This window comes from Hordeum vulgare, chromosome 5H, assembly GCF_904849725.1.
Source record: "Hordeum vulgare subsp. vulgare chromosome 5H, MorexV3_pseudomolecules_assembly, whole genome shotgun sequence".
NCBI lineage: Eukaryota > Viridiplantae > Streptophyta > Magnoliopsida > Poales > Poaceae > Hordeum > Hordeum vulgare.
This window is the reverse complement of record NC_058522.1, coordinates 526,342,134-526,414,222: the sequence shown is the minus strand read 5'-3', so window position 1 is coordinate 526,414,222 and position 72,089 is coordinate 526,342,134. Positions and strand designations below refer to the sequence as shown.

The 72,089-nt window shown below is 44.7% G+C and overlaps 2 protein-coding genes across 2 annotated transcripts; both read left to right on the top strand.

Annotated features, from left to right (window-relative positions):
• Window positions 1–44,135: 44,135 nt before the first annotated feature.
• LOC123397144 (ethylene-responsive transcription factor ERF025-like) lies at window positions 44,136–44,708 on the top strand. Its single transcript, XM_045091805.1, has one exon. It carries the CDS (start codon window positions 44,136–44,138, stop codon window positions 44,706–44,708), a length of 573 nt encoding a protein of 190 aa, XP_044947740.1.
• A 16,529-nt stretch (window positions 44,709–61,237) lies between these two features.
• On the top strand, window positions 61,238–62,200 carry LOC123398342 (dirigent protein 22-like). The gene has a single exon (XM_045092820.1). The coding sequence runs from the start codon at window positions 61,382–61,384 to the stop codon at window positions 61,913–61,915; it is 534 nt and encodes a 177-aa protein (XP_044948755.1). The 5' UTR covers window positions 61,238–61,381; the 3' UTR covers window positions 61,916–62,200.
• The last annotated feature ends 9,889 nt before the right edge of the window (window positions 62,201–72,089 follow it).

The window sequence follows — 72,089 nt, the reverse complement described above, 5'->3', positions numbered from 1 at the left end:
CAGTGACCATGTTACTTACTCGCAGCGATCCACAATCATTAAGCCATTGCATCTTGTAGGGACTTTGGTGTCTTCTTTGTTTCAGTCCCAACCTCTCCACCAAATCTGAACTTCCAATGTTATTGCAGCTGCCATTGTCAACAATAATGCTACAAACCTTGTTCTTGATGGTTCCACGGGTGTGAAAAATATCATGTCGCTGCCCTTTCTCTTCTCTAGCTACATTAATACTAAGCACACGACGGGAAACAAAGCAATCCCCCATGTCGGGCTGGATATCACAAGAACGTATCTCTCCTTCTCCAACTTCATGCTCAATTTGTGTTCCGTCATCTTCATGTTCACTCAGATTCCCATTCACCTTGTTCGTTGATCAATATGACTTTTTGGTTCGGACACTCGGAAGAGATGGACCACGCCCTTTGCACTTCCAACACTCAATATCTTAGCTCCGAGTTGATGGTACACTTGTGGAATTATTGGTACTTGCAGCAACAACAACAACACGTTTGTCACCATTGCGAGGAGCCGGTGATGATGCCGAAGATGTTGCTGGTCGCCGGGTGGTAGAAGGAGTTTGCTGAAACTGAGAACCGCCATGAGAGGAACTTGGTTGCGACCTATGCCATGGTGTGGTGGTGCGGTTCAGAGATGAACGTCCATGGCCACTCCGCTGCACCTTCCTCTCCGTGCGCTTTGCTTGATCCACAATATCTTGTAGAGTGTTATAAGGAAACATCTCCGCAAAATCAGAAATATCATTGTTGAGACCATGCAAAAATCTTTCCATCTTTGACTCTTCATCTTCATGAACACGAGCACAAAGTAGCAGAGATTCCATCTCTTTATAATACTCATCCACCGTGCGAGTACCTTGGGTGAGGCGTTGCAATATGTTTCGGAGATCTCTTTGATATTGTGAAGGAACAAACTGCCTCCTCATTGCTTGCTTCATTCTTCCCATGTACCAATGTGTTCACGACCCAACACTAGTTGGTTTTGTTGTAGTTGGTTCCACCAAGTGAGTGCATAACCTGAGAACTCAACACAAGCAAGGTTTACCCTTTTTGATTAGCAAGATTGTGGATGCAAAAAATCTGATCACATTGCTCTTCCCAATCAAAATATGCATTTGGATCTTGCTTTCCCGTGAACTTGGGAACCTACAACTTTATTCTTGCAATATTATCATGATCATCTCAGCCACGACGGTCATGACAACGACCATCATCACCATATGCAGCAGCACGACGATACGGAATACCGTCATAGTCATCAAACTCATCACCATGACCATGAGCAGCATGCTCATGTGGGTCAAAGTAGTGTCCACGAGGACCATGGCCTCGCCCTCTATCATGTCCTCCACGCGGCAATCCACGAGCAGCAGCACCACAACCTCGAGCAGCAGCACCAGCGTCTTCAACTTCCCAATGATTTCCGGCATAGTGGCTGTACTCATCTTCATGTCCTCTGCGGGCAACACCTGCACGGAGTTTTCACCGCTAGCTTTGCCGTGCGGGTCAATAAGGTCTTGTCAGTGTGGAACCCCATTGCCCCGTGCGGGAGGACGCTCATTGAGCATCCCCTCCATGGCTTGTTGGAGTTGAAGGATGTTGTTCTGCACCTGTTGAAACTGCGCACGTCAGATCGAAACCTCATCTCCTCCGTGATTTTATCCATGAACCCTCGGACCAGATCCTACCATGTTAGTAGGGCTAAAAAAGTGGGATATTTTCACGCCCAAGATGCGACCCCATCCTCAATTTGGCACGAAGGCCTCGTCAGGGATAGAAGCGCATCTCGTCGTGTCGCAAGAATGGATATCGTTACAAGTACATGTACTGAAAAGAAGAGATATGTATATAGAATTGGATTACACTCGCCACCAGCTACATCAGAGTCACATCAGTACATTACATAATCATCAAGAGTAAGAGCAGGGTCCAACTACGGACGAAAACAATAGAGAAAATAAGAACGACGTCCATCCTTGCTATCCCAGGCTGCCGGCCTGGAACCCATCCTAGATCGATGAAGAAGAAGAAGAAGCAACTCCAAATGAACAATCAACGTGCTCGCGTCAAGTAACCTTTACCCGTACCTGCAACTGGTGTTGTAGTAATCTGTGAGCCACAAGGGACTCAACAATCTCATTTCCAAAGGTATCAAGACTAGCAAAGCTTAATGGGTGAGGTATGGTTAAGTGGTGAGGTTGCAGCAGCGGCTAAGCATATATTTGGTGGCTAAACTTACGAGTACAAGAAATAAGAGGGGGGAGATCTACGCATAGCGGACGTGAACTACTGATGATCAAATGAATGATCCTGAACACCTACCTACGTCAGACATAACCCCACCGTGTCCTCGATCGGAGAAGGAACTCACGAAAGAGACAGTCACGGTTACGCACAAAGTTGGCATATTTTAATTAAGTTAACTTCAGGTTATCTAGAACCAGTGTTAAACAAAGTTTCCACGTTGCCACATAACCGCGGGCACGACTTTCCGAAAAGATTTAACCCTGCAGGGGTGCTCCAACTAGTCCATCACAAATTACCACAAGCCGCATAGAAATCCTCAATCACGAAGCTCGCGATCTCGTCGGATTCCCTAGTGGAAAATCTCAGCTCTGAGATTACCCAAAGCATCACCGGAATCCCAATGCACAAGATATTCTGTCAAAGGTAAAACTAATCCAGCAAGGCCGCCCGACGTGTTGCGAACCCGATAGGAGTTGCGTACCTCATTCTCAGGACACGGCGGATGGAAAAGCCTACACGTATCAAACCTCGAGTTGCCCCGTGGTGGCCCCGCAGTCTGTCCATTTTGGACCAACACTCATGAGGAGCACTGGCCCGGGGGTTGATTAAATTATCCTCGGGTTAATTACTCCCTATGCAGTTCTTAGTTATTAGGAAAATGTAGTACCAAAGTTGGGCCCTGCCAGACCAGCTTTAATATAAAACGAATTATCAAGGGGGTCCCCATAACAACCCCGATCGTGTTAGGAGCACTCGTTTATGGAACATAACACCGGTAGCCGAAACTAAGGGGGGCAAAGCTGGAACAAAACACCAGGCTAGAAAGGCCGAGCCTTCCACCTTTTACCAAGTATATATGTGCATTAAATTAAATAGCATTAATATGGTGATATAACAAGGAACCCATGTTATCACATGGAAGCAACTACACCTGCAACTAGCAACGCTAACAACATGGTTAAGCAAGCAGTAACATAGCCAATCAGTGGTTTGCTAGGTCGAACATGTTGAAGGTTATCATGGCATTGTAGAGAGACTGATATTTAACATGTGGTAGGCAACGAGGCATAAGCGGTAGAAGCGATAAAACTAGCATGGCAATGATACTAATGGTATCTGGGGAAATGGTCATCTTGCCTGAGATCCCGCTTGGAAGAAGAACAACTCCGAGAAGTCGACGAACCACGTAGTCGAACGGGTCCTCACATTCCTACATGCTTGCGGAACTCTATCGAGACGGAGCAAACCGGAAACAAACATCAACACAAATATTCACCACGACAAAAGCAAGACATGATGCAAACCCTAATATGATGCATGATCAGATCAAAATGCAAGGGATGGCATGGCAATTCACCTCAGGCAAACAGTACACATTAAATGAAGCTCGATATGCAACGAGTTGCATATCGACGAAACTCCACGATTGATTATTTAATTCACTCCCGTTTATTTAACACGCAATATTAAATGTTGTTAACATGGCAAGGGTGTAGCGAGTGATTCTACCTGACATCCTAGTCGGTTAACACGCGGAGCATAGATCGGAGCTACGGCATAAGAACATGCAACACAAGATTATATGCCATGAAGGCGCTATGCATGCAAGTTCAACATCACGGCAAGAAGGGAAAGAAGAATATGTCGCCACGGCGAGCGAGAGGGAACCATGGCGGCAAGTTGGAAACGATGCCACGGCAACGTTCCTATCTCGATACTCAACGAGATATCGGTGCCACGATCTGGAAGCGTGTGCGGGAACGCTAAATAAAGAATGGGGTGATCCCCGTATCTCGGGTTCCCATGTGTCGAGGCAGGACGAAAGAAGACAACGTGCAACGGGCATACATACGGTTCAAACATACATTCAACTCATACAACACATGCATACGGTTCTCGGCCACGTCTCATCGGTATACCTTCGACGCGTGCGAATCGGAGCGGTTCGGTTCGGTAAAGGGGAACAACGGTCGTCGTGGACGTCGTGGAAGTCGTGGTACCGGTCTCGTCGACGGTAGTCGTTCGCTCGGCGTCGGTACACGGTCTTCGGCGTCGGTAGTCGATCACGTCTCCGTCGATGTTCCGGGTTTGTCGAGGTCGTCGTTGTACTCGCCGATCTTGTCGACGACTCACGGTAGGCGGGGATGGTCTACGCGACGACGGCGACATAAGCAAGCACCAGCACTCTACCTCGGTAACAGCAGCAACTAGCACCTGGCACCAAGAGCTACAAGCTACCTAGCAAGCAAGTAGCAACTAGGCAGCGAGCAACCTAACTACAGCAACAACAACTAAACGCAAGCAAGCACGCAAGGGCTACGGCTCAAGCAGCATGGATAGCAACAACAAAAGGCAATAGCAAGCAACAGTGACTAGCGGAGGCTTAGCAGCACAAGCACCAGCAGCTATCGGCACAAGCAACAGCCATGCATCGGCAAAGCAGGAACATTAGCTAAAGCAAGAGGGCAACAACACGGCAACATACGACGCATCAGCAGCACTACAACAAGCGGCTAGCATGGCACAACAAGCAGGCAAGCACGACAGCTTGCATAGAAGTAGCAGCAAATAGCAATGGCGGCAGGAGCTAGCAACTACAGTGGCTAAGCAACGGCAGCCACATCTACAGCGGCGACAACACAAGCAACAACAACAAGATCGGCGAGCTTGGCATGGGGAACGGCGCTGCAGGCGAGCACGTCGGGCGTGTGGGATCTTGTGGCCGGCGACGGGCGAGCAACCGGCGCAGGGGGGCGCAACGGGCGACCACGGTGGGGCGGCGCCAACGGAGGACCTCGGCACGAGCTGCTGAGGCTGGCCGACAGAGGGCGCAGGTGGCGGGGCGACCACGACAGGCGACGCGGGGAGCAGCGAGGCCACGACGGCGCGGCGAGGCGAGGAACGGCTAGCGGCTGCGCGGCCTGGGACGAGGCCGACGGGCGACCTCGGGGCTGTGCGCGGGGCCGAGGGGAACCGGGCGGCTGGGGAGCAGGGTGGCTAGGGCGGCTCGGCCATGGCGGCGAGGTAACATCGGGAGGGAGATGGGACGAGGTTGGGGATCGGGACAGAGGGGAGGCGACGTCGCTCGGGGGGAGACGGGAGCTGCGGGCTGGGCTAGGTCAGGGTGTAACCGGCTGGGCCTTGGGCCTGGCCGGCAGCTCCTCTCCCATCTGTTTTTTTTACTTTTAAAATAGGAATTTTAAAATAAAGATAGGCTTTTAACAATAAAATAAAATAAAATAAATGCCTTTGACCCCTTTGGAAAAAAATATTCCCAACTATAAGAAATAGTTGGGCATTTTTAAAAGAAATAATATAAACCCTTTTGAATAATTGAAATTAAAACCTTTTTTGCAGAATAAAATAAACCTCTTTTATTTAAAGAATAAAATAAAAGCGCTTTAACAGAGAAAAGAAAATGATACGGATTTAAAATAAAACAAAAGGAGAAAAATAAAGAAAACCCAAGGGTTGCCCCCGCATTTAATAAAAGGACCTTTTAAAAGAGGATGGTTTTTTTAAGGGGATAAAACGGAAACTTTAACAAAACCACAAAATGAAAAGAGAGGGGAGAGGGGGAGTTACTATCGCACTACGACTCGGTGATCACTCGACGCACAACACTCAAAACATCACACGTGACAGACGATGCAAGATGCCATGCATGATGCGACGATGCAAACTAAATGATGACGCAACCAACAAAATAAAATAGCCACACGACGGAAACGGAAATAAAGGGGAATCTTCTGGGGCGTCGGCATCGGGTTGTCACAACTCTCCTACACTACAAGAGGATCTCGCCCCGAGATCCAAGAATGAAAAGGGGGGAGAGGATGAGAAAGCACAAGAGGTAAAACTTAGTTGCTTCTTTGACAAACGAGTGAAACCAACGATCTTTGAAGGTTGCAAAGAGACGAGGAAAGATATGAGAAACAAGCAAGAATTCACGGAAAATTTCGGCCGCACTTCGGTAGGAAAATGGGAGAAAAAATTCGATAAGAAGAGAGAATTACACAATATGCACCACAAACAACTAAGTAGAGGAAGGGAACACCATGATCTTGATAGAACAACATAATAGACCCCAAAAGAGCAACAACACAAAGCCTCCGGAACAATAGAATAGGAACTAGCTCAAGCGGAAGAAGAGAATGAAGAAAATAATGACAACTATCATCACAATAGAGTTGAAGAGCCTCCGGACAGAGAATTGATGTAGTAGTTGAAAAAAACAACAACGGAGAACAAGATAGTAGTGGGCTTATGAAAATCATCTCAACATATATGAGGTGACAACCAACCACTAAAAGAAACAAGGATAGTTGAGGGAAAAGATATCAAAACTTCTTACTTCAAGAGGATACATCGAGAACTTGGATTAATGACAAGCACCATGATAGCACAATCCATAGGAAAAGCTTTAGGTGAAATCCAAACCAAGATAGCTCAATGAAGAAATCATGGGTTGAAATACCTCATGATCAAAGAATTGATGGATTTAATTGTATCATTCTTGAAAGGAAAACTCTTCGAGGCTCCTACACTAACAAGAATGCTATAATACCACCTCAAAGGATAAAGAAAGAACAATGCACTAAAAATGGAAGAGAAAGAATACTTGAGGTATTCCAACAGGAATCTTGAAGAACACTTCAGAACGTAATCTTGACGAACCACCAAGAAGGACCTCCGTATACAAATGAATGATGCAAATATATGAAGGTAGAAAAGAATAAGATTATGACCTTGCAATGATTTAGATGAAGCTTCACAAAGAGATACTTGAGAAAACTTGGAACTCCGGAAAAGAAAAGATAAGAACACTTGAGAAAAAGGAATTGATATCATGAGGCACTCCGGAAGAAGAATTCAGATTACTATGAACAACAATAAGAATTATGTTATGCTTATCCTTCATCAAGTTTAATTGATGACAAGCAACAGATTTAGCGTAGCACTTATTCTTGAAAGAATCTTGAAGAGGCAGAGAGATAAGCACCATTTGAGGCAAAATTGAAGGAAGCACCGGTAAGAATTCACAAATAAATGGAAACACCACGAATTAATGAAGATGCAAGAGAATGAAGAGCTCATGAGCCGCCTGAGAGAAAACTATAACAAGGCACCGGAATACTCTAGGGACGAACGATGAGACAACAATTGAGAAGAATTGAGGATGAAAACTGAAAGCTAAGAACGAAGAATCTTCTAAAATGATGGCCTTCGGAGGAACGAGAAATAAAAACAACTAAGAGAAGCACGGGATAGCATGAAAGGGAATACTCATGATTGGAGCAAATAAGATAATGCCATGAAGCTGAAATGACAATCTTCACAAGAATGAAGCAAGACTGAGAGAAACACTCCTTCGAATTTGCAAGCTGAGAATGATGATGAGGAACAACAGCATGAATAATGAGACACTCCGGAATAATGAAGAATGAAAGGTTGAACCAAATAAGAGAATTAATTCAAATAGATCTTGAAGAAGTAATAAGACTGATGGAAATCATACTTACGTCATAGTTGAAAAGAATTAATGATCTTTGGGAAAAGATTAAAAGAGCCACGAAAAATCTGGGAAAACCTCTGGGTTATGGGCCCACTCAAAGAAACCACCGTTAGAAGAGATTGCTTAGAAGAGAGACATTGCATCGGTATGAAGAGAACTAAATGAGATTGAGCACCTCGAAATAATTGAAAGATTGGAAACAAGAACTTCTAAGATAGCTTCAACGCTCCGGATAGAAAAGAGAGGAATGAATAACAAGAAGACTGACAAGAATTTCCAACATAGGAAAGAATTACAGGGATGAATAGGATATAGTGAACACGGATAGCTTGAACTGAATTCACCGGAAAAGATGAGAAGAATGAATAAATATGAAACGAATCTCCTGAGAATCTTCACAATGAATCACCGGGTAAGAGAGAAAAGAACAGACAGCGGAAGCACCATGAAAAGAAAACTCTTGGATGAAAATCCAATCACTGAAGAAAAGGGTGGGAGGGCAGGGAAAAACAAAGACGACTTGGAACATATGAGATGAACTCCGGAAAGAATTGAGAGAATGATCTACAAAAAATGAAGAGGATTGAATTCACTTGAAGAGAAACACACCGGTTGAATGGGACTGATACGATGACTCCGGTTGAAAAGAATTGATAAGACAATTGATAGAGAAAAATAATTAATACTCTCATAAAAATATGAGAACACCTCTTAGAAAAGATCTGAAATCACCACTTGACATCGAAGCAACACAAATTTGTTGGAAGATCGTCCTATAAGTAACTACTTGAATTCCCACCTAAGAATTCCCGAAATATCTGGTCATGCAATCTGGTACACGGATACAAGGAGTAATAATCACACAACTCGTATACTAACCCGTCACCTGTATCACATCCGTCAACACACAACAGACCCTTGTGATCACAACGATACAAAGTATGGCAGTACTCCCGAACAATCTGCACCAGTACTGGGGACATCGGGGTTATCTTGACACTACTAGTATTGAAGCAATTACGAACATCCTTCTTTCTGAGATACTAAGAAATCTGAATGATAACGATGTGCTCGAGAATCCCCTGGAGCTCAACTCCCCTGAAACTCAAAGTAGATAGGAGGCACCAAGACAGAACTCCGTCACATCGGCATCATATAGATTCCAAAAATATCCGCGCGATCCTAAAAAATAAATTTGAGTGAGAAGAGAAGTAGAATTAAATTATTATGTCAAGATTCCTCACCAGAGCATAGAAGAGGAGAAAAAAGAATCCTACTCTCCGATATATAACTGGACTCAAAGCAGTTTTTCACTAGACTCGACTCGGCCAAGTTCGATCAATCAAGGGGGCTCCTAGGTCGGTCCTGCTCTGATACCGACTTGTCACGCCCAAGATGCGACCCTATCCTCAATTTGGCACGAAGGCCTCGTCAGGGATAGAAGCACATCTCGTCGTGTCGCAAGAATGGATATCGTTACAAGTACATGTACTAAAAAGAAGAGATATGTATATAGAATTGGCTTACACTCGCCACCAGCTACATCAGAGTCACATCAGTACATTACATAATCATCAAGAGTAAGAGCAGGGTCCGACTACGGACGAAAACAAACGAGAAAATAAGAACGACGTCCATCCTTGCTATCCCAGGCTGCCGGCCTGGAACCCATCCTAGATCGATGATGAAGAAGAAGAAGCAACTCCAAATGAACAATCAACGCGCTCGCGTCAAGTAACCTTTACCTGTAACTGCAACTGGTGTTGTAGTAATCTGTGAGCCACAAGGGACTCAGCAATCTCATTTCCAAAGGTATCAAGACTAGCAAAGCTTAATGGGTGAGGTATGGTTAAGTGGTGAGGTTGCAGTAGCGGCTAAGCATATATTTGGTGGCTAAACTTACGAGTACAAGAAATAAGAGGGGGGAGATCTACGCATAGCGGACGTGAACTACTGATGATCAAATGAATGATCCTGAACACCTACCTACGTCAGACATAACCCCACCATGTCCTCGATCGGAGAAGGAACTCACGAAAGAGACAGTCACGGTTATGCACAGAGTTGGCATATTTTAATTAAGTTAACTTCAAGTTATCTAGAACCAGTGTTAAATAAAGTTTCCACATTGCCACATAACCGCGGGCACGGCTTTCTGAAAAGATTTAACCCTGCAGGGGTGCTCCAACTAGTCCATCACAAATTACCACAAGCCGCATAGAAATCCTCAATCACGAAGCTCGCAATCTCGTTGGATTCCCTAGTGGAAAACCTCAGCTCTGAGATTACCCAAAGCATCATCAGAATCCTGATGCACAAGATATTCCGTCAAAGGTAAAACTAATCCAGCAAGGCCGCCCGACGTGTCGACGAACCCGATAGGAGTCGCGTACCTCGTTCTCAGGACACGGCGGATGGAAAAGCCTACAGGTACCAAACCTCGAGTTGCCCCGTGGTGGCCCCGCAGTCTGTCCATTTTGGACCAACACTCATGAGGAGCACTGGCCCGGGGGTTGATTAAATTATCCTCGGGTTAATTACTCCCTATGCAGTTCTTTAGTTATTAGGAAAATGTAGTACCAAAGTTGGGCCCTGCCAGACCAGCTTTAATATAAAACGAATTATCAAGGGGGTCCCCATAACAACCCCGATCGTGTTAGGAGTGCTCGTTTATGGAACATAACACCGGTAGCCGAAATTAAGGGGGCAAAGGTGGAACAAAACACCAGGCTAGAAAGGCCGAGCCTTCCACCTTTTACCAAGTATATATGTGCATTAAATAAAATAGCATTAATATGGTGATATAACAAGGAACCCATGTTATCACATGGAAGCAACTACACCTGCAACTAGCAACGCTAACAACATGGTTAAGCAAGCAGTAACATAGCCAATCAGTGGTTTGCTAGGTCGAACAGGTTGAAGGTTATCATGGCATTGTAGAGAGACTGATATTTAACATGTGGTAGGCAACGCGACATAAGCGGTAGAAGCGATAAAACTAGCATGGCAATGATAGTAATGGTATCTGGGGAAATGGTCATCTTGCCCGAGATCCCGCTTGGAAGAAGAACAACTCCGAGAAGTCGGCGAACCGCGTAGTCGAATGGGTCCTCACATTCCGACACGCTTGCGGAACTCTATCGAGACGGAGCAAACCGGAAACAAACATCAACACAAATATTCACCACGACAAAAGCAAGACATGATGCAAACCCTAATATGATGCATGATCAGATCAAAATGCAAGGGATGGCATGGCAATTCACCTCACGCAAACAGTACACATTAAATGAAGCTCGATATGCAACGAGTTGCATATCGACGAAACTCCACGATTTATTATTCAATTCACTCCCGTTTATTTAACACGCAATATTAAATGTTGTTAACATGGCAAGGGTGTAGCGAGTGATTCTACCCGACATCCTAGTCGGTTAACACGCGGAGCATAGATCGGAGCTACGGCACAAGAACATGCAACACAAGTTTATATGCCATGAATGCGTTATGCATGCAAGTTCACCATCACGGCAAGAAGGGAAAGAAGAATATGTCGCCACGGCGAGCGAGAGGGAACCATGGCGGCAAGTCGAAAACGATGCCACGACAACGTTCCTCTCTCGATACTCAACGAGATATCGGTGCCATGATTTGGAAGCGTGTGCGGGAACGCTAAATAAAGAATGGGGTGATCCCGTATCTCGGGTTCCCATGTGTCGAGGCACGACGAAAGAAGACAACGTGCAACGGGCATACATATGGTGCAAACATACATTCAACTCATACAACACATGCATACGGTTCTCGGCCACATCTCATCGGTATACCTTCGACGCGTGCGAATCGGAGCGGTTCGGTTCGGTGAAGGGGAACAACGGTCGTCGTGGACGTCGTGGAAGTCGTGGTACCGGTCTCGTCGACGGTAGTCATTCGCTCGGCGTCGGTACACGGTCTTCGGCGTCGGTAGTCGATCACGTCTCCGTCAATGTTCGGGGTTTGTCGAGGTTGTCGTTGTACTCGCCGATGTTGTCGACGACTCAAGGTAGGCGGGGATGGACTACGCGGCGATGACGACATAAGCAAGCACCAGCACTCTACCTCGGTAACAGCAGCAACTAGCAGCTGGCAGCAAGAGCTACAAGCTACCTAGCAAGCAAGCAGCAACTAGGCAGCGAGCAACCTAACTACAGCAACAACAACTAAAAGCAAGCAAGCACGCAAGGGCTACGGCTCAAGCAGGACGGACAGCAACAACAAAAGGCAATAGCAAGCAACAGTGACTAGCGGCGGCTTAGCAGTACAAGCACCAACAGCTATTGGCACAAGCAACAGCCGTGCATCCGCAAAGCAGCAGCATTAGCTAAAGCAGGAGGGCAACAGCATAGCAACATACGACGCATCAGCAGCACTACAGCAAGCGGCAAGCACGGCACAGCAAGCAGGCAAGCACGACACAGCAAGCAGGCAAGCACGGCAGCTTGCATAGCAGTAACAGAAAATAGTAACGGCGGCAGGAGCTAGCAACTACAGCGGCTAAGCAACGGCAGCCACATCTATAGCGGCGACAGCACAAGCAACAACAACAACATCGCCGAGCTCGACATGGAGAACGGCGCTGCAGGCGAGCACGTCGGGCGCGTGGGACCTTGTGGCCGGCGACGGGCGAACCGGCGCAGGGGGGCGCAACAGGCGACCACGGCGGGGCGGCACCGGCGGGGGACCTCGGCACGAGCTGCTGAGGCTAGCCGACGGAGGGCGCAGGTGGCAGGGCGACCACGACGGGCGGCGCGGGGAGCAGCGAGGCCAGGGCGGTGCGGCAAGGCGAGGAACGGCGAGCGGCTGCACGGCCTGGGACGAGGCCGACGGGCGACCTCGGGGCTGCGCGCGGGGCCGAGGGGAACCGGGCGGCTGGGGAGTAGGGTGGCTAGGGCGGCTCGGCCATGGCGGCGAGGGAGCAGCGGGAGGGAGATGGGAGGAGGTTCGGGATCAGGACAAAGGGGAGGCGACGGCGCTCGGGGGGAGACGGGAGCTGCGGGCTGGACTAGGTTAGGATGTAACCGGGTGGGCCTTGGGCCTGGCCGGCAGCTCCTCTCCCATATGTTTTTTTTAACTTTTAAAACACGAATTTTAAAATAAAGAAAGGCTTTTAACAAAAAAATAAAATAAAATAAAATAAATGCCTTTGACCCCTTTGAAAAAAAATATTCCCAACTATAAGAAATAGTTGGGCATTTTTAAAAGAAATAATTTAAACCCTTTTGAAGAATTCAAATTAAAACCTTTTTTTTGCAGAATAAAATAAACCTCTTTTATTTAAGAATAAAATAAAAGCGCTTTAACAGAGAAAAGAAAATGATACGAGTTTAAAATAAAACAAAAGGAGAAAAATAAAGAAAACCCAAGGGTTGCCCCCGCATTTAATAAAAGGACCTTTTAAAAGAGGACGTTTTTTTTAAAGGGGATAAAACAGAAACTTTAGCAAAACCACAAAATGAAAAGAGAGGGGAGAGGGGGAGTTACTATTGCACTGCGACTCGGTGATCACTCGAAGCACAACACTCAAAACACCACACGTGACAGACGATGCAAGATGCCATGCATGATGCGACGATGCAAACTAAATGATGATGCAACCAACAAAATAAAATAGCCACACAACGGAAACAGAAATAAAGGGGAATCTTCTGGGGCGTCGGCATCGGGCTATCACAGTTTTCTATGCCCTTTGTGACTTTTGTATATGCCTGTCAAATACCAATCCTTCAACCTGCATTTTTGTTAGTGACATTTGTGGGTTCCTCAAGTGAGGAATTTATGACCACATATACAGTTGAAGAATTTGTAGAAATAGAAGCATTTGAACTTTCAGGTGAGGAATTAGCAGATTCACATTTGATGCATTTCATGCATGGTGGAATGAATTCTTCGTGAGCAGAACTGATTTGTTTAGCTAGCAAAGAATCATTTTCACTTCGAAGATCATCATGAGACGCTCTTAGTTTCCCAAGATCTTGCTTTCTTTGAAGAAATTCATAAGAAAGCTTCTCATGATCAGCCAAGAGAGTGTCATGACGTTCTTGAAGACTATCAAATTTAGACTGAAGACTTTGAATATCATGAGTCAAAGTTTGAGTCCGATCCATTTCCTCGTTCAAAAAGTCATCGCTTTTCTCTAGGTGTTTGTGAAGCTTTTCAAGAGCATCGTGTTGCTTAGTGGCAATATTTGCAAGTTTGTAGTAATTGGGTTTCTGATAATCATCAGGTTCACTGTCACATGAGTCAGAAGAGGAAGTATGTTTAGGTACCTTGGCACCTTTTGCCATGAAGCAATAGGTGGAAGAAAAGTCATCGTCGCAGTCATCAGTGTTGTTGACATAGTAATTTTCTTCAAGTTTGAAGATGGACTTGCTGACGAATGTGGTAGCAAGGGCTAGACTTGCCACACCAGACTCTGACTACTCCTCAGTTCCTTCCTCTTCATCACATTCCTCAAATTCTTCCGCATAATCCATTTCCTCGCCAATAAGACCCCGGGCCTTTCTGAAACTATTCTTCTTGTGCGATGAGGACTTTGATGATGAGGATTTTGAAGATTTCTTCTTTTTCTTCGAGTCATCAGAACTGTCATCCCTGTACTTCTTCTTTGATTCCTTTACCCAACGAGGACAAACAATAATGTAGTGACCAGACTTCTTGCATTTATGGCAGGTTCTTTTCTTGTAGTACTCAGATGAAGATTCTGATTACCTCAAATAACTTCTTGAAGATTTTTCGAACTGACCTCGTCTCGAGAACTTCTGGAAATGCCTCACAAGTATTGCAAGTTCCTGACCAAGTTCTTCAGGATCACCAAGACTGCAATCATATTCTTCTTCAGATGAGGAAACTGTTGGAATTATGCCCTAGAGGCAATAATAAATATAGTTATTATTATAATTCTTGTATCAAGATAATAGTTTATTATCCATGCTATAATTGTATTGAATGAAGACTCATTTACATGTGTGGATACATAGACAAAACACTGTCCCTAGCAAGACTCTAGTTGGCTAGCCAGTTGATCAAAGATAGTCAGTGTCTTCTGATTATGAACAAGGTGTTGTTGCTTGATAACTGGATCACGCATTAGGAGAATCACGTGATGGACTAGACCCAAACTAATAGACGTAGCATGTTGATCGTGTCATTTTGTTGCTACTGTTTTCTGTGTGTCAAGTATTTGTTCCTATGACCATGAGATCATATAACTCACTAACACCGGAGGAATACTTTGTGTGTATCAAACGTCGCAACGTAACTGGGTGACTATAAAGATGCTCTACAGGTATCTCCGAAGGTGTTCGTTGAGTTAGTATGGATCAAGACTGGGATTTGTCACTCCGTGTGACGGAGAGGTATCTCGGGGCCCACTCGGTAATACAACATCACACACAAGCCTTGCAAGCAATGTGACTTAGTGTAAGTTGCGGGATCTTGTATTACGGAATGAGTAAAGAGACTTGCCGGTAAACGAGATTGAAATAGGTATGCGGATACTGACGATCGAATCTCGGGCAAGTAACATACTGAAGGACAAAGGGAATGACATACGGGATTATATGAATCCTTGGCACTGAGGTTCAAATGATAAGATCTTCGTAGAATATGTAGGATCCAATATGGGCATCGAGGTCCCGCTATTGGATATTGACCGAGGAGTCTCTCGGGTCATGTCTACATAGTTCTCGAACCCGCAGGGTCTGCACACTTAAGGTTCGACGTTGTTTTATGCGTATTTGAGTTATATGGTTGGTTACCGAATGTTGTTCGGAGTCCCGGATGAGATCACGGACATCGCGAGGGTTTCCGGAATGGTCCGGAAACGAAGATTGATATATAGGATGACCTCATTTGATTACCGGAAGGTTTCCGGAGTTACCGGGAATGTACCGGGAATGACGAATGGGTTCCGGGAGTTCACCGGGGGGGGGCACCCACCTCGGGGAAGCCCATGGGTGTTTGGGGAAGAAGGACTCCACCTTCCAAACGAAGTAGATTTCGGTTTGGGAGGGGGAGACCTTCCCCCTTGGCTCGGCCGACTCCCTTGGGAGTCCTTGGACCACAAGGCAAGTCTCCCCCCTCCTCCTATATATAGTGGGGTTTTAGGGCTGATTTGAGACAACTTTGCCACGGCAGCCCGACCACATATCTCCACGGTTTCACCTCTAGATCGCGTTTCTGCGGAGCTCGGGCGGAGCCCTGCTCAGACAAGATCATCACCAACCTCCGGAGCACCGTCACGCTGCCGGAGAAATCTTCTACCTCTCCGTCTCTCTTGCTGGATCTTGAAGGCCGAGATCATCGTCGAGCTGTACGTGTGCTGAACGCGGAGGTGCCGTCCGTTCGGCACTAGATCGTGGGACTGTTCGCGGGATAGTTCGCGGGGCGGATCGAGGGACGTGAAGACGTTCCACTACATCAACCGCGTTCACTAACGCTTCTGCTGTACGGTCTACAAGGGTACTTAGATCACACATCCTGTCTCGTAGATGGACATCACCATGCTAGGTCTTCGTGCGCGTAGGAAAATTTTTGTTTCCCATGCGACGTTCCCCAATAGTGGTATCAGAGCTAGGTTCATGCGTAGATGTCTTCTCTAGTAGAACACAAAAGTTTTTGTGGGCGGAGATGTGCGTTTTGCTGCCCTCCTTAGTCTTTTCTGGATTCCGCGGTATTGTTGGATCGAAGAGGCTCGGACCGACATTACTCGTACACTTACGAGAGACTGGTTTCATCGCTACGAGTAACTCCGTTGCTCAAAGATGACCGGCGAGTGTCGGTTTCTCCAACTTTAGTTGAATCGGATTTGACCGAGGAGGTCCTTGGATGAGGTTAAATAGCAATTCATATATCTCCGTTGTGGTGTTTGCGTAAGTAAGATGCGATCCTACTAGATACCCATGGTCACCACGTAAAACATGCAACGACAAAATTAGAGGACGTCTAACTTGTTTTTGCAGGGTATGCTTGTGATGTGATATGGCCAAACGATGTGATGTGATATATTGGATGTATGAGATGATCATGTTGTAATAGATAATATCGACTTGCACGTCGATGGTACGGCAACCGGCAGGAGCCATAGGGTTGTCTTTATAACTAACGTTTGTGCTTGCAGATGCGTTTACTATTTTGCTAGGATGTAGCTTTAGTAGTAATAGCATGAGTAGCACGACAACCCCGATGGAGACACGTTGATGGAGATCATGGTGGAGCGCCAGTGACAAGAAGATCGTGCCGGTGCTTTGGTGATGGAGATCAAGAAGCACGTGATGATGGCCATATCATGTCACTTATGAATTGCATATGATGTTAATCCTTTTATGCACCTTATTTTGCTTAGAACGACGGTAGCATTATGAGGTGATCTCTCACTAAAATTTCAAGACGAAATTGTGTTCTCCCCGACTGTACACAGTTGCTACAGTTCGTCGTTTCGAGACACCACGTGATGATCGGGTGTGATAGACTCAACGTTCACATACAACGGGTGCAAAACAGTTGCGCACGCGGAACACTCGGGTTAAGCTTGACGAGCCTAGCATGTGCAGACATGGCCTCGGAACACATGAGACCGAAAGGTCGATCATGAATCATATAGATGATATGATTAGCATAGGGATGCTTACCACTGAAACTATACTCAACTCACGTGATGATCGGACTTGAGCTAGTGTAAGTGGATCATGAACCACTCAAATGACTAGAGAGATGTACTTTTTGAGTGGGAGTTTAGCGAATAATTTGATTAAGTTAAACTCTAATTATCTTGAACATAGTCTAAGTCCACTTTGAATATATTTGTGTTGTAGATCATGGCTCACGCTACAGTCATCCTGAATTTTAATACGTTCCTAGAGAAAGCTAAGTTGAAAGATGATGGAAGCAACTTTGTAGACTGGGCTCGTAATCTTAAGCTAATCTTACAAGCTGGAAAGAAGGATTATGTCCTTAATGCTGCGCTAGGAGATGAACCACCCGCTACGGCTGATCAGGATGTTAAGAACGCTTGGTTAGCACGTAAGGAGGACTACTCAATAGTTCAATGTGCAGTCTTGTATGGCTTAGAACCGGGACTTCAACATCGCTTTGAGCGTCATGGAGCATTTGAGATGTTCCAGGAGTTGAAGTTTATCTTTCAGAAGAACGCCCGGATCGAGAGGTATAAGACCTCCGATAAATTCTATGCTTGCAAGATGGAGGAGAACTCGTCTGTCAGTGAACATGTGCTCAAAATGTCTGGGTACTCAAATCGTCTAGCTGAGCTGGGGATTGAACTCCCGCAAGAAGCTATCACTGACAGAATCCTTCAATCACTGCCGCCAAGCTATAAAGGCTTTGTGTTGAACTACAACATGCAAGGGATGAACAAGTCTCCCGACGAGTTGTTTGCGATGCTGAAAGTCGCACAGTCTGAACTCCGTAAAGAGCATCAAGTGTTGATGGTGAATAAGACCACTAGTTTCAAGAGAAACGGCAAAGGCAAGAAGGGTAATTCAAAGAAGAGCGGCAAGCCTGTTGCCAATCCGACGAAGAAACCCAAAGCTAGATCTAAGCCTGAAACAGAGTGTTACTATTGCAAGGGTATGGGTCACTGGAAGCGCAATTGCCCCAAGTATCTGGCTGATAAGAAGGCGGCCAAAGAAAAATCAGGTATATTTGATATACATGTTATTGATGTGTACTTAACCGGCTCTCGTAGTAGTGCGTGGGTATTCGATACCGGTTCTATTGCTCATATTTGCAACTCGAAACAGGAACTGCGGAATAGACGAAGGCTGGCGAAAGATGAAGTGACGATGCGCGTGGGAAATGGTTCCAAGGTTGATGCAATCGCCGTCGGCACAGTCTCACTTCAGTTACCGTCAGGATTAGTTATGAACTTAAATCATTGTTATTTAGTGCCTGCGTTGAGCATGAACATTATATCTGGATCTTGTTTATTGCGAGACGGTTACTCTTTTAAGTCAGAGAATAATGGTTGTTCTATTTCTATGAGTAACATCTTTTATGGTCATGCACCCAATGTGAGAAGATTGTTCATATTGAATCTTGATAGCGATACACACATACATAACATTGAGACCAAAAGAGTTAGAGTTAACAATGATAGCGCCATATTTTTGTGGCACTGCCGCTTAGGTCATATTGGTGTAAAGCGCATGAAGAAACTCCATGCCGATGGATTTTGGAGTCACTTGACTTTGATTCACTTGACACGTGCGAACCATGCCTCATGGGCAAGATGACTAAAACTCCGTTCTCCGGAACAATGGAGCGTGCAAGTGACTTGTTGGAAATCATACATACCGATGTGTGTGGCCCGATGAGCGTAGAGGCACGCGGCGGATATCGTTATTTTCTCACCTTCACTGACGATTTGAGTAGATATGGTTATGTCTACTTAATGAAGCACAAGTCTGAAACATTTGAAAAGTTCAAGCAATTTCAGAGTGAAGTTGAAAACCATCGTAACAAGAAGATCAAGTTCCTACGGTCTGATCGTGGGGGTGAATATCTGAGTTTCGAGTTTGGTGCTCACTTAAGACAATGTGGAATTGTTTCACAGTTAACACCGCCTGGAACACCACAGCATAATGGTGTGTACGAACGTCGTAATCGTACTTTATTAGAGATGGTGCGATCTATGATGTCTCTTACCGATTTGCCATTATCATTTTGGGGTTATGCATTAGAAACAGCTGCATTCACTTTAAATAGGGCACCATCAAAATCCGTTGAGACGACACCATACGAGCTGTGGTATGGCAAAAGGCCAAAGTTGTCGTTTCTTAAAGTTTGGGGATGTGATCCTTATGTCAAAAAGCTTCAGCGTGAAAAGCTGGAACCCAAAGCGGAAAAGTGCATCTTCATAGGTTACCCAAAGGAGACAGTTGGGTACACCTTCTATCTCAAATCCGAGGGCAAAGTGTTTATTGCTAAAAATGGAGCTTTTCTCGAGAAGGAGTTTCTCTCGAGAGATTTGAGTGGGAGGAAGATAGAACTTGACGAGGTTGTCGAACCTCTCATCCCTCTGGATGGTGGCGCGGGGCAAGGGGAAACCTCTGTCGTTGCGATGCCGGTTGAGGAGGAAGTTAATGATGATGATCATGAAACTCAAGTTCAAGTTTCTGTCGAACCACGCAGGTCGACGAGACCACGTGCTGCTCCAGAGTGGTATGGTAATCCCGTCTTATCAATCATGTTGTTAGACAACAATGAACCTGCAAATTATGAAGAAGCAATGGTGGGACCAGATTCCAACAAATGGCTAGAAGCCATGAAGTCCGAGATAGGATCCATGTATGAGAACAAAGTGTGGACTTTTGAGGTAGTACTTGAGGGCCGCAAGGCTATTCAGAACAAATGGATCTTTAAGAGGAAGACGGACGCTGACGGCAATGTGACCGTTTATAAAGCTCGACTTGTGGCAAAGGGTTTTTCACAAGTTCAAGGAGTTGACTACGATGAGACATTCTCACCCGTAGCGATGCTTAAGTCCGTCAGAATCATGTTAGCAATAGCTGCATTTTTCGATTATGAAATCTGGCAGATGGATGTCAAAACGGTGTTCCTTAACGGTTTCCTTAAGGAAGAGTTGTATATGATGCAACCCGAAGGTTTTGTCGATCCTAAGAATGCTAACAAGGTGTGCAAGCTCCAGCGATCCATTTATGGACTAGTGCAAGCATCTCGGAGTTGGAACAAATGCTTTGATGAGGTGATCAAAGCATTTGGGTTTATACAAGTGGTTGGAGAATCTTGTATTTACAAGAAAGTGAGTGGGAGCTCTGTGGCGTTTCTAATATTATATGTGGATGACATATTGCTGATTGGAAACAACGTAGAGTTTTTGGAGAGCATAAAGGATTACTTGAATAAAAGTTTCTCTATGAAGGACCTAGGAGAAGCTGCTTACATTCTAGGCATTAAGATCTGCAGGGATAGATCAAAACGCCTGATAGGACTTTCACAAAGCACATACCTTGATAAAGTTTTGAAGAGGTTCAAAATGGAACAGTCCAAGAAAGGGTTCTTGCCAGTTTTACAAGGTACGAGATTGAGTAAGACTCAGTGCCCAGCAACTGATGAAGATAGAGAGCATATGCGCTCCGTCCCCTATGCTTCAGCCATAGGTTCTATCATGTATGCAATGTTGTGCACTAGACCGGATGTTAGCCTGGCCATAAGTATGGCAGGTAGGTTCCAGAGTAATCCAGGAGTGGATCACTGGACGGCGGTCAAGAATATCCTGAAGTACCTGAAAAGGACTAAGGAAATGTTTCTCGTGTATGGAGGTGACGAAGAGCTCGCCGTAAAAGGTTATGTCGATGCAAGCTTTGACACAGATCCGGACGACTCTAAGTCGCAAACCGGATACGTATTTATTCTTAATGGCGGTGCGGTAAGCTGGTGCAGTTCCAAGCAGAGCGTCGTAGCAGATTCTACATGTGAAGCGGAGTACATGGCTGCCTCGGAGGCAGCTAAGGAGGGTGTCTGGATGAAGCAATTCATGACGGATCTTGGAGTAGTGTCAAGCGCACTGAATCCAATAACCTTGTTCTGTGACAACACGGGTGCCATTGCCCTAGCAAAGGAACCACGGTTTCACAAGAAGTCCAGACACATCAAACGACGCTTCAACCTCATCCGCGACTACGTCGAAGGGGAAGACGTAAATATATGCAAAGTGCACACGGATCTGAATGTAGCAGACCCGCTGACTAAACCTCTTCCACGGGCAAAGCATGATCAACACCAGAACTGTATGGGTGTTAGATTTATTACAATGTAATTCGCATGATGATGTGAGGTCTAGATTATTGACTCTAGTGCAAGTGGGAGACTGTTGGAATTATGCCCTAGAGGCAATAATAAATATAGTTATTATTATAATTCCTGTATCAAGATAATCGTTTATTATCCATGCTATAATTGTATTGAATGAAGAGTCATTTACATCTGTGGATACATAGACAAAACACTGTCCCTAGCAAGCCTCTAGTTGGCTAGCCAGTTGATCAAAGATAGTCAGTGTCTTCTGATTATGAACAAGGTGTTGTTGCTTGATAACTGGATCACGTCATTAGGAGAATCACGTGATGGACTAGACCCAAACTAATAGACGTAGCATGTTGATCGTGTCATTTTGTTGCTACTGTTTTCTGCGTGTCAAGTATTTGTTCCTATGACCATGAGATCATATAACTCACTAACACCGGAGGAATACTTTGTGTGTATCAAACGTCGCAACGTAACTGGGTGACTATAAAGATGCTCTACAGGTATCTCCGAAGGTGGTCGTTGAGTTAGTATGGATCAAGACTGGGATTTGTCACTCCGTGTGACGAAGAGGTATCTCGGGGCCCACTCGGTAATACAACATCACACACAAGCCTTGCAAGCAATGTGACTTAGTGTAAGTTGCGGGATCTTGTATTACGGAACGAGTAAAGAGACTTGCCGGTAAACGAGATTGAAATAGGTATGCGGATAGTGACGATCGAATCTCGGGCAAGTAACATACTGAAGGACAAAGGGAATGACATACGGGATTATATGAATCCTTGGCACTGAGGTTCAAACGATAAGATCTTCGTAGAATATCTAGGATCCAATATGGGCATCCAGGTCCCGCTATTGGATATTGACCGAGGAGTCTCTCGGGTCATGTCTACATAGTTCTCGAACCCGCAGGGTCTGCACACTTAAGGTTCGACGTTGTTTCACGCGTATTTGAGTTATATGGTTGGTTACCGAATGTTGTTCGGAGTCCCGGATGAGATCCGGACGTCGCGAGGGTTTCCGGAATGGTCCGGAAACGAAGATTGATATATAGGATGACCTCATTTGATTACCGGAAGGTTTTCGGAGTTACCGGGAATGTACCGGGAATGACGAATGGGTTCCGGGAGTTCACCGGGGGGGCCACCCACCTCAGGGAAGCCCATGGGTGTTTGGGGTGCCGCACCAGCCCTTAGTGGGCTGGTGAGACAGCCCAAGAGAGGCCTATGCGCATAGGAAATAAAATCAAAGAGGAAAGGAAAAAAAAGAAGGAGGTGGGAAAGGGAAGAAGGACTCCACCTTCCAAACCAAGTAGATTTCGGTTTGGGAGGGGGAGACCTTCCCCCTTGGCTCGGCCGACTCCCTTGGGAGTCCTTGGACCCCAAGGCAAGTCTCCCCCCTCCTCCTCCTATATATAGTGGGGTTTTAGGGCTGATTTGAGACAACTTTGCCACGGCAGCCCGACCACATATCTCCACGGTTTGACCTCTAGATCGCGTTTTTGCGGAGCTCGGGCGGAGCCCTGCTCAGACAAGATCATCACCAACCTCCGGAGCACCGCCATGCTGCTGGAGAACTCTTCTACCTCTCCGTCTCTCTTGCTGGATCAAGAAGGCCGAGATCATCGTCGAGCTGTACGTGTGCTGAACGCGGAGGTGCCGTCTGTTCGGCACTAGATCGTGGGACTGTTCGTGGGATAGTTCGCGGGGCGGATCGAGGGACGTGAAGACGTTCCACTACATCAACCGCGTTGACTAACGATTCTGCTGTACGGTCTACAAGGGTACGTAGATCACACATCCCCTCTCGTAGATGGACATCACCATGATAGGTCTCCGTGCGCGTTGGAAAATTTTTGTTTCCCATGCGACGTTCCCCAACAGAAACAACCTTTGCCTTCAGCGCACGAGATCTTCCATAGCTTGGTCCATAGAGATCTCTCTTCTCAGATTGTTGGAATTCATGAGTATTGAGTCTCTCAATAATATCAGCAGGATCTAGTGACTTGTAGTCTCCATGGTCTTGGATCATCAAAACTTGTGTATCGAATGAAGAATCAAGAGATCTTAGCAATTTCTTCACCATCTCATCGTCGGTGATGTCAGTGGCCCCAAGAGCTTGTAGCTCATTGGAGATAGCAGTGAGGCGATAGAAGGTTTACTCACAATTTTCATTTTCGAGTCTTTTGAAGCGGTTGAAGAGATTGTGAAGAACATCAACCCGAGAGTCACGTTGAGTAGAGACTCCTTCGTTGACTCTGGACAACCTGTCCCAAATGAGCTTTGCAGATCCCAAAGCACCCTCTCTGCCATAAGAACCTTTGCTCAGATGGCCACATATGATATTCTTCGTTTGAGAGTCCAGTTGCTTGAATCTGTTCACATCAGCAGCGTTGATAGTTGGGGTGACACAGGGAACACCGTTTTCCACAACATACCAGAGATCGTTGTCAATTGCTTCAAGATGCATGCGCATCTTGCTTCTAGTAGGGGTAGTCCTCCCTTCAAAGGTAGGACACCCCGCAGATACATTGATCATACACGTAGTCAACATAATAAAACTCCATGTGGTTAAACCAAAATCACACAGAACAAGGGAGTACCTTGCTCTGATACCAATTGAAAGTGTGTTATATCGACTAGAGGGGGGGTGAATAGGAGATTTTTATGAATTCGTAGACGAGTAATTTCCCTGTGAGGAAATTGCTAAGTCACGAACAACTTGCAGCGGAATAAATACTCAGGTGTAAGTGTAACATGACAAAAGCATGGTCATCATGATGAAATGAAACAAACACTTAGCGCGAGTAGCGTGTTCAGGATAAGTAGGTGAAGAACAAGTGAAGTGAAGAATTTGAGATGAGGAATTTTAGAAAGTCTTCAGTCAAATTCTTCAAACAGTAACAATCAATTTCATCAACACGTAAATGAGGAAATACAAGGGTGGAGGAAATAGAACCAGGTACTCGGTGATGACAATGATTTGATGACCTAGTTCAACTACTGTGACAGTCGTACGTCTAGTTTGGAACGGCTTGATATTTAAACCAAAGGACACACAGTCCGAGGACACTTAGTCCTTACTGTATTCTCCTTGAGCTAAGGACACACGGTCCTCGCCCAACACTTGTGGTAAGTCTTCAGGGCAGACTTCCAAACCCTCACAAACCCGGTCACCCAGCAATCCACAATTTACTGCTGGATGCTCTAGACAAGTGACGCCTAACCGTCTGGAAGATTCACAACCTTCAAAAGTAACAAGCGTCGGTTCCACGCAGGAACAATCTCTTCAGTGATGCTCAATCACTTTGGGTTTTTGGGTTTTGGTTTGGGTGTTTGAGTTTTTTCTTAGTGATGATTTTCACTCAAAGTCCTAAGAGGATGGGACGCTCTCAAATGACAAGTGTCAAGTTCTATCTTGGAGTAGCCAACTAGCTAGTGGTTATGGGGGGTGGCTATTTATAGCCAGGGAGCAATCCCAACATGATTTGAAATAAATGCCCTAATGATATTGTAACATCCCAAATTTTCAATTTGGAATGTTTTACAATTGTAGGTAAGCATCTATGCATTTTATTTGAATGAAGGTGACATTTGAATTTCTTTCGGTATTTTATTTGAATTTATTTTGGCACAAGATTTTCACTCACAAATGTTTCTCACAAATACCTTGCCAATCAAGTAAGAGAGGAGGTAACATGACACGCCAAAAAGTCAGAAGAAAAATAGTGATGAAATTTTTAAAAGACAAAATTTGGTTTTATTGGATTTGGAAATATATTTTTTTATGAAGTTTTTATTTTGTGCAAAATTAAATGTCCACGTCGCGGGAATTTTTTTCCTGATCATTTTGATATATAATACTTATATTTTTGGAGTATTATTTATTTCCTTTCGTAGGTTTTCTTTCCTATTTTTAAACAAAAGGAAAAATTGCTTTTATTAGGAAAAAATTTCGCGAGAGCCCGTTAGGAAGTTTCGGCCCGATCTCTTTCTTCTTCCTCCCCGATCTTCTCTTTCCTTCTACCGCAGCCAGCACCACCTACCATCGTCGGAGACTCGATCCGGAGCCCGATCTCCCTGCCCCTTCCATCTTTGCCACCACCAAGGCCCTATAAATACTCCTCCCCTCCCCGGAACGTCGCACCGCCACTCGCCGGAGTTCCGCCCCAACCGAAGCTCCCCGAGCTTCTGCTCTACCACTCCGTCGCCCCGAGCCCCATCCAACGCCACCGGAGGACGCCGCCTGGACTCCTCCGCCGCCTGGACCCCTCCACCGCCACTTTGGACCACCAGAGCACCCCCAACCGTCACCACCACCTTTGGCCACCGTCGAGAACATCGTCGGAGTTCATCCTACCGCGGTGAGTTTCCTCCTTTCTTCTCCACCGTTGGATCCTCACCCCGCGGTTTAGATTAGATCATAGGTACCCTATCGGTTTAGTTAAGAAAACCCCGGTTTCTGTCAGTAAATATTTAGCCAAAGATTTTTTGTTTTAGTTGCGGCCGTTCCTTGGTTAGCATCCTCAGCGCACACCTTCTAGCGAGTAGAAATTCGCCACGTAGCACCCCGTTCACTAGTTAGAAAATTTTATTTCTGTTTGTGTTTTATAAAAAAACAGAAAGTTTCTCTTTTGTTTTGGCTCTAATTTTTAGATAATAACTCCAAATTAGATGATTCTTTTTTGCATTGGATACCAAATTTTATGTAGTATCTATAGATATAAAATTTGACCATGTTTGAATATTTTACTTTTGAATTTAAACAGATTTGATTTAAACCTTGTTTTGTGATTATCTGGAGTTTAAAAATAGGTTTTGAGTTGATTTTTTGCTACTGATCACTAGTGATCTTATAAATCAATAGGTTTAATTTCAGAATTTTTAGGATATTTTATCTTGGGGTTTTTAACAAAACAGAATATGTTTTAGTGCTTGTAGGTTATTTTTTCTCTCGTTTGATCTAGTTACTTTTGATTGTTGCTTTATTTTATTTGTTGTTCTGATGCGTATTGTGTGATATTGTTGTCTCATTAGATGATCCGGAGTGCCAAGCTTGTTATCTAGAGGCACTCAAGTTCGAAAGTCGTCAACAAGGCAAGTCACGTTGATCATGTTTTACCTATGGTTTATATGCATTTAGTTCAACCTTTTCCACCCATTGCATGTAAAGTAGGTACTTGGAAATTTGGTTCTTGATGTAGTATCATGTGGTAGGCACCCATCACCCTTATTACTTGGTTCAGGACGATAATTTTATTTTGCTATGCTCTTAGTAGACGGGGTTTTGGTTGAGTGTTTATCACGAGTGTTGTGAGAACTTAATAATCAAGACATGAAGACTTCAAGATTTCCAAGACCTCGTGATGCAATATACCTCTGGGTGAAGGATGGTTTAGATGGGCACCCTGGAGTAACCAGTGGATGACCCGGGATGCATGGGGAAGTGCCATGACATCTTGCGGAAAGCTTCATCGAGGCACGAAGAGAGGGATGGATACTTCAAGACCCGAGGCTTACCTGCACAGCCAGAAGTCATTATGGGTTGTGGCTTGGTTGGACATCGTGGTGACTCTGGATGGGTGGTGCTACAAGATGTAGAAGGACGGTAGGATTGGATGGGCACCGACAGTGGCTCAGAGGAACCCGTTGGAAGACCATGTTTTGATCATCCCGTTCTCAAACACCCTGAAGTGCGAGGACTCCAACGGAGGCGATCAAATCTTGTGGGGAATGTGTGCAAAACTATGCAGAGTACTCAAACCTAATCGATTAGCCGTGTCCATGGCCATGGACAACTTGAGCCGAAGGAACTGAAACTATCTGGAATTCTCAACACAAATAATAATAATGATGTGGGAATTATTAATAACTTGGGTATGAGATATGGTTGGTGGAACCATCTGATTAACAACCAACAATGTAGTAAATTTTGTTTTTAGCCCGTCTCTTGTTGTAGGAGAAAATTTGCTTTCCGCTAAAAACTTGCAGCCCCACCTGCCATATATGCATATAGCATAGATGATACTTTTTCACTTCTCTCTTTTGTGACTTGCCGGCATATTCAATATGCTGACCTACACGGCTGCAACGTGTCATGTTGCAGAGTACTTTTCCGTCCAGGAGTGAGGACGCGATCTAGGCTTGTGATATGCCCTGGAGTGAGATGGACTCAACTACCTTTGAAGCTTCCGCTAGTCTTCGTTTAGTTTTATCTCATGAGTTGGCCTTCAGCCACTTTATTGCAATCTTTATTGTAATAAAGTACTCGATACGAGATCCGTTAATAAAGTTGTGTGATTGAACTCTCGATATATACATTGATGTACTATGTGTGTACTAGCATGGTCTTCGGATGGTACAAAAACACCAGAGACATGGCCTTTTCAGGTCGGGTCGCTACACATATGATCGTTATGTGGATAATGTTTGGGGACAGCTGGCACGCTGCACAACAACGTTCAGAACTTTCAAGCTGTGAAAGTCCTCATGCCTCTCATGTTCCTCAATTGTAGGAAATTCGCACTGGCGAAATTCTAACTTCTCAGTTAGAACAATTTTCTCACAACCAGAAGGACTTCGTCTCTGTCGCTGAAGAAACTAACTAAACTGTAAAAGATTTCCAAAGGTTTCACTCAAAGGATTGGGTATGTGTAGGCTTTGAGATGAGCATCACTTGGAAACTTTTCCTTAGTTTTACCTCGCCCCCCTTTAACAGTACGGTGTTCCTATGACTCAAAAGAAAGGAAATAAAACTACGAAAATAAAAGTCTTCACACTTCAAAGTCCTCGCTTCAATATCCTCACGGACACACCAATTTCCTCACTTTCAAAATCTTCACGGAAGTATCAAAGTTTTGAGTTGAAGACATTCATTTTTAGGGGTAAATATTTTTTGAATAACTCAAACTCCTTAGAGACACATAGAGCCTTTGTACACTCCCAAATACATTAGTCTCTTAACCTACAAGTCTTCAATACACGAAAATCACTAAGGGGCACTAGATGCACTTACAGGTTGTGTATTAAACTTAATCCCTATTTATGGCGTATTTATGGTAAGAAATTTTCGATCTAAACTCGTACAATAGGGAAAACCTTATCAATAGTTACTAGGTAATGACCTGGTGCTATTTAATATTTTACCTATTGCATTATAGCTCACTCTATAGGATGATTGGGGTTTTAAAGATGGAATGTAGAAGCATCGTCTTATTCATTTTCTTTATCTTTCATGTGTATCATGGAGTAAAGCGTGTCGTTTTGCATTAGCCAATAAAACCATCATTTAATTTTTGTTGGATACCTTGTTATGTATTAAACTACATGAGACAACAAACTATTTGTGGAAATAACTTTTTAGGCTAGACTAGTGGAATGTAGAATGTGGAAACATTATGTGCATTTATTGTGTTATTTAATTTACAAGTTAACATGGTCTTATGTCCTTCTTGCTTGATGTACATGGTTGAGTAAAGTGTGTGGTTATATATCAGCTGAGAAAATTCGTCCCTTGGTGATGAAGAACAAAATGAAACAATATATCAATTACATTAAAGTTGTGTTGTTAACCTTCTCTTATCACCATTGCATTTTTATCGTATCTAGACAAAAGCATGAGGTTGTAACAAGACGAAAAGTAGAGGCGTCAACTTATGCCGAGGATAGTGTACATTGTGGATTAGCTAATAAAAGCCTCAGAAATTTTGTTGGATATCTCATGTGCATTTACCTAGGGTTTTGTAGCGAGGGGTAACTGGCATGTGGAGCCCGTCGGCAGCCGCCTAAGGTGGGGTGGTTTCCTTGGCTGATTCGTGCTTAACTAGCCAGGGGCGACAACGGCGGGAGGGTGGTGGTGGTGACATGTGAGGAGTCATCACTAATTCATATAAACAAATGGGTTTGTTTCTTCCTCCCATGCACATTGTGTCGCAACACTCGGGTAGAAGCAGTTCTTGGCTTCAACTATTCAACAAGAAATTTGTACTAGCACTTGGTTATCACCGATTTGAGTTTTTTCTATAATGTATGTGGGCTTAGTTCACTGAATTGAACAAAATAAACCTATTCAGCTGCGACGATAATAGCACACTAGTTAATCTTCCTCCTGTCTTGCATTTGATAGTGTCTAGATGGGCAGTCGGGGTTTTACCAGGATGAAAAGAAGAGCCATCATATTTGATTTTTCCTTTTTGTCATTGGAATTCATGGTTGAGTGAAATGTGCCATTATGTATCAGCCAATAAAAATCTCGTCCAAAACAGGTTGGATATCTCGTGTCTATTGAGCTCAAACCCTAGTTATGGTGTATATATGGCAAAAGATTTTCCACCTAGACTCCAACGGCTTCCGATAATAATATAGTGATATTTAATATTTTGCATATTAGTACATTTTAGTTCACTCTAAAGGATTGTGCAAGGTAATAAAAACCTCATTCAATTTTGTTGGATATCACTACATATTAACCTTGAACCGTAATTTTGGCTGAAGTCATTATGGAAAGAAGGTTTAAAGCTAAAATACCATAATGTGGGAAACCTTATCTACGAGTATAACTATATTTAGTGTTTATCTCATTACCTGCTAATGTGATCAAAAGGATTATTAGGACCTGAAGATGGAAAAGGTGAGCGTGGTATTATGTCCTTCTTGTTTGATGTACATGGTTGAGTAAAGTGTGCACTTATATGTTAGCTAGTAAAAACCTTCACTTTGGAACGAACAACAACAAGAAACTATTTAGTAATTACGTTAATTGTGTGCTTGTTAACCTTCTCCTATCACCATTTTGTTTTATCGTACCTAGACAAACGTATGGGGTTTTAACAAAATGGAAGGTAGTGGCATCATCTTACGTATTTTTGTTGTTGAAATGCATGGTTAACTAAAGTGCACAATTGTGTGTTAGCTAATACTCCCTCTGTTCCGGTGCTTAAGGCGTAAAAAATTCTCTATTTTTGCCGTATGATAAGGCACATGGTAAGATTTGTACACCTTCCTACCGAATATGCCCCTCCACACCGAACCTGCTATGAGAAGCGAGACAAGTTGAGTGTTTTGGTATTTCTCCAAAACAAATCGAGTGTTTTAGTAGAAAAAATTACTTGCACATGTGGTAAATCAAATACAAGATGCAAAGCAATCATTTTTTGAAGCTAAATCGCTCTGGTTTTACTTGAGCTTTGGTGATACTATGGGCCATTTGATGGGAAAAGAGACTTATTATTAATAATGAATATTAGAGCAGGTTCAATACGACTGGTTTTATCAATCGGTATTTGTAGGAGCTTGAGCTGACGGAGATTCTCACGTACGAGGCAGACAGTCCAGGTTTAGAAGGAGTGGCTGCCACCGGAGATGGGGTGGCGAAGATAAACATGTTTTTGCAAGGAAAACGACGAGTTTTATTCCTCTATAACAGTGTTACAGTCGACTAATAAGAGCATCTTTAATAGACCCTGTATAAGTGATCAAATTCATAAAAAAATTATATTTTACAATTTTGATCGTAAAAATGTGCAAAACAGAAACCGTAAAAGTGGTCCAACCCGTAATTTTTTAAGGAGCCTGATAAAACCATACCCAAAACCCTTATTTTTAAGGTTGGAAGGCCGATTCTCTGAGGCCCCGTATACCGGTCAAACCTCGTCGGAACAAACACGCCGCCGCGGAGTTTGTCGGAATCCGCCCTAAATTTGTCGGAATTCATCATCGCACGTCAGAAAAGACCGATGAACGCCGCAATCGATCGCCGCCGGTTTGAATTGGATGAACTAGACCTCACCATGGCCTTCCACGACCTCATCCTGGCCGCCAGAATCCTCCCAGCACCGTAGGCAAAGGGGCACAGCTCGACCGGCTCGGCTGACAACAGAGCAAGTCACTGACGACGGAGGCGGCGGGGCATGGCCGGCGGGCGGCAAGGCGCGACCGGCGAGGCTAGGTGCGGCTGGCGTGGTGATGGGGCACGGCCGACGGGGACGGCGCGACCGACGGGCGACAGGGCATGGCCGACGGGCGACGGGGCGCGTCCGACGAGGTTGGATGCTGCCGGCTTGGCCGACACGGCCGGCTAGAAGAAGGGGAGGCGGCCGCCGGACCGGAGCAAAAGCTCTTTACTGCAATTTTATAGTTTTTTTACGGTTTCTCTTCAGACATAGCTAAAATAAACCTTTAAAATGATTTTTTTCGATCCGTATTTCATTTTTACAGTTTGCGTATTTACAATGTCTGATAGAGATGCTCTAAGTGCCTCGAAATACAATCTTGAGATTCACGCAACCGTACAATTGTGCATCCTCAGGTTCTACCAAAATGTGCCAAGCAGTCGGCAACCCTGTTTTGACGATGATCAATTTTTCGGAGGATAAACTCACGATCTTCCAGAAGACTCCTAATTCCAGCAACTTGATGCCCATATTGGAACGATTCATGCTTGAGCTTAACATGCAAGATGCAACATATCACTCGAGTCAGATTGTATAACAATTGGCTCAGAGGACCACTGCCAAGCTAGGTTAATGCCTTCCAAAACGGTGCCAATCTCAGAGCCCATTGCATCACTGCAAAAGTAACCTCTCCCGCATCGTCTCAGTCTCTCAGAGCAAATATAATAAGATGAAATAAACAGACTATAAGCATTAGAATATTATATTCTCAGCTGCAACACGAGATCCAAGACACTTTGTGAGATCGTAAGATGGGCCAACTACTATTAAAGTAGTACACATCTAAAACTTATTATTGTATATGCCGGTTATTAGGTTGGCTGTACATGACATGATAATTCCTTATAACCAATTGATTGTTGGACGTATTATTAACCATGGTCTCAGACAGTGGCGGATCTAGCTATCTGGCAAGGCATGGCATCTGCCACACCTAAAATCTGAAGCTAATATATCTACCTGCTGAGCATGGTAATGATACTAGTACGTAGCTGGCTAGCCGCTAATTCTGAGAATAAAGGCTGACTACATTGTGGGGCTGATGTAAACTCCACGGAACAAAAACACGAGAACATGCACGCAAAATCAATAGTATTTAAATTTTGGATGTTTCATTTCAGTGAATTTTTGGACAGCTGCAGTATACACGTATTTCTCCTTGATAAGCTCCGCCACACCAAAAAATTATTCCTGCCTTCGCCACTGGTCTCAGAGGACCATGCCTGCAAGTGGCACTTCCATCGGCCTCGACGAACGACTCATCTGTCTTAGTGCCACCCATCCATGATCCATGCGGTGGCCTCGGCCACGAAGGACTAAACCCCGGACTCTGCACTGAATTGATAGTCTGTAGCAGGCTGCTTCCCCTTCGACATATCTTGCACTTGGAGAGTGGTAATTTTGCTGCAGAGATGCTAGATTAGCTTCCCAGAAACTGCCTGGATACATGAACCGGTGGTGCAGGTTAGTTACTTAAGCGTATGTACAACTAGAACTTGCAAATCCAGCCCCTCAAAGACCTCCGCAGTGGCGGATTCAGGACTCACGCCTGGAGGCCTAGCCCCGGGGCGTGGAGGTAAGTTTTTTTTGGGGTACTGTAGTATTTTGTGCACTGTTACAGTAATGCACATGTACTGTAGGAGCCTAGGCCCGGGGCCTGCGCCAATCCTAGCTCCGTCCCTGCGCCCGCGGACACGCCTGGTCAACGACTAGACGTGTGCCTATTTTGTAACCATATTTTTTTGTTCGTACAGCCGCAACTTTCATATTTTTTTATATGTCTGATCACTTGCATGTAATTGAAGAAGAAAAAGGAAGAAAAAGAAAAGAATGAATAAAGAAAAAAAATGATCCGGGATGGGGTCGCATCTTATGTGGCGGACTGACAGGGCGTGTCCGGATACGTCCGCGAGCCTCATATTGTATCCATATTTAAGATGAATTTGAGGGGTGTCGGTCAGTTCGAACGTTTAAGATGGATATGAGGGACCCGTCTGGACCGACTTTTTATGACCGATCAGTGATCGGACGGCCTGCCCGAAAAGTTTAAGACGGGTTTAAGGGGTCCGACTAAAGATGCTCTAAGAGTTGTATCATTACATAGACTCCAATCACGCCAAGGAAGAAGAATGATCATTACTTGTATCAACTCACTTATGCCTACTAGCAGATGTAGCAACTGCTCTCCCGAGTACATACAATTGTAGTTCTATGTGGAATTGACCAATCTTTCCTCAACGTGTCCCAAAGTAGCCGCATGTGGGCATGCAATCAAAGCATGGACGTTTCATCTTCACGACCACAGATGGGACAAGTCGGGGAGACCGGTAGATGATGTTTCCATTTGCATAAACTAGTCGCCAACGATCTAGAGGCATATGATAAACTTTCTTTTTTGATAAAATGTGGTTTTCAGGATACAAATGAACAAACACACACTCGATCTTTATATAGTTAGAATGCACATACATAAAAAACATGCCAACAAATAACAAAGTCGTATAAGATCAAAAGTATGCATAGACGAGGAAGAAAAACTGAAAGCAATCGTATCGGCAACCATACTCACAATTCCACACCAACCATCTCATTACATCACGTGGATGATGAGAGTCTTCAACAACAACTCCTTAAGCGACCCTTAAGTGCCGCCCTCGTTGGATCCAAACATCCATGGCCATATTCTAGGTTTTCATCCTGAAAAACCTGTCCGAGCAATTCCTTCAATGAGCTAACGACGTAAAAATATCATCATTGCTAAGCATAACTAACTTGCAGCAGACCTAATTAAGCTATCACTACAAATATCAAGACTGGTTGCTCAAGTAGAACCACCATCGACGTCACTCATATGTTTTCGCCACCACTTCTTTGCGAACCCAGCTGCTACATGTGACGTGCGACCGCTGCCGCTGCACAACCATCCCTTCGCGTCAGGCCTTCAACCATAGTTCACACCTCATTGCCAAAGGTAACCACCAGATCTGGAGGAAGGAATCCTCACGAAGCCTTTTGGTGTTCACAACAATCCACACCGAGTCCACCATCGCACCCGGAGTAGTCATCACAAGAACCAATGCCGAAGACGAAGAACACCACCGTGAGCTACCACCTTGTCGAAGACATTCAACAACCCTTGCCAAGGCCGAGTGGCCAACATGGCCGTAACTGAAGCATGAAAGGCAGATCACCATCACCAGGCCCGCCCGCGTGGAGCGTAACCACCACTAGATCATTAAGAGTGCACAACAATGATATCAGTGCGAAACCTTCCGATAGAAGCACCGTGCCCGCCCCGAGCATGCCCGTCGTCGCGGCTCCCAAGGAACGGAAGAGAAGAGGCAGAGGGGAGCTAGAGAAGGCGCGGCAGCACTGCTACTTTTGTGTCACCCTCGAGGGCAACGCATGCTAGGTTTCAGGTCATAGGATAAACATGGACGTTAAGTATCAAAGATCAGCAACACATGAACATGTAGCGTAGTATGCAAGAGAGATGATGAGAGCGACGCGGGTGCTAGGCTAGATTTCGGGTTATAGGATAGACATTGACGTCTACTATCAAAGATCAGCAGCACATGAGCAGGTAGCGTAGTATGCAAGAGGGATGATGAGGGCGACACAGGGGCTAGGGCTAGGTTCCGGGTTATATGATAGACATTGACGTTAAGTATCAAGATCAGCCAGACATGCACATGTAGCGATAGGATGCAAGAGAGATGATGACTTGTTTGTTAACTCCCCTTATTGCAAATGTGATTGTCCCTAACTATTTGGAGCGTGGTCATAGCACACCAGCCTCCAAACACGATCGACGTGTTAGGCAGAATATGCTCGTACAAGATATCTTCAATTTAAAGGAGTGCAATACCCTAGTGCCAATAAATGAGTTCCATTACCTCGAGTTGTTTCACAATTTTTGCGCAACTTGTTTCTGTTAGAATTAAATGGGCTCAGCCCATCTACAAAATTCTAAAATCTTAAATTGAGTCCATGAATAAAATGGCAAGGGGTGGTGTGGTGGTGTTAAAGTTTAGTCTCATACCGCTTGTAGAGAAAGTGTTGGACCTTTTTATATAGTAAGTTCTCCCGACTACTCTAAGTGTGTGTTGAGAATAAAAGGAGAGAACCACACGCGCGCGCTCACTCGCCTGGCCGGGCAAGGCGGCGCGTACGTGCGACATGCGCGTGAATGGTCCGCCAAATTCCGGTCCGATGCCTTTCGGGGGCGCGGCTACTTTTTGCCGTTTTATTTTTATGCCTTGGAAGACAAGTTAATTTCTTGTCCGGAAAGTATACGACTTGGAAACCAAGTCGGTTTGAGACGTGGTCGCGACAAGGAACCGATCTTGGTCCTCCTATATATACACCTTATCGGGGTCGGCCAAAGACACACTGAAAAACATCTAGGGTTTTGCCTCGTCTCACAACTTGCGCCGCCATCGTAGTCTACCTCATCCCAAGCGCCGGCGTCCAACGGCGAACGGGAGAGCAGGTCTCCGGAACCAGTCGCCTTTGCGATCCTGTACGGGAGAAGGCAAATTAGGTTTTTGGGAAGCGCTTTGCGCGACTGCTCGCTGCTTTCACAACGAGTCGTCTACCAAGCAAGTCGCGCGGTGCTGCGTACCGCCGCTTCAAGCTCGTCTACTTCGTCACGTCATCGCCAACGTCATCGTCAACAACGTGTCTGCACCGAACACATCTGCTTCCTCTACAAATGTTTGGTACATGCGTCGTGTTCCCGTTAGCCTGATAAACATGTTAAATGCGTACATGTTTTGCTATACGGTCTTGTTGCTATTCATGTTGTCTCCTGCATCTAGTATGTTAGAGTTTCACATGTTAGTAGCTGGTATCGTCATGCTTTATATTCTGGAATTAATCATGGAAATTATGCCTAATTATTCAACAATCCAAAAACCTAATTGTAGGCAATTTCCTGAGTTAACTATGGCTGGATTTTCAGATGCACTGAGGCCGGATAAGTTTACCGGTGTGCACTTTAAAAGGTGGGAAGTGAGATCCACGCTCTGGCTTAATGCTCTGAAAGTTTTCCATGTTAGTGCTGGCATGCTAGAGGGAGCTTCTGATGAAGATCAGAGGAAGTTCCAGGAAGCTAACACTATGTTTGTGGGATGCATTTTGAGTGTTCTTGCTGACCGTCTGTATGATGTGTACATGCACATACAAGATGGAAAGACACTGTGGGATGCACTGAAGGTTAAATTCGATGCTACAGATGCAGGCATTGAATTGTACATCATGGAGAATTTTCACGACTACAAGATGGTGAATAACCATTCTGTGGTTGAACAAGCTCATGAGCTACAGTGTATTGTGAAGGAACTGGAACTCCTTAAGTGTGATCTACCCGATAAATTTGTGGCTGGGTGCATTATTGCAAACTTGCCTTCTTCATGGAGGAACTTCGCCACTTCTCTGAGACATAAGAGACACGAGATATCAGTTGAAAATCTGATTGCATCTCTTGATGTTGAAGAGAAAGCTCGGGCTAAAGACACTACTGAGAAAGGAGGTGATGTTCAACCTACTGCCAACATGGTACAAAGGTTCTCACAGAATAAGAACAAAGGAAAGAACAAGCCTGTTTTCAACAAGCCTATAAAGACTACTACCTTCAAGAAGAAGAAGTTTAACAAGGCTGAGCTAGAGTGCTACGCCTGCGGGAAGCTCGGACACTTTTCCAAGGAATGCCGAGATCGCGCAGACCGTAGAGGGAAAACCCGCTCCAAGACAGTCAACATGGTGACCGCTAGCAATACTGATGGGTATGGTAATTTACCTATTGTGCTTTCAGTATTTCAATCATCTTCATGGTGGATTGATTCAGGAGCTAACGTTCATGTGTGTGCTGACGTCTCTTTGTTTACTTCTTATCAGGTCGCAAGGGATTCTTCCATCCTAATGGGGAATGGGTTGCATGCTTCTGTTCGTGGCATTTGCATGGTGGATCTGAAGTTTACTTCGGGAAAGATCGTGCAACTAAGGAACGTGCAACATGTCCCTACTATGAACAAGAATCTAGTTAGCGGCTCCCTTCTATGTCGAGATGGGTTTAAGGTAGTTTTAGAGTCAAATAAAGTAATCGTGTCGAGATTTGGACAATTTATAGGTAAAGGCTATGAGTGCGGAGGCTTGTTTCGCTTTTCCCTTTCATATTTTTGCAGTAAGTCAGTAAACCAAATTTGTGCTCGTATTAATGATGATACAAGTGTTTGGCATTGTCGTTTGTGTCATATTAATTTTGGCTTAATGTCTCGACTATCCAGTACGAGTTTAATTCCTAATTTCACACTTTCCAAAGGTTCTAAGTGCCATAGTTGTGTGCAATCGAAGCAACCTCGAAAGCCTCACACGGCTACCGAAGAGAGAAACTTGGCACCTCTAGAACTCATACATTCTGATCTATGTGAGATGAATGGTGTGTTGACAAAAGGTGGAAAGAAATATTTCATGACTTTGATTGATGATGCGACTAGATTTTGCTATGTTTATTTGTTGCAAACTAAAGATGAAGCTCTCGATTAGTTTAAGATCTATAAAGCAGAAGTTGAAAATCAACTAGAGAGAAAGATCAAGTGTCTTAGGTCGGATCGTGGTGGAGAATATTTTTCCAAAGTTTTTGATGAATTTTGTGAGGAACATCGTATTATTCATGAGAGGACGCCTCCCTATTCACCCCAATCAAACGGGATTGCCGAGAGGAAAAACCGCATGTTGACTGACTTGGTGAACGCCATGATAGACACTGCTGGTTTATCTAAGGCATGGTGGGGGGAGGCTTTGTTGACTGTATGTCTTGTCCTGAATAGAGTTCCTAACAAAAATAAAGAGAAAACCCCTTATGAAGAGCGGGTTGGGAGAAAACCATCACTTTCTTATTTGCGCACTTGGGGATGTTTGGCAAAGGTCAATATTCCTATCCCCAAGAAACACAAACTTGGACCAAAGACAGTGGATTGTGTTTTTCTGGGTTATGCTTAGCGGAGCATTGCTTATAGATTTTTAGTAGTTAAATTTAAGGTTCCTGATATGCATGTACATACTGTAATGGAATCTCGTGATGCAACATTTTTTGAGAATATTTTTCCTATGAAACGTATGTATAGCATTGCTAGATTTTCTTCTGAGTTAAATTCTAAATCTAGTACACTTAATGATTATATTGAACAAACACCCGAGGAAGTCCATGAGAAGGATAATGATGAAGCTCCTGTAAGGAGCAAGAGACAAAGGGTTGCAAAATCCTTTGGTGATGATTTCATTGTATATCTTGTGGACGATACTCCCAAGTCTGTTGAAGAGGCATATGCGTCTCCAGATGTAGATGATTGGAAAGAAGTTGTTCATAATAATATGGACTCAATTCTTTCTAATGGAACTTGGGAGTTAACTGAACGACCTTATGATTGTAAACTCGTGGGTTATAAATGGGTGTTCAAAAAGGAGTTAAGGCTTGATGGTACCATTGGTAAGTACAAGGCGCGTTTTGTGGCCAAGGGCTACACTCAGAAAGAAGGCGAAGATTACTTTGACACCTATTCACCTGTTGCTAGAATAACCACCATTCGGGTGGTACTTTCCCTCGCTGCCTCTTATGGTCTGATCATTCATCAAATGGATGTAAAGACAACTTTCCTAAATGGAGAGTTGGAAGAGGAAATTTATATGGATCAGCCTGATGGGTTTGTGGTAAAAGGAGAAGAGAAAAAAGTGTGCAAGTTGCTAAAATCTTTGTATGGTCTGAAACAAGCACCTAAGCAATGGCATGAGAAGTTTGAAAGAACTTTAACTCATGCGGGATTTGTTATTAATGAGGCTGATAGGTGTGTCTACTATCGCCATGGTGGAGGCAATAGTGTCATATTATGTTTGTATGTGGATGACGTATTGATCTTTGGTACAAAAATTGTTGTGATCAATGAGGTCAAGACTTTCCTATCAAAGAGTTTTGACATGAAAGATCTGGGAGAAGCCGATGTGATCCTAAACATCAAACTTATTAAGGATGAGAATGGGATTACTCTAACGCAATCTCACTATGTTGAGAAGGTCTTGAGCCATTTCGGCTTTATGGATAACAAGCCTTCTCCAACACCTTATGATCCCAGCGTGACACTTAGAAAGAACAAGAAATAAACGGGAGAGCAATTAAGATACTCTCAAATTGTTGGTTCACTCATGTACCTAGCTAGCGCTACAAGACCAGACATCTCTTTTGCTGTGAGCAAACTGAGTAGGTTCATATCCAACCCGGGTAATGATCATTGGCATGCACTAGAAAGGGTCTTGCACTATTTGAGAGGTACTATGAGTTATGGAATTCACTATTCAGGGCACCCCGCTGTGCTAGAAGGATATAGTGTTTAAATTGGATCTCTAATGTTGATGTACTCTACGCTACAAGTGGGTATTTATTTACTCATGGAGGTGGTGCACTGTCATGGAGGTCTTGCAAGCAAACCATATTGATAAGGTCAACTATGGAAGCAGAACTAACCGCGTTAGACACAGCCACCGTAGAGGCAGAATGGCTGCGTGAACTCTTGATGGACTTGCTTGTGGTTGAACAACCTGTATCGGCTATTCTTACGAATTGTGACAACCAAACGGTTATCGCTAAAGTGAATAATTCTAAGGATAACGTGAAGTCATCAAGACACGTGAAGAGACGTTTAAAATCTGTCATGAAGTTGAGAAACTCCGGAGTAATAACTGTTACGTATATTCAAACAGACAAAAACCTGGCAGATCCTTTTACAAAGGGACTATCACGCATTGTGATAGACAGTGCATCTAGGGAGATGGGTATGAGACCCATAGACGTTACACCATAGTAGTAACCCAACCTTTGTGATCGGAGATCCCGTGAATTAGGACCTGGGAAGAACAAGCTATTGGTTAACACAGGAGAGTAATAAGTGACCGTCTCTAAGTGAAGATGCAAAACTCTCAGAGCTGTAAGGCTTAAGTACTGTTAGGCAGGTTGGCAACATGCCTTAATGTGATTCTATTGACTATTATAGCAAAGATGTTGTCTTACAGAACAATCTTGAAAGAACACACCTATATGAGATTCGATTGTAAAACGTCCCAATCTAGGAGATTTGGGTAATCTCTAGTAAGCTCACGAAGAGACCAGGGAGTACGACGTATATGGTCCAAACCGCAGGGTAGCCTACCGGCAACCATGTACTGGTTAAGACTTTGAGTGAAACCTGTTCACACAAAACTAGCAATTCAAGGCATAGTCCATTGTCAAGTTGTGGATGAATGTAGCTTAAAGTTCTAGGCAGAAGTTCAACTTAACAGTCTCTGCTGAAACACTGGTATATTAAACAATTGGAGAGACAAGGCAAATCTCTAAATGAGTATTTGAGATCTGGTGGGGGATTGTTAGAATTAAATGGGCTTGGCCCATCCACAAAATTCAGAAATCTCAAATTGAGCCCATGAATAAAATGGCAAGTGATGGTGTGGTGGTGCTAAAGTTTAATCTCATACCGCTAGTGGAGGAAGTGTTGGACCATTTTATATAGTAAGTTCTCCCCACTACTCTAAGTGTGTGTTGAGAAGAGAAAGGAGAGAACCACACGCGCGCGCTCGCTCGCCCCGCCGGGCCGGGCCGGGCAGGGCGGCGCGTACGTGTGACATGCGCGTGAATGGTCCTCCAAATTCCGGTCCGATGCCTTGCGGGGGTGCGGCTACCTTTTGCCGTTTTATTTTTATGTCCGGAAAGTTATTTTTATTTTTATGTCTTGGCAGACATGGTCGCGACACGGAACCGACCTTGGTCCTCCTATATATACAGCTTATCGGGGTCGGCCAAAGACACACCGAAAAACATCTAGGGTTTTGTCTCGTCTCACAACTTGCGCCACCATCGTAGTCTACCTCATCCCGAGCGTCGTCGTCCAACGGCGAACGGGAGAGCAGGTCTCCGGAACTAGCCGCCTTTGCGATCCTATACGGGAGAAGGCGAATTAGGTTTTTGGGAAGCGCTTTGCGCGACTGCTCGCTGCTTTCACAACGGGTCGTCTACCAAGCAAGTCGGGCGGTGCTGCGTACTGCCGCCTCAAGCGTCGTCTACTTCGTCCCGACATCGTCAACGTCATCGTCAATAACGTGTCTGCACCGAACACATCTGCTTCCTCTACAAATGTTCGGTACGTGCGTCGTGTTTCCGTTAGCGTGATGAACATGTTAGATGCGTATATGTTTTGCTATACGGTCTTGCTGCTATTCATGTTGTCTGCTGCATCTAGTATATTAGAGTTTCACATATTAATAGCTGGTATCGTCATGCTTTATATTCTGAAATTAATCATGAAAATTGTGCCTAATTATTCAACAGTTTCTCCCTTAATTCATGAATATTTCTCTGAAGTACTTTAGCAATGTCACAATCAAAGAAACGCCAGTGCAGAAAAGTACAAGTCATGTCACCAATGAGCTGCCTCTTGATGATGCTATCTCATAAGAAGTTGACTATTTCGCACATCACAATGAAAAGCAAGAAATGGATCTAAAAGCTTATCCCTGCGGGGAAAATATTACCGTTGGTTGTACAAAGAAAAATAAACATTCCTGTATAGTAAAAAGAAACAAGAGACAGAAAAAAATATTACCGTTGGTTGTACAAGGAAAAATAAACATTGGTGTATAGTAAAAAGAAACAAGAGACACAAAAAAAACCTCATCATCCCAGAAAAGACAACAATGGGAGATAATTGTGTGAACGGGTGCGTAAACTGTCCACAATGCCCATTCGTTTAGAATTATTGTTCTGCACCACATGTTTGAAAGGAACTGCAAGGGTTGCGGCTATGATTATGTTTACCTTAGTATTTTGCTTCCCGAGCAACAACTCATCGAGAGTGAGCGTCATGGCGTCTCTCATGCTTCCGCCCGCCGGCCTGTTCGCTTGGCAGCCTGCTTAAGCAAGTACATAAAGGTGATGTAGGCGGGTTGTAAAAGATGCCGCATTTGATTTACCTTGTTGAATAAGGCTGCTCCCAATGTTTCACTTTGGATAGGTGCTAAGCATGCCAACAAAGAAAAAAAATCATATGTGGCAATCTAATTAAGAAGAGAGAGAGAAGTTTGATGTCCTCAGAAGGAAACTGTGCTAGTCACGGAAACCTATGCAAAATATTAAAAATGAAGGAAACTAGCCTATGCATGCAAGACTTTAGTTGCTAAACAATTAAATAAGGCAACCTTAGCAACAACAAACTAAGCACCAATGCATTGAAGATTATGGTTGTTTAACATATTTATTGCTCTTAGCACCTCACTTAGCACCTTTGCATTGGAGGAAGCCTAATAGAGGAGAGAGAGAAAGAAGAAGTAGCCAATAGATTTACAATGTGGCATAGTCTTCAACACCCTTTTCAAAAAAGAAGAAGAAAAGATAGACCAAATAATTACCGAGGGAAACTTTTGAAACCTGGGTGTATATATACTGTATATGCAAAATGAATTAGCAACTCAACAAAAAGTTCAAAACTTTTGAAAATATTTTTAAAATAAACTTGACCTTTCATTATACTTGTAAAAAAAACCAAAAAATTACACCTTGACTTCTTTTCAAAAAGACAAATTTTCGCTCAAAATAGTGTAAATAGTGACCTATAACAGAAAATAAATTTTGTCTTTTTTGTCTACAATTCAATGTTGACTTTTTTCATGAAAATCTATTCACTAGTGCAAAATAAAGTAAAGTTTAATCTGAAAATACGTCAAAACTATTTTGGTTTTTTAATTAATTATTATAAAGGATCCCTCGTATAGGGTGCATATACAAAATCTGGAACCAAAGTGTATTTCCCACATCTGACATGGTATAACATATAAGTATGACAGTTTCAAAAAAACATATAAGTATGACTATAACTAGTGTATAAATTTGGCTATAAATGACATGATAACTCCGTGCCTCCATCCCGGTGTATAAGAGGGTGTTTGGTTTCAAGGGTCTAGACTCTTTGTAGTACGAGGAACTAAAGAAAAAAGACCCTCTAGTAGAGTCTTTTTCTAGTCCATTAAAGAAAAGTCCCTCCCGTTTGGTTACGTAGGGACTAAAAGATACTTTTTTTAGTCTAATCCCTGTAAACAAACAGGGTCTAAGTCATCTTAAATTGTGCACCGTGAGCGTAAGAGTAAACGAAAGAAATCAATGATAATTTACTAATCAATACCATTGCATGCAATGAACCGCACTGCATGTTATGCTAGTTAGTCTTAAGTCATTAAAAATATTTTTTATTGGTTATTTTTTTATTCATGTCAAAAAATAAAAAACGAGATGAAAGTTAATGCATCACATCTAAGTGTTTTAAATTTTTTTAAGATGACTTATACACCGGAATGGAGGGAGTAGCTTATTGTTGGTAATGCTAGCTAGTATTAACCTTTACATAGGCGAGTTCCTCCGTGCACATTAATTTATCTGACAGCGACTCTTACGTAACAGTGAGAGAAGTGCATATTTCAACCTTAAACTCCTCGGTGAGTCCAATAAGTGAAGTGTGGTGCCGCCATTACCCTAGCTGATCAATCCATGTCTGGGCACGCATCGTCGGGCAAGCACCCATTCTACCGCGGCATCCGGAGCCGGCACGGGAAGTGGGTCTCGGAGATCCGGGAGCCGCGGAAGGCGCGCCGCATCTGGCTCGGCACGTTCCCGACGGCCGAGATGGCCGCCGTGGCGTACGACGTGGCCGCCCACGCGCTCCGCGGGGCCGGCGCGGCGCTCAACTTCCCCGCCTTGGCCGCCACGCGCCCCGCGCCGGCGTTCACCTCCGCGGACGACATCCGCACCGCGGCGGCCACCGCAGCCGCCTCCATGCAGCACGATCGCGCCATCGGCGGCATTGCCCCTGCGGCTGCTGGATCCGGTGGAAGCAGCGCCGCTGCTGCCTCGGCGAGCGGCACGGTCCAGCAGGATCAAGCCGGCATTGGGTTGGACCGGGGCTTCCTGGACGAGGAGGCGCTCTTCGAGACGCCGCAGTTCCTGCGCAACATGGCCGCCGGGATGATGATGAGCCCACCGAGGCTCAGCCCCGACTCCTCCGACGAATCGCCGGACCCTTCCGAGGCTGGGGAGAGCCTATGGAGCTACCGTGATCCGTAGACCGATCGATCATGGCCTCCATGCCATGCCATGGCGTCGCTACTTGCTACTGCTACCGCATGCTACTATTGCTAAACACAACTACGTACGTCTGCCTCATCTCCTTCAGTTGACATGCAGATGTGGGTTCAGCGTCTGCCTCATCTCTTTGTACGTGCTTCCTCCGTTCCTAAATATTATTCCCTTGGTTCTAAAATTCTTGTCCTCATCTTTAAACAAACCTAAGACAAGAATTTTAAAATGAAGAGAGTACTTCTTCCCTTTAAAAATAAATGTGTCAGATTTAGTATTAAATTAGTATAAATTTTGTATTAGATCAACGACACTTATTGTAAGACAGAAGGAGTATACTTTTCTTAGAGGTTTCTCTAGTAATTACATACGGATGTATATATAGACATACTTTAAAATATAGATTCATTTATTTTATGATTCGTACGTAGTCTCCTAGTTAAATCTTTAGAAAGACTTATATTTAAGAATGAGGGAAGTAGTATTTAAAGTATTTATTTTTTCTCAACAATCAAAAATGAGATTTGCTAAAGCATATGTAAATGTATCATAAGTATTGCATATCTAAATCCTATGTCGTTAATCTTACATGGAAATTCGTATGGGTATTTTCCTGTTTATGCTTGATAGAGTGACATAGATGTGCAATTAATAACTAGCATGTGCCCTAGACAAATCCTAAAAAAAAAAAATCCCCCCTTCTGATTAAACTACGTCTTTGGACCTTTTTCTTTTCTTTTGAGAAACGGTGTTTTGGACCCGTGTGGCAACCACAAGGGCAAAATCAAGATTCCAAACCTACCGGCGACTTTTTACAGACACGAGTCTGCGTGATTAGGTGTCCTCCCCTCATTGATTTTCCTCTCCTGGATTTCAGTTGTGGGCCCCTGTGAATTCCAACAGTGTCGCAAAGCTCAGGGGAGGTCGATCTCCCGCTTGGCTCTGCCTAAAATATGCGATCTTCGTTTGTCAGTATATAAAGCTGCAACGAGATGTTTCACAAAAATGTCGAGTGGGTCACGAGGAGGCATCTATGCACTGTTTATGTGGATGTACGTAGTTGTATATATTGTACTTCATCTGTAAACTAGTATAAGAGTGTTTAGATAACTAAAATAGTAATCTAAACACTCTTATATTAATTTACGAAGGGAGTACAATTAAATTTGATAGTAACTATTGTCTCAATCAACTATGATTTTAGCAGATGAAACGTCGTTTTCTTCCCACCATTCACTGACAGCAGCAACCGTAGAAACCTCTAGAAAAAAAAGGACGTTTATTACTGCGATGCGACATCAACCTTTAGTAAATAAAAGTGACAGTGCTGAGCTCACTGTTTGTATTACAAAGTAATGCAACGAGACAGCGGCGGACCCAAGTACAACCAAGGCGCCCACTCAAAATTTTAAATTTCCTTTGTGTTTGTGTATATTTTTTGCAAAAATGATACGTCTACGGGGCTTTACAGGTTGTTCCGGACTCTTGCCAAACTTAATAACCATCGCCCCCTTGATTTTCATGAAGATGGGCCTTCTCCCCAACTGACACCCAATCACAAAATGTCACCTAAAATCAATCATGTAAACTCCTGTAAAATCATGTATTTGTAGCATTGTTGATATTTTTGAAAGGAAAACCTTCAAAATCAGCAACTTTATTGAAGGTGTATCCCTAGTCAAATGATGCGCCGTAGTCAGATTTTTGTCTCGGTCCATCCCTGCAACCAGACCATAACCTACAAAAAAGTGGAATGATAAATCACTTGAACTATTTGGAATATGATATCACAAATTAACAAAGCATCTTAGGAAAAGAAAACTTATAATTAAGTAATGATATTATCAACTCTAGTGATTTGTGGCGGGCACGCACACTTTTAAGCAGAAGGAATGGTGGTTTGGTTAGTTTTTCTTTTACAGTATAAAATAACAATGGTAGTATTGTACTCAAAACGTGGGGTTGCTTAGTTTCCTCTAGCAACATGAACTTCTTTCAGTTGAGTTTCTAGAAATTATGCCCTAACTTGCAAAATATGACTACACTCGTATTATGCGGCCTAAACTTATTGCCCTTGCATAAAAACCTTCCGAAGAAGAGCCCTCCTCGAGTCATGGAAGCAAAATGTCGTCGAAATTCCAGTGGCATGGTATCATTTAAAGGCTTCAAAGAGTCATATATACCAAAGATTTTAATGTCACTGCAAATCATAGGTTAGATGCTAGATGATGAATTAAGGCAGACATAGTTTCACTAGTAGAAAATGACCCATTTGTCCCGGTTTCAGAGGCCCATTAGCCCCGGTTCTGGCACCGGGACTAAAGGGCCGGGGCTAAAGTCCAAAATCTGTAGTCCCGGTTGGCTTACCAATCGGGACAGAATGGCATCCACGCGTCAACATCTGGCAGAGCTAGGTTTTTTTCTTTGAGGGGGGAGGTTGGGGGTTTTGGAGGGTTAATCTAGGGGGTTTTGGAGGGTTAATTTAGGGGGTTTCTCCGTGCTTGGTCGAACAACAAGTTTTCGTAAATATATCCGACGCTACTACATATATACAGTATAACATCTTTTACAATCCCTAACATCATCAACCTCAGATCCAATCACAAATCCACATGGTATTCTCTGTATTTAGGTATGATGTGGTCAAGAAAGAATCTCGCCAATTGCTCTTGAATTGCTCATATGCGATCATGTGTTAGGAGTTCTTCCCGCATCTGCCGGATCTAATTTAAAGAAGGGGGTCAATACATGCATATATATGAATAAAACTCAACACAATTGATGATAATATATAAAATAAAATTATGAATGTTATTTACGTACTTGATATTGTTTCTCAGATAAGCACGCCCGCTCGGAGGCCGAGAGGTGAATGAACTCGCATACGTAGTATGCACATAATTCAGTCCCACCTTCCTGGTACAAGCATTTTACAAGAATAGGGTTCAATCAAATTGATACACAAGCATGGTAATGATATATTGATGAAAATTTGAATCAATTAGAGATGCGCGGAACTAGCTAGTACTACTTACTTTGGGGTGCGTAAATTGCAACTCTTTGTTTAGACCGGGAGCCTTTGTGGTGAACTTCTTCCAAACTCTACGAGTAAAAGAAAATGATTACTGATATCAAGAAATTAACGAAAGTTGCATGTCGATATGGTCCCGGTATTGACTGAACTTACTTCTTGAGCATTGCAATCATGTCCGCATAATACTCGGGATCTTGACGTCTCGAGTCTAAGAAAATTACTTTTGCCCTGTCAAGCTTAATGGATAGCAGAATAAAGTGGTAACTGCGCACGCATTTATAACTCATCAATTACATTACTTAACCTCGAGTAAGCGAAACCGAGTATACAGACAAGATAGCAACACTCACTTGAAGTTGTAAGGAAAGAGTATTTCCCTTTTGTTTTGATTTATAAAGAACGACTTTAGCAAGTTCTCATCGGTCTCTTTGATTGATTTTCGTACCGACCATTCATTTACGACATCTAGGCTAATGAACCCAACGTCGAAGATTCCTTCTTTTTTTAATTCGACGATCTGCAATCCCCATAATATATAGTGAGGATAATTATATATACATGCAATGAACGAGCTGAGCTAGAGACTTAACTATAGAAGTAATACTTACAGACAATAGGAAGTAATGAGTTGTTTGTCGAGGACCGGTTGATTGTATAACTGAAATAACTCCTCAAATTCAACAGGAATCACGGGAGCTCCAATGAATTCGTGCTCTTGTTTCACTGCCATATAGATAGTGTCTTTCCGAGACTCCGAGCAGGTTTTCATGTAATACACATGCAATTTGTGCATCATCGGTGTTAGAGGAGGATGACCAAGTTTGATGAGAGGCTTCCCGTGCACGTATTTATATGTTTATTTTGTTACCTCAGCTGTTTCGAAAATTACATCATCAGGATTGGTACCGGGCGCCATCCCCGGATGATTAGCGACGACGATATCGCTAGACACCTTGAGCGGGAGGCACGATTGCTTCTCCTGTTGGCCGAGCTGGGGAATTTTTTTCCCACTTCTTTGTTTTGCTAACCTTGCATCACTGCTAGTCGCCGGAGCGGCGGTGTCTCTCTTCCTCTTGAGAGAAGGAGGAGGAAGAGGAGGAGGAGTGCCCTGATCACTCGCCGGAGGAGGAGGAGTTCCCTGATCACTCGCCGGAGGAGGAGGAGGAGGCAGAGTGCCCTGATCACTCGCTGGAGGAGGAGGAGGAGGAGGAGGCAAAGTGCCCTGATCACTCACCGGAGGAGGAGGAGGATGCGGAGTGCCCTGATCACTCATCGAAGGAGGAGGAGGCGGAGTGTCCTGATCACTCGCCAGAGGAGGAGGCGGAGTGCCGTGACTCGCCGAAGGAGGAGGAGCAGGCGGAGGCTTCCAGTTTGGAAGCTTGATGTACTCCTTCTGCCATAGACATGTACTCCCCAGAGCATGAACCAGCTTATTCTCCCCTTCACCTGTAGGGTAGTCAAGCTCGAGCTCCTCAAATCTCTCCATTACTTCATCCACCCTCAGTGAAAAGCCATGTGGAATCGGAAGGCAGTGAAAAGTTCCGTTGGAATGAGGAGGTGCAACAGAGCCGATAACAACCTTGAAAGTGAGGTTTCGGCATTTCGTCATAAGCTCGCAATGTTGAGCCTCCGTGATAGTATCCACGGGGTAGCTAGGAGCCTGAAGTCAGGGTGAATGAGCTCCGTGGAAGCCACACTCCTTCTCCGCTCATATGGCGGGGTAGCTTCGTGCCGCTGAGATGGTTGGCCGACAGCTCGCTGGCTCTCAAGTTCCTCTAGCTTTTGTAGTCTTGCATTGATCTTCTGCATGTCGCTCAACTCCTCTTTTCTCTTTCTCTCTCGTCTTCTGTAACCGTCTGCGTCAGGAAACCCAACCTTCCACGGAACGGAGCCTGGTGTCCCTCGTGTTTATCTAGGGTGCTCAGCATTCCCTAGGGCCTCAGTCAGCTCGTCCTTCTCTCTGTCGGGAATGAATGTCCCTTCCTGCGCTGCAGTGATACACTTCTGAAGCTTCTTGATGGGTATTGCAAGTTGCTCGTTCGTCCAACAGCACTTCCCTGTTTCAGGGTCCAAAGTTCCCCCAACCTCGAAGAACCAAGTCCTTGAACGGTCTGGACAGTTAAATGTGTGTGGTTCGACCCCTTTAGCAATCATGTCATTTTCAGCTTTGTCCCACAACAGACGGGATTTGAGGTAGCCACCTGACCCCGTGTGATGGTGATGATGCTTCTTTGCAGCATTGTTCTTGTTTGTCTCTGAAATTTTCTTACTCTTGTCCGATGTCTTGTAGGCGACAAATGCGGGCGAGTGATCTCTCATCTTCTCAAATCGGTCGATGAATTGTGGAGTCTTCCCTTTGTTGACAAACTTTGATTTCAACTCTTTCTTCCACCTCCTGAATAGATCTTCCATCTTCTTAAGAGCACATGCCTTGACCAGTGGCTTTATAACTGGCTTATTCGGATCCTCCTCTGGCTATAGGGTGAAATTTGCCTTCAGCGGGGTCCAAAGATCATCTTTCTGCCTATCGGTGACATAATCACCTTCACGGACGTCGTCGCCCTTAGGCTTATTCCATTGCTTGATGCTGATCAGGATGTTATCCCTAACAATAGCTCCGCACTGAGAAGAAAATGCGTCCTTGGTCTGCTTGGGTAGAATCGGTAGGCCATCGTCCGCGAGTGCTGTGATCGTAAACTTTTCATCCTTGCGCAACCTTCTCTTTGGGCCTCGTCTTGTAACTGACGTTTGGCTCGATCCGGACTTTGCAACAGCTCACTCCTCTGTTCGGTCACTGGAGCCATCATCATGGTCTCCTTATTCCTCCGGCATTCGGTCACCGGAGCCATCATGATCATGTCCTTCCTTCTCCATTGTTCGATCACCGGAGCCGTCATCCTCTCCTTCTAGACCATCGGTGTCGTTCAGATACAAAGAGATCTCACCTCCGTCGCGTATTATCTCACCCAACAACTGTTCTTGTTCGAAGTTTCTTAGATCCATAGTTTCTTCAAATATTACAACATGGCAATTAATATACAAACATGAATGTCCGTCGTCCGGACCGCCTCTCTCATGAATGTCAAACAACGGATTCTATACAAAAAACTTTCTTCTACAAACAAAAAACTTTCTTCTATGAACAAAAAACCGTGTATCGTCACTACTTGGAGGCGTGTGTTTAGTTCATCCATGAAGGAATCTTCGCAAGTCATAGATTCTACAATTTCATCGCTAACAAGTCAGGGACTCAAATTTGAACCGTGTCTCGTCACTACTTGTAGGGGTATCACCAAAATCGGTTAGCAATAGAACATGATCCAATAATGTTCAATTTTTCCCAAGACCCCTACCAAAGATGTTGTACTAAATGTCATCTTAGCTATAGGAGTCCTATTTTGGTACCAATCATGGAGTAAACATCTATCATGATATTCTTATACATAAACAAATGTACATAAAAAATGTCCATAATGAATATTTGAAAATGTACCAAAATGCGTATAGTGAATATTTGAAAATGTACTCAGGGGCGACGGGGACGGCGATGGGCTCGGGGGCGACAGTGACGGCGATGGGTTCGGGGTGACGAAGACGGCGATGGGCTCGTGGGCGACGACGACGACGATGGGCTCGGGGTGACGATGACGGTGATGGGCTCGGGGGCGACGGCGACGGCGATGGGCTCGGGGCAAGGACGGGCTCGGGACGACGGCGATGGCGATGGGCTCGGGGGCGCGGTGACGACGACGGCGATGTGCTCGGGGACGACGACGGGCTCTCGACGACGGCGGCGGCGATGGGATCGGGGGCGATGGCGACGACGATGGGCTCAGGGCGATGATGGGCTCAGGGGAGACAGCGACGGCGACGACGGGCTCATGGAGGAGGCGTGGGCTAGCGGCGACGGGCTCGGGGCGGCGACTAGGACGGGCTCGGGGGCGACGACGACGATGAGGAGAGAAGAGAACGGGGAAATGGGCGTTGGTGGAAATTTAAATAAGTCCCGCCATATATGATAACACCTTTGGTTCCGGTTGGTGGCTGAAACCGGGACCAGTGCCACCCTTTCGTCCCGGTTGGAGCCACCAACCGGGACTAACGGTCAATTTTCAGCAGCCCAAAAGGGCGGGAAGAAGAGACCTTTAGTACCGATTGGTGGCTCCAACCGGGACGGAAGGGTGGTATTAGGTTGGAGCCATCAAATGGGACCAAAGTGTGGTGCTGACCGAGGCCAAATTTTTAGTCCCACCTCGCTAGCCGAGAGAGCTCGCGGGTGGTTGATAAGCGCTGTTGCGCACACCCTATTGAGCTCCTCTCAATGTAGGCTTCCGGGCCTAATGTGTCACTGCCTGTGGGCCTATTGGGCCTTCAGCGGGCTTGAATCCTGGCCCAACCAGCCGGTTGGGTTTCTAGTCTTATTCAGGCCGTGGTGCCAGTAGGTGGCATTTTTTTAAATCTAGTTTTTTTGTTTTGTTTTTTTAATTTATTTAATTTATTTTGTTTCTACTTACTATTTTTCAATGGTTCTTTTGTTTTTAGGTCACAATTTTTTTCAAAATGCACCATTCAAAGTCACATCATTAATTTTCAACAATTTCTGACTTCATTTGGTATTTTTCATGCATTTACTGATTTTTTAACTAAATGACCCTTATATTGGAAAGCACTACAAATGAACTTTGAAAATGTTGAAAGTTGGCATGGTATCATCATTTCGCCCACATAGCATGTGCTAAAAAGTTGAGAGAGTTACGGCAAAAACTGGATGCACTTCGTGTACAAAACGGATAATCTCTTTCGAAGTATGAAGGTTTCATAGGAAAACTCATCTGTTACAAAGGGATTTCATTTTTTTTGAACTTATTTGAACTCCAAACTTTTTGTGTGTTCAAAATGCACCATTCAAAACCACATCATCATTTTTCAACAATTTCCGACTTCATTTGGTATTTTTCATGCATTTACTAATTTTATTTTGAGCTAAATGACCATGAAATTGAAAAACACTACAAATGAACTCTGAAAAGGTTGAAATTTGGCATGGTATCATCATTTTACCCATAAAAGGTTGAGAGGGTTATGGCAAAAATTGGATGCGCTTCATGTACAAATCGGACAATCTCTTTCAAAGTATCATGGTTTCATACGAAAACTCATCTGTTTCAAAAGGCATTTCATTTCTTTACTTTTTCTTCGGTTGTGCTCTTTGCTTATTGTGCCGTAACCATGGATAATATTCATCGTTTAACAGGGTGCTTGGGTTAGCCTTGACTTTAAATGGAGGAATTTCACGAAACTTTTCGTAATCTTCAGACATGTCTGTCTTGCCCTCCAATCCCATGATGTATTTTTTTCCTGAAAGAACTATGTGGCGCTTTGGCTCATCATATGATGTATTCTTTGCCTTATATTTTCTTTTTCTCAGTTTGATAGACATGTTCTTCAGATAGAAAACCTGCGCCACATCATTGGCTAGGATGAATGGTTCGTGTGTGTACCCAAGATTGTTGAGATTCACTGTTGTCATTCCGTACTGTGGGTCTATCTGTACCCCGTCTCCTGACAGATTGACCCATTTACACTGAAATAAAGGGACCTTGAAATTATGTTCATAGTCAAGTTCTCATATGTCCACTATGTAACCATAGTATGTGACCTTTTTCCTATTCTCGTCTGTCGCATCAAAGCGGACACTGCTGTTTTGGTTGGTGCTCTTTTGATCTTGGGAGATCGTGTAAAATGTATTCTCATTTATCTCGTACCCTTGGTAAGTCAATACAGTAGAAGATGGTGCCTTGGCCAACGAGTACAGCTCATCAGAAACATTGTTGTCACCCATGAGATGTTTTTGCAACCAACTGCCAAAAGTCCTGATGTGTTCATATGTAATCTACTCGTCACACTGCTCCGGGTGTTTTGACCGCAGAATATTCTTGTGTTCATCGACATATGGGGTCACCAAGGTAGAATTCTGTAGAACTGTGCAGTGTGCTAGAGACCAAGAATGCCCATACATACATATTATTGAGCCTGCTTCTAGTGTGCCTTTTCCAGTCAGTCTCCCCTCATACCGCGATTCAGGGAGATCAATCTTCTTAAGGTCGGGAATGAAGTCAACACAAAACCCAATGACATCCTTTGTTTGATGGCCCATGGAGATGCTTCCTTCTAGCCTAGCATGGTTACGAACATATTTTTTTAGGACTCCCATGAACCTCTCAAAGGGGAACATATTGTGTAGAAATACAGGGCCCAAAATGACAATCTCGTCGACTAGATGAACTAGGACGCACGTCATGATATTGAAGAAGGATGGTGGGAAAACCAGCTCGAAACTAACAATACATTGCACCAAATCACTCCTTAATAACCTTGGCATGATTTCTGGATCGATCACCTTCCGAGAGATTGCATTGAGGAATGCACATAGCTTCACAATGGCTAATCGGACGTTTTCTGTTAGAAGCCCCCTCAATGCAACCGGAAGCAGTTGCGTCATAATCACGTGGTAGTCATGAGACTTTAAGTTCTGGAACTTTTTCTCTGCCATATTTTTTATTCCCTTTATATTCGACGAGAAGCCAGAGTGGACCTTCATACTGAGCAGGCATTCAAAGAAGATTTCCTTCTCTTCTTTGGTAAGAGCGTAGCTGGCACGACCTTCATACTGCTTTGGATGCATGCCGTCTTTTTCATGCACATGTTGATGTTCCTCCCGTGCCTCCGGTGTATGTTTTGTTTTCCCGTACACTCCCAAGAATCCTAGCAGGTTCACGCAAAGATTCTTCGTCACGTGCATCACGTCGATTGCAGAGCGGACCTCTAGGTCTTTCCAATAGGGTAGGTCCCAAAATATAGATTTCTTCTTCCACATGGGTGTGCGTCCCGCATCGTCATTCAGAACAGATAGTCCGCCAGGACCCTTTTCAAAGATTACTTGTAAATCATTGACCATATCAAGTATGTGATCACCAGTACAGAGGGCGAGCTTCTTCCGGTGATCTGCCTCACCTTTGAAATGCTTTCCTTTCTTTCAACATTGATGGTTGTTCGGAAGAAATCGACGATGCCCCAGGTACACATTTTTCCTGCATTTGTCCAAATATATAATGTCGGTCTCATCTAAATAGTGTGTGCATGCGTTGTATCCCTTGTTTGTCTTCCCTGAAAGGTTACTGAGAGCAAGCGAATCGTTGATGGTTACAAACAGCAACGCATTTAGGTCAAACTGACATGCTTATAGGAAATCTTTTTATCATGACTAGTGTAATCATCATTAGCATCATGGATATTCAGAGAGTTCATACTAAAAATATTACTATCATGCTCATCATTCAAGAAATTCAGATTAAACAATATTACTATCATGCTCATCATGGATATTCAGAGAGTTCATACTAACAATATTCCCTCTAACAATTGAGCACAATTTTCCGAATCATCGTTTTCACGAAAGACAATTAAAATGCGAAGCAATTAAGGTAACCTAAATTCCATTTTTGTAGTTTTCTTTCATAAACCAACCTAATGAAAGAAAAACTAAAAGATTTAATTGCAAGATCTAAAGATATACCTTCAAACACTCACCTCTCCGGCAACGGCATTAGAAAAGAGCTTGATGTCTGTTACGCAACTTTATTTTTTAGACGTTCTTGGGCCTTCAAATGCAAAGTTTTGTAGGACAATAACAAATTTCCCTCAAGTGGGTGACCTAAAGTTTATCAATCCCTATAAGGTGTAGGATGCAGATGGTCTCTCTCAAGCATCCTTGTAATTAAATACAAAAAATTTCTTGTGTCCCCAATACACACAATACAATGGCAAATTAGATATGTGCATTAGTTCGACGAAGAGATGGTGATGCAAGTGTAGCATGTATATATAGGTGTTTGTAATCTCAATAAATAAAAACATGAAGATAACAAATGGAAAACAACGAGCAAAATGATTTATTAATGGTTAGAAACAAGACCTAAGGTTCATACTTTTACTAGTACACTCTGTTAACAATGCTAACATAATAAAATCATATGATTATCCCTCAACTTGCAATAAGGAATCACTCTAAATTTTCTATTAGCGTAGAACATAAAAAAAGTTTTTATAGCCAGCGAACCACCTCAAAGTTATTTTTTTGATCAATCTTTTGAGTTATTTTTATAGGTGTCGCAAACAATTCTATAATTCGTACTAGAATAATATCTGCATAGTTTGAAAAATGACACTGCCGGTGTAGGTCTTTACCCGTCAAACATGGAAAACCGCCTTAAAGAAGCCGCAGTCAATGTCTCCAGTATGATTAATGCTAGACATACGAAAGGCTACGTAGAGATTTTATGGGATGCTGATGTGGATGATTTGTATTGGAAGCCGAAGGTGAAGGGGTCCACCCCCACTGAAAATCAGGGGGGGATTTAGCTTTTAGAAGGTTACGTAAAGCTTTGTAAACTCGTTCGTAGGTTTAGTATTATCACTCTAGTATTATTGGTTAAGAGTAATGCTAGACATACGAAAGGCTATCTAGAGATTTTACAGGATGCTGATGTGGATGATTTGTATTGAAAGCCGAGGGTGAAGGGGTCGGAATTTTTTTAGCTTTTAGAAGATTACGTAAAGCTTTGTAAACTCGTTCGTAGGTTTAGTATTATCGCTCCAGTATTAGTGGTTAAGAGTAATGCTAGACTCCAGTATGAAAACCCATCTTTAAAAAGCCGCAGTCAATGGCCGGACTCAGCTATTATTGGTTAAGAAAAAGTCCATTTTAAACCCTGAACTCGTAGAGGTTCGACGAAATAAACCCCAAACTCGAAATCCCTGTCGATTGCACCCTAAACTATGCAATTCCGGTCTAAATTGAACCCTGGGACTGTTTGTTAAACCAGGATTGCAAATGATGGCCGGGAGATGGAACGAACACGTGCATGCACGCACCACCGTCCACCGCCACCCTGCAATGCAAGCAAGCCAAAGCACGAGATCCTCGATGGCACGCGTGGCACTGGTCGCCGTGTTCACCGTGCTCGCGATGCTGGCCGACTCGGTGTCTCGGTGTCTACTGTTGCTGCTTTCTGCATGTGTTCGACCACCATCGATCTTTCGCCCCTCTTACAGCAGATCGAGAAGATTGTTGATCGAATCATGAATAAAATAATGTGTTGAGCTTAATTTCGTATGATATTATATGTTATAAATAATGATTATAAACTAGTCTCATGCCCCATGTTGATGCTGGAAATTTTAGCAAGTGTTATTAGCGTCTTTGATAATAACATGGCGCATTCGTAATTTTGTAACCTAGTGTCCAGGAAAAAGAAAAACTTCCCCAGGTCAACTTACTGAATCAAGCGATGGTTTTCTGACCACCAGCAAAGGCAACATAACTAACTTGCATATAATTCTTATACGAGATTAAATGAAGATGGTGTGTTCATCCCCTCCAAAGTAACAATCTTTGCAACATGAGTATGTCACCTTGCAGATTATTATAGCTAAGGTCCAGCCTTGAGAGTTGTGAAAGTTTTCCCAATGTGGGAGGTATGTGACCTTCGAATTCATTTTGTGCTAGAGAAAGTATTGTCAGTTAACCTGGGATACGCGCCATTCAGCGAGGATGAGATTTGGCAAGCCAACAAAAGCATGCCGTCCCGCAAGGCGCCCGGCCCCGACAGCTTCACTGCGGAGTTCCTCCGATCCTGCTGGCAGATCATGAAGCATGACCTCCGATGCGTCTTCGACCAGATTTACGCGCTGCGTGGACGAGGGTTTAGCTGCCTTAACCAGGCGCTGATCACGCTCCTCCCCAAGCGCGCCGAGGCCACTGGCCTAGGGGATTATAGGCCCATAAGCCTAATTCACATCGTCCCCAAGGTCCTGGCCAAGCTGCTTTCGATCCGCCTAGCCCCCAAGCTCAACAACCTCGTCGGCACGTCCAAAACACGTTCATCCCCGGGCGAAGTCTTCACGACAACTTCATCAGAGTGCGTCAATCCGCACGGCTATTGCATCAGCTGGGTGCCCCTCGAGTGCTGCTAAAGCTTGACTTAGCACGGGCTTTCGACTCCGTCTCGTGGCCCTTCCTATTTGAGGTGCTGCGATGCCATGGCTTCGGCAACCGCTTCCTTGGTTGGATCGCCCTTCTCCTGTCGTCGGCCAGCACAAAGGTTCTCCTCAACGGCAACCCCTGGACCAGCGATTTGGCATCGCCGTGGACTGCGCCAAGGTGACCCCGTCTCCCCGCAGCTCTTCGTCCTTGCTGTGGATACGCTGGGCAGGCTCTTCCATCGCGCGGTCGAGCTCCGAGTCATGCAGCAGCTGCATCCGCGCCGCGCCATCCCCGCCATATCCCTCTACGCCGACGACGTAATTCTTTCGTGCTACCCGTCGCCGGACGATATCGCGGCGGTGAAGGAGATTCTGCAGCTCTTTGGGAGCGCCTCGGGCCTGCACGTGAACTTCCAGAAGAGCGCTGCGGCCCTCATCCGCTGCGACACCGAGGACGCTGCTCATCTTGTCGCGCACCTGGGCTGCCCCATCGTCGACTTCCCGCTTACTTACTTGGGCATCCCGCTCACACTGCGTCGCCCCACGGCTGCCCAACTGCAACCCGTCATCGATAAGGTCGCTGGGAAGCTGCCCTCCTCGAAGGCCTGGCTAATGAACAAAGTCGGCCGCATTGCCTTCGCCAAGGCTGTCTTGAGCACGATTCCCATTCATCAGCTCCTCGTGCTTGCGCCGCCAAAGAAGACCATCAAACTCCTGGAGAAGATTGAGCGAGGATTTCTGTGGGCTGGCCGCGCCGAGGCCCACGGCGGCAATTGTCATGTCAACTGGCGGCGCTCTGCAGGCCTATCCAGTTTGGGGGCCTCGGCGTCCACGACCTCGAGCACACTAGCCTCGCCCTTCGCATGCGGTGGCAGTGGCTCAGCCGAGTCGATGCTGGCAGGGCCTAGAGCGGCCTAGACCTGCACTTCGCGCCCGAGGAGCGCACGCTCTTCTTCGCCTCTACCACCATGGCTATCGGCAATGGCCAGCGCGCCCTGTTTTGGGAGGACCGATGGATCAACGGGCGTGCAATCCGAGAGATCGCGCCTCTCCTTTTTGATCTCATCCCCAAACGGCGTCGCAAGTCAAGAACTGTTGCAGACGTCCTTCACGAGAACCAATGGGCCGCGGACATCCACGGCATGATTGGCATCCCGGAGATTGGAGAATACCTGCGCCTCTGGCACATGATCGCCGAAACCGTCCTCACTGACGCACCAGACAACATTCGCTGGAAGTGGACCGCGAACGCGAGTACTCCGCCAAGTCCGCATACCTCGCCACTTTCCACGGCTCCGCGAGATGCCAGGCTTGGAAACTTACCTGGAAGTGCTGGGCACCGCCTTGGGTGCGCTTCTTCCACTGGCTTGCCAACCTTGATAGGTGTTGGACGGCCGACCGCCTCGCGAGGCGCAACCTGCCGCACCCACAGCGCTGCCCTCTTTGCGATCAGGCTCCGGAGATGATTCATCATCTTCTCCTGGAATGCCCTTTCAGCCGAGAAGTGTGGCACGAGATCCTCTCATGGCTGCGCCTCTCTTGCCCGCTGCCCAACAACGATGCCACTCTACACGATTGGTGGTGCTCTGCACGGCACGACACCCCTAGGCCTATGCACAAGGGATTGGCTTCCGTTGCTTTGCTCGTCCCTTGGATGATTTGGAAGCATCACAACGGATGCGTGTTTGAGGGTGCCACACCGTCGGTTACCTCCCTGGCGGCTACGATTAAGGAAGAGGCCGGCCTATGGGCCAGAGCGGGCGCCTTGGGGCTCCGGGCCATCTTGCCACAGACATGGGACGCCCACTAGTGTGCATGTGTTCACCTTATAAATATGCCTCCTAGGAGAATTGTACTAAACCCCTTCTTTTCAATACAATGAACCGCAAAAGTCTTTTGCGCTTTCTTGAAAGAAAAAAAATGTATTGTCAGTTCTGAAAGGTTGCCAAAAGATGGTGGAATGGACCCGGCGAAATTGTAGCCGTGAAGCGTTGCCTAACGAAGCTGGGATGTGACCATGAAGCATGTTCTCGCCCAGCGAAGAAAGTATGATTTCAGGGAGGGTATCGCCAATGTCAGGAGGCAATTCCCCTTGTAGCTTATTTGCATACAAGCCTAACGTTCGAGTCCTAGACAGATTAAAGATTGATGGTGGTATTCGACCTGAGAGCCTATTTTCACCTACGGACAATTCCAACATCTTGGGCCATTGCACAAACACATCAGGAATGATCCCCCCTAGTTGATTTTCGGCAAGGCCAAGTTCTGTTAGCTGGGTGGCGTTGCTCATGGTTGGTGGGATGATCCCGGTAAGATTATTCTTAGAAAGTCCTAAGCCTAATAAATTATGGAGCGAACCAATTTTCTTGGGGATTGGACCTTGTAGCATGTTGCTAGAAAGATCCAGAATACGTAGTTTTGAACAATTCATGAGTGAATCAGGATTATCCCATGGAACGAATTGGAGCTTAGGTCAAGGTGGATCAGCTCCTGGAGCAGGTTCAGAGGAGGTAACAGGCCGGAGAAGCCATTGGAGGACAAATTGAGGGCCTTAAGGTACGTCAAGTTCCCAAAAGAGGGGGTGATCTCGCCTGACAAGCTTTGGCCGGGGAGTTGCAGAGCGGCGACATGCCTCGGTTTCAGTGAGCCGCAAATGACGCCCATCCAGTTGCAGTAGTGGACGCGTCTGTTCCAAAATCTTAGGGCACCTGTTAGGACGTGTCTGTCCAGTTGCAGTTGCAGTAGTGGACACGCCTAATGATTCTGCATGGCCCAATCATGCATAATCGTGGTGTATGTCCTATAAAATTATTTTTTCAAACGAAAACAAAAAAAGGGCCGACCCATGAGACGAATCCCGGTTGAAATTTGCTAGGGTTCAATTTAGACCGGGATTTCATAGTTCAGGGTATAATTGGCCGGGATTTTTAAATTTAGGATTCATTCCGCCAGTCCTCTATCAATTCAAGGTTTAAAATAAACTTTTTCCTATTGGTTAACGCACGAGTCCCGCGCCAACCTTGTAGAGCGTGAGCGTGTGTGTGTGGATGGACGAGCGTGTGTGTGGATGCATGGAAAATGCAGACTGCACCACCCAACTATTAGCGTGTTAATTCAGTCATACCTTCACCTACTCCGCGCAGCTTCTTATTCCAAATCAAGACGGACGAAGTCCACGATGACTTGCAAGATCAACTACTCCCTCCGTTCTTAAATATAATCTTTTAAGAAATTTCACTAAAGTCTACATACGGAGCAAAATAAATGAATCTACATTCTAAAATATGTCTATATACATCTGTATGTAGTCTACTAGTGTAATCTCTAGAAAGACTTATATTTAGGAACGGAGGGAGTACTACATAACATATCGCAACATTAAATAAACCCATCTCTGCACCATTGGAAGCATGTAAGATAAACCGAAGACACGGCCAGAAAACCGACACAACTTGCCGTTAAATAGACCCATCTCTGCACCATTGGAGAGCAAGCTGCACAAACCAGAACTCCTCAGGAAGAGCTAAGCAATCGCATCGCATCAGATCACCAACATCCATTCCTAGCTACCTAGCTGATCCCAATGGCAAGCAGCACCGCTCTCTACTGGCTGGCCGCGCTACTGCTCCTCGCGGCCGCCGCGGCGCCGGCGTCAGCGGCGGAGAAGGAGACCCGGCTGCGGGTGTACTGGCACGACGTGGTGAGCGGCGGGCCGAACGCGACGGTGGCGCAGGTGGCGCAGGCCCCGTCATCCAACGCCTCCGCCACCGGCTTCGGCAGCGTGTCCGTCATCGACGACCCGCTCACCGAGGGCCCCAGCCTGACGGGCTCCAGGCTCCTCGGCCGTGCGCAGGGCGTCTATGTCAGCGCCGGCAAGGACAGCCTGTCGCTGCTCATGGCCATGAACTTCGTCTTCGTCGACGGCGCCTACAACGGGAGCAGCATCGCCATCGTCGGCGCCAACCCGGTGAACCGGGCCGTCAGGGAGATGGCCGTCGCCGGCGGCACCGGCGTCTTCCGGTTCGCGCGCGGCTACTGCCAGTTGCGGACCCGCTGGTTCGACGCCAATACCGGCGACGCCACCGTCGAGTACAGGGTCCATCTTCGCCACGACTGATGGATGCATCCTTGTTTCGTGCCCGGTCGGTGCTGTGATCGATAGTCGTTGCTCACATGAGCTCGAGCTAAGAAGAGGACATTGCTTATTTCAATAATTTATTTGGAAATAAATAATACCGTATGATAATATTGATTTTGTCAACATATCAATGTTTGTTGATTTTTCTTTCAAATTTTGTCTTTAGAACCTACTGTTTACCTGAGCTCACATGAGCTCGAGCTAAGAAGAGGACTTACGTTCTTTGAGATAATTTCTTGGAAAGCAAATAATATCGTTTAATAATGTGGTAACGTCTCCTATGTCGCAAATCGTCTACACTGAGCATTTAGCAGTTAGTTTCCCACAAGTGTCTTGCGACTTTCTTTCCTTTTTTCACTATTTTATTTAATGTTTTTTTAAAAGGCTTTCGCCCTGCTATATAGATATAGCAACTACCCGATACATTAAAAATTCCAATGTTGTGACAGACAGCACAAGAATGCCCAAAAAAAGAAAAGAAAAATTAATAAAAAAGAATGACAACACAACCGGCTCGACAAAAAACGAGGATAATTCCAAATCGCTGCGTCCTTCGAAGAAATTCAGGTCACTCTTAGCACTTGAGACAACTGCATAACAAGCAACACCTTCAGAAAGGAATGCGACGGGGATGACGCTGCTGCCCGGATTGATCTTAGGGTTTCCCCCGTATGCGGAGGGGCGTGGGTTAGTGGGAAACCCGGCAGCTATCAGGAAGGAACGACGGCGACCACGGGCGTCGCTACGCTGGTGCCAGCCACGCCAACAAGGATTTCTTCCGTCCACCACAAACCCCCACCCCAACCGATCCGTCACGCGCCACCAAACGTGTTGCCCACCAACATGCGCTACCATGATCTTGGAGACACCACCGCCGTGTCACCATGAAGAGCAAAGCGGGACCAACGGGCCCGAGAGGGAGCAACCGGGAACGAGGAGTGGCAGAGTCAGCAGCTACACGAGAGGGGACTGTTAAACGAGACCTAAATAGAAGATAGGGATAGATCCTAGATCAGCCGTTATGGTTAGGAAGGTTTATCTTCTCTCCATCGTAACCGGTTCTATCTCCTCCTCTCTTTCTTCATCCTCAAGTTGTAATCCCAACTGCATGTATGCGCTATCAGGAAGGTGCGTCCCTGTTATTTGACACGTGTCGCGTGCCTCTAACGAGGTAAGACACTTACCGCAATCTTTCATGGTAACAAAGCCTCCTCTTCCAATCTCTAGATACAAACCTCCAAACCTAGTGCCACCCATGTCTTCCTCCGGTGCTTCATAGCCGAGCCTCAATAGGCAGGTCGCAGAGAAGCTTTCTCGCACGAACTACGTGATGTGGCGTGTCCAAATCATGCCGCAACTAAGGGGTGCCGGTGTCGCCAAAGATAAGGACGACAAAGAAACCGCTGAGTCCAACCCTCTTCACCCAATCTGGGCCCGGGAGGATCAGCAGGTGCTTAGGTACCTTCTGAACAAAGTCACCAAAGAGGTGCTCATCATGGTGACCGCGGCCACCTCCACGCACGCACTCTGGGCGGCGCTCGTAGGCATCTTCTTGTCGGAGTCCTTGAGCCGCATCAACAACATCCGCACTGCGTTTATCAACGGGCAAAAGGGCAATCAATCGATGGCCACCTACTTGACCCTCATGCGCGGCCTTGCCGACGATCTTGCCGCCGCCGGCAAGCCAGTCCAAGATGATGAGCTGATCGCCTACCTTCTTCATGGACTGGGCATGGACTACCAGCCGCTCATCTCCGCCCTCGATGCCAGGGTGACACCGATCACCCTCAACGAGCTCTACGCCATGCTCAGCAAATTCTATCAACGCGTCACCTAGTTTCAAAGCTCGGGCGGCGGCTTCAAGTCTTCCGCTAACGCGGCGACTCGCAGACGTGGTGGTTTTTCCTCCCGTTCCCGCGGCTCTCCTCGCTCCAAGGGCAAGCCAGGCAACACCAACTCCCGCAATGCCCCCCCCCAACACCAACAATAGGGGACATCGTGGTGGCTCCAACACCTCCCGCCAGGACCCTGTGCGTCGCCATATCTGTGGCAAGCCTCGCCACATCGCCAAGGATTGCTGGTACCGCTTTGACGAGGATGAAGCAACTTCCGATGATGATGCGAAGGTTGTTGCTGCTGCTAATGGCTCCTATGGCGTCGACACCAGCTGGTACCTTGACATGTGGTGCCACAAACCATCTCACCGGTGAGCTTTAAAAGGTGACTCCCCGGGAGAAATACGAAGGGAAGGATCAGATTCACACAGCCAGCGGTGCAGGTATGTGGATCTGTCATATTGGTCATTCAGTTATGCGTACCCCTTCCTGTAAAATTCATCTTAGGAAAATCTGCATGTACCTAGTGCCCAAAAAAATCTTCTCTCCGTTCATCACATCACCATTGATAACCATGTTTTCATTGAGTTTCATCATTTCTTCTTTTTGATAAAGGATCGGGTCATGTAGAAAGTACTCTATCGAGGTAAATGTGTTCGAGATCTTTACCCGTTGATTCCAGAGCTTAGAATATAAAATAAACAAGCTTGTGGTGCTATCAAGCTTTCGTCCACTCGATGGCATGATCGTTTAGGACATGCTTCTTTTTCCTTAGTAGAAAGTTTGCTTATAAATAATAAGCGCATGTTTGTTGGTGAGTGCAATATTGAGTCTATTTGTGATTCTTGCCAAAGAGCAAAAAATCATCAATTACCCTATCCCATATCTACGAGTGTTTCCACTGATCCTTTACAGTTAATATTTTCTGATACGTATGGAGTCTGGCCCCTATCTCAGTTGGTAGGCACACATATTATGTCAGTTTTATTGATGACTACAACAAATTATCTTGGATCTATCTTCTTAAGAAGATATCTGACTTTTTCAAGTCTTTAAAAATTTCCAAGCACTCGTTGAACGGAAGTTTGACAACAATATTATCACTATTCAATATGATTGGGGACGGGAATATGAAAAACTCAATTCCTTCTTCCAAACACTGGGCATTTATCATCATGTGTATTGCCCTCATGCTTATGAACAAAACGGGTCAGCTCAACGCAAACATAAACATAGAATCAAAGTTGGGCTGGCTCTTCTGGCAGGAGTCTCCATGCCCCTCAAATTTTGGGATGAAGCTTTTTTTACAGCCGTCGATACCATTAACATGCTTCCTAGCTGTGTTATCAATGGTGAAACTCCTATGGAAGGGCTCCTAAATATCAAATCAGACCACACCTCTTTACGTGTGTTTGGCTGTCCCTGTTGGCCAAATCTTCGTCCCTACAACAAGCGAAAACTTATGTTTTGTTTCACACAATGTGTGTTTCTTGGCTATAGTGCTCAGCCCAAAGGGGTCAAGTGTCTTGATGTCTCTACAGGACGAGTCTACATCTCTCGTAATGTCGTTTTTGATGAGACTAAATTTCCTTTTTGTGACTTGCATCCCAATGTTGGTGACTTGCTTCGAGAGGAAATTCTCCTCCTACCTTCTCATCTTGCCACTCTTGTGCTGGGGGGCAATAACTATGATGATCACTTAATGACTATTCCTCTCACCGAATTGCATGAGCCTTGTGTTGTTACAAGGAACACCATGGAGCAACCCTGACAAAATCCTTCGGTAAGTGCCCCAACTAGGCATTATTTCATGTGCCCGATCCAGGGAGCAAATCTCCCTCGGGATCCATACCTGCGGCTATGCCAGACGTCCCCACCGGATCCGCTTCGGGAGACGTGCCAGGTGTTGCACCAGGTGCGCCTACAGCCTCGACCAATGTCCTCCAGTCACGACGAGCCACGACTCCTCTCGCTCGTGCTCGCTATTCGACCGAACCAGTGCACTACACGCGTCAGCTAACCGGCGCCCCCACTGCGCCTGCAAGACAGGCAGGCACTTCTCATAATGACCCTCGTCAGGCGACGGATGACCCTGGTCAGGCGGTGGGAGCGGGATCCATTGCGCCGGCCTCATCACGCCACAGCACGACGCAGGTGATCACAGAGGATACGATGCTGCAGCCGACGTTGCTGGTGCTGCAGTCGGCGCTGCTCCTACATCTTCTTCGGCACATGAGTTGGCTGCATTGCCCCCTCGTTGCACACGACTACAAAAAGGGGTAACTAAACCTGTTGAATATAAACATATCACAAAATATGGAATGGTGTGTTCCACAGGTGAACCAGGTGAACCTCATACATTTGAGGAAGCTCTCTGTGATGACCACTCAAAGAAGGCCATGCAAGAGGAATACATGGCCCTATAGAGAAATAACACATGACATTTAGTTCCACCATAGCAAGGTCAAAATCTCATTGACTGCAAGTGGGTATTCAGAATTAAAAGAAAATCTGATGAAACTATTGATCTTTATAAGGCAAGACTTGTGGTAAAAGGATTCAAAACAACGGCATCGTATATACTATGAGGATACTTTTAGTCCTGTTGTAAAAGATGCCACCATTCGTCTTGTTTTGTCTATTGCTACTTCTAAAGGTTGGAGTCTTAGACATGTAGATATTCAGAATGTGTTTCCTTATGGTGTTATGAAAGAGGAAGTTTACATGAAACAACCTCCTAGGTTTGAAAGTAAACATGCACCTTCCTATGTATGCAAGCTTGACAAGGCACTATTAAGGACAGTAAAACTGAACCTAAACCAAGCTCTCTCAGCGATTTGCATTCTCGGCCGTCCGTTTTCGCGACCTGAATGTTCTTGGCCGTCAGATCTCAGGTAGAAAGCAACCTGTCCTGAACTGTGTGAAATTTGGGCCAACTGTCCTGCGGCCGCTCCTCCGGAGGCCGAAATGAAGGCCTCTGGTGCACTGGGCCGCCAGCCCATTCCATCGAAAAACGAGGTCCACTAATGGGCTTGCGAGGCACCAACGGCGTCCAATCTATCCAGTCCTGGCCGATCTGCATCCCTTTCTCGAAAAAAGAAAAACCGATCTCGATCTCGATCTCGGTCTCCTCCACCCGTCGGAGGCGACACCAACAGCAGCCGATCGCCCTCCACTCGCTCCTTGTGCCTTCGCCTCAACGTGTGTATCTGCAAGCAGTCGCGTTCCCCGCCGTATGCACTCGGACGACGCCCTCAAAATATCTACGGGCTCCCACCGTCTCGCCGGCCACAAATACTGCAAGCGCCCGACTAGGCGTCCTCTCTGGAATGGGCCGTCGGCAAGGATACCGGTGATGTACGGGTCGCGCTCGATAACTTCCAGGTTAAGCTGGTTGCAGTCGTCCCTCCAGCAGACCATCTTGTCATTGTAGTGCTGCTCTTTGTGATAGGGCATGAGCAAGACGTCTGCACGCACCTCGTCCAGACAGCGGCGGATGATCTTCAGGAATTTTGTGGCTGGAGCATAGGGCGCATCTATCTCCCTGTGATACAGCGAGATGAATACTGTCCTTACCGGTTTATTTCCTGAGAGGGTAAAATACATCTGTACATTATTTACAAGAGTATCATTCCTGTCTCCCAAGTACGCCCTTACCCATGATGGTGATGACCACTGTGACGACCTTCCTCTCTATTCAGGATGATGGTAGGAGATGGATTCACATGCCCCCTGTGCACCTCTCCACCGCCACACTCCATTTTCCTTCCTAAGGTTGTGTGTAATTTCACATTGATTTGTCAGGAGCATGCCCACATGTAGCAAGGTATGGCGCTGCAAAATCAATGTAGCATTCGTTCTGGACATTACAGTTCGAAACACTTACTGATGATTTATTTTCCCCTCGCTTGCAATGCCAATTAACTATTGATTTTTTTTTCTTCAGGAGCAAGCTGCACAAAAAATTTCTTGGAATCAAGATACTCATCTTGAATTTAATAGTAAGGGGTTGAGCCTTGCACATACCAGAACAAGAACAATTTATTATCAAGATATCTGCTATGCAAATTTACAACGAGATCGTCAAGGATGTTCTGCAACTCTGGCCCCCTTCGCTTGTTTGATGATCCCGAGGTTTGCAATTTTGTCCATGCGCGTGCACGCACAAATTCACAAGATTAAAAATAAAGTAACCATCGTGGACAAGTTGGATGAAGGAATCGTCAAGGACAGACAGAATCTAAGGCATCTAATAACCATTTGTGAAGGCACTGCTACATATGTGTGGATGTATGTATATATAGCCTACCATCTGAGAAAGAAGAAGGTGGTGTAGTCATAGTTACCTAATGACCTTCCAAATAACGACAGAAAAAAATACAGGTTGGGGAAACTGCACTAAACAACGCAAATTCACGTTCCCATCAAATCATTAGGCTGGTATGTATAACAAGCACCAATCCAGTTTTAGATTTAGTCTTTGTGCAGAAAGCATACATAGGAGACGATTAACCTTTATTTCGTCGTTTATATCTATATCCACACTGTGGAGAGTATGCTCCATGAAGCACCAGGCTGTGTTATATATTTTGTTGCTAACTGGGTAAGCTGACATTTCTGCTTTTGGAGCATGGTATGCTGATTATGCACGGTTGATCCGTACGAATTAACTTTTGCTTTCACAGAATTTCGTTGACCTTGCTGCTAGCGAGCGTGCTGCACAAACACATGCTATTGGTGCAAGGTTGAAAGAATGCACCATATTAATCGCAACTTGTTGAGTTTCACTACTGTCATCCAAAAGTTAGGGTTCGGATTTCTTCTCAAAAACAAAATTTCCACTTGTACATCACAAGTTTGGATAGCGCTCTTAGCAAGTTAATAGACACTTGCCTCCTAATGAATTTCACAAGAGAGTGCACATCAGAAGTTCTCATGAACTGCATGATGAACATATTCTTGATAAGCTACTCTTAAGTGAAAAGCTAAGGTTTCATACTTCTAATTATTATACAATCTAAATGGTTGAAGTATAGGATGAATATATTCTTCCTAAGGAGATTTTTTTTGTATTGCACAAGTGGCTACATCTTCTTTTGAAATGCATAAAATTACTGAAATGTCACACACATTATGTGAGTCATTCACATTGGTTTCTTGATTTTAGTAGAAAAATATGATGATAACAAGTTTAAACTTGCATTGCAGCTCAGAGAAGATAATTTTCAAATCATAGGATCCTCTGATGACATTTCTTCCATACAAGCAATAAGCTTTGAAGTTGGTAGTGTCAACTATTAAGTGGCAACTAGGAAAAATTAAGTGGCAATGAACCTCTTTGATAATGAAAATCTATTATCTGTAACCTTTCCTATGTAGATTAGTTGTTGACTCTTGTGATTTGAGGCTCTTCTGTTAGTGTTTGGGATGGTACTGGCAGCGTACTTGTGCTATTAGTTTGATTGACTGATGATTTTTTTTCAAGCTCATTTCAAAGTTGAATATTTCCTTGAACAAAGCATCCTGAGTTCTTGACATGGCTTGTGAGGCAGCTATTTTTATTTTTATATTGATCTATACCCTCCTTCAGAATATAAGATGATATCACATCTATTGTGATGAATAGACATTGAATTGTTTTTGTCGATTGCAGTGGCTATTGTTTATACCTTCCCCGCGGAAAAAGCAGTAGGCCAGGGCTTTATTGTAAATCAATTAATCTTGCCAATGTTTCTCTCATAGTTTGTCTATATTTATATGTTCCCTTTCTTCAGTTCTTCAAGACTTGCATTGATTTCTTCTGCAGAAATTTGTGTGCTCTTGCTCCTGCAGGAAGGATTGATGGATTTGGCTGCTCTTGACATGATAAAATTTAGGATATCTAGGTTTTCTGTTTACTTTTTCTTGATACAGTCTCACAATGTAATTGGTAATTAGAATTTAGAATCATGAAGTTCAGTCTATACATATTTAAGGAGATGGCCAGTTGCATGAGCGCCATAGAATTTCCGGTCAGCCACAAGGATTTTTCAAAAATGTGATGTTCAAATTCAAGAGTTAAACTCTTTGCCAGAGCAGAGGTGCTAGCCTCCAAAGAGGATATAATGTGATGAATTTGTGTTACATTTTTTGCAGCTTCTCTTCCCATTAGTGTGCAAATATTGCTGGTTTCATGTGGATATATATTTACGAAAATTTCTATCATTGTATTGTACAAATGTATGGGCATGACAAATTAACTTGTATCATGTAGTTATATATATATTACTAATGAACATTCTATACCTTCAGTTTTTGCTTCCTTTTAGATGTCTTTGTGGTCACTAATGGTGCTATCATGTCCTTTTCCAGTATTACCTTGATGCATTTTTTTATCATTGGAAGAGCATGCATGTGTTGTGTTGTGCTTTTATTTTATTTTATATGTTTCCCTTGCAATAAGATTGCCATGTATGTTATTGTATCAACCAAATTGTATGCGAGTATTTCCTGAGTGTGAAATTCTCAACTCATAGCTTTGTTTATGCAAAATTAACTAACGCAATTCATGTGCAATATAGTTTTACCATTATGAATATAATATTATACAAATTGACGGGCGCAGCAACGCGCGCCATCAATGATCTAGTTTGGATTAAAGCAAGCTCCAAGGGCATGGTACTCACGTCTCAGTCACAAAATGAAAACACTTGGTTTTACTCCTTCAAAGTCTCACACTTTCTTGTTCATTTACAATAAAATTAACACACACATATTAGTTCTCATATATGTTGATGACATCATTGTTACAAGTTCATCTGATGAAGCTATAGTAGGATTCTTGAAGGATCTCAGTGCAGAATTTGCTCTTAAAGACCTTGGAAATTTGCATTATTTTCTTGGGATAGAAGTTAAGGAGCATGGAGATGGACTTCATCTCTCTCAAGAAAAATATGCAACAGATCTGGTCAAAAAGGCCGACATTCAAGGTTGTAAACCTTCACTCACCCCCCTGTCTAGTTCAGAAAAATTATCTCTTACAGAGGGACAAGCCTTGAGTCAAGATGACAGCACAAAATACAGGAGCCTAGTAGGTGCACTTCAGTATTTGAGACTTACAAGACCTGATATTTCATTTGTTGTTAACAAGGTTTGCCAGTTCTTACATGCACCCACTACTGTTCATTGGACTGCTGCAAAACATATAGTTAGATATGTAAAAAATACTCCCAATATTGGCCTAAATTTCAGCAAGTCACCATCCACACTTGTCAGTGCCTTCTCAGATTCTGATTTGGCCGTATGTCTCGATGATAGGCGATCCACTGATGGTTTTGTTGTGTTCTTTGGTCCCAATTTAACATCATGGTGTGCAAGAAAATAGGCAACTGTTTCCAGGTCAAGCACAGAGGCAAAGTACAAAGCTTTGGTAAATGTCACGGCTGGAGTAATATGGCTTCAATCTATGTTAAAGGAACTTGGTGTTCAAAGTATCAAGCCTCCATGTCTCTGGTGTGACAATCTTGGTGCAACTTACCTATCAGCTAATCCAGTGTTTCATGCCAGAACCAAGCACATTGAGATTGACTTTCATTTTGTCAGGGAAAAGGTTGCGAGGAAATAGCTTGAAATTCGATTTGTGCATTCCAAGGACCAGATTGTAGATGGTTTCACAAAGGCTTTACCTACAAGAAACTTTGAGGAGTTCAAACATAATCTCAACTTGATAAAGTTGTGATTAAGGGAGGGCATTAAACGAGATGTAACATAGGAGATAGGGATAGATCCTAGATCAGCCGTTATGGTTAGGAAGGTTTATCTTCTCTCCACCGTAACAGGCTCTATCTCCTCCTCTCTTTCTTGATCCTCAAGTTGTAATCCCAACTGCATGTATGTGCTATCCAGGGAGGTGCGCCCCTGTTATTTAACACGCATCGCATGCCTCGAACGAGGTAAGACGCTTACCGCAATCTTTCAGGGATAACCTCCACCGCCCTCGGCGGTCACCAGCCGGACGCCACACGGGGGCACACCAGACACATAGGTCCGTTCAAGCCCTTAACGACTCGTGAAGTTCCCGTTGTCCAGACACTTGAACTCGGGTTCGTGAACCACCTGGCGCACAAACCAAGACTAATATCGCCATAGTTGGGGCACACAAGATCCATTTTGGTACATTTATGTTATCAAAACAGACATGATGATAAAAATTGATGAATCAAAAACACTAAAAAAACATGAAGAAAAACACATTTTAAAGAAAAATAAAGAAAACACATATAGTTCATTGCATAATTTGAACACTCTAGTATGATTACTAGCACATTAACCATAGAACA

Excerpts from the sequence above, each read along its gene's own strand:
- LOC123398342 (XM_045092820.1), top strand. The coding sequence starts at position 61,382 with ATGGCAAGCAGCACCGCTCTCTACTGGCTGGCCGCGCTACTGCTCCTC.
- LOC123397144 (XM_045091805.1), top strand. The coding sequence starts at position 44,136 with ATGTCTGGGCACGCATCGTCGGGCAAGCACCCATTCTACCGCGGCATC.